Genomic DNA, 72,089 nt, shown 5'->3' with positions numbered 1-72,089 from the left:
TGCAATGCAGAAGTGTTCTTATTACCTTGTTGCCCTTTAACACAGGTTTCTCCACATCAGCCACTTGCTGACAAAGAAGGATGTATAGCTTTTCAGTGGACATTTAGTGTTTCAGCTTTCTTTGACTGGCTGTCTCGTGATAATTGGCGGCTATTAAACCATAGCTCTCAATCTTTCATGGCCCATGGGTGGGTGAAAACACCCGATTTTGTATTTGGCACGTGAAAGCCCATTCATTGTTATGGGCTTGTAGGGAGCTTAGCGGATGAAAGAGCTGCCTACATGGCAGGTGACAACCGCTAAAAGCGGGTGCGTTGAGAGGTATGATTAAACCCTGGCTGTATTTCTTTGTCTCCATTATAATGTATGCACCCCACGGGTGCCTCAGACTGTTTTCCACTCTAAGCAAAGGGTCCCCCAACTATCATGGTGAAATAGGCCCCCATACCTCTTCAACCAGGCCTGAAGATAAGTTACCACGTGTCAAGACTGGCCTACATTTTGTAGCAGGTTTGGACATATTTTCTCACTGTGACATAGCATTTTTAAAGGCAAAGCTAACATGGCTCGTTTCTTAGGTGAGGATACTGCCATATATTGGCTGAACCAGCGTGGACATTTTTTCTTACAGTATCATTACTAGCGTTATGCGCAAAGCAAACTTGAGTATGTTTTATAGTTCTTACATAGGAATACTGGCATATATTGGTGCTGCCATAATGGAAATATATTTGTGAAATCAGGATGAAATTGCTTTTATACTGGCACACATTGTGTTATTCATTTTTACTGCACAATGCACCATTTTATCCCATTATTAAAAAAGCTTTCTGGTGGGGATCACCCCTCCCCTGAGACCCGCTTTAGTTGGTGTGTACACCGTTACTACACTCAGTCGCTTTGGCATATTTTTAGGGAATATTTACACCCCTCCAATTAAAGGAATCAGCAGGTGCCACTGTTAGGTACAGTGTGCTGGTCTCCAGGTCTAGCGTTTTAAGCAATAAAGGTGCTCATAGGTCTTGATATGAATACAATGTGGATAGGATGTGCTTGTGATGTGATTGTGATGAAGGTGTGGTTTTGGAGTAAGTGTAATATGGATGGGATGTGATTCTGATGTGGTTGTGATACTGATGTGAATTTGTGCAGGCTTGAACTATGCTGGTGCAGGAAGGAACAGGATATGCCTTTGGGCTGGGGTCCCCTTTTATTGCTCATGTTATAGAACCATTGAAAAAGTAGCAAGTTGGTACTGCTGCTGTGCCAACGGTTGGTAGAAGCAGGGACAGGAGTACCTGATGTTCTGAGGGGGTACAGCAGATCAGTGGGTATGGCGACCCTGCTCACAAAATATTAAGGTTAACAATTGATCTCAAACCAAAGTTAACCAAGTCCACTTACACTAATTTGCTGGAATACTAGGGGTCATTCACATTTTATACATATGAAAGCTGGTCTGGCCAATCTGATTGCGACTATGTCACAGGAAACGTATCTTACTTCCACATTCGCTCTAGATGGATATATGTGTCTTAATAGACTGCCCACTAAGTGACAGGTTGGCAGACATAGTGTGGGTTTGATTCTAGGTATTAAGAATATAATGCAGGGCCAGGAGTTGGGTGTTGGGAAAGCTTTTAATTTTGCATATAGATTTGCCGCATGAAGGGTTGTGCTGGGCACCGCTATTTGAGACATAGGAACATCGTGGCCTTCACCGAGGGACAAATGAATGGACGGATGGGTCAGAGGATTGACGGATGGACAGATGGATCAGTGGATGGACAGACAGTTGGACAAATGGAGGGATGGATTAATCGATGGAGGAATGGACAGATTTATGGATGCATCAGTGCATGGATGGATGGAAGGTTGAATGGATCAGTGGATGGTTGGATTAGTGGATGCATGGATGGATGAATATATATATGGATGGATAGATGGATGAATTGATGAATCACTGCATACATGAATGAAATGGTAGGTGGTTGGATGGACCAGTGGATGCATGGGTTGATGAAGCAGTGGATGCATCAATGGATGGGTCGATGGGTGAATGTATGGATGACTTGATGGCTGGATGAGTAGATGGATGAGTTGATGGATAGATGAGTAGATGGATGTAGGGATGTTTGGATGGAGCGAAGGAACAGTGGATAAATGGTTAGACAGGTGGATTACAATACATCAAATTCAGAATAGGGAAAGCAGACAAAGTGCAACCTTATGGGGTTTAAGGGACAGGGGTAAGTACAGTGGGCATTGAGTAGATACGTCAGGAGAGAGGCAGGATAGGTGAAGAGGTGTTAGAACTGTGACTCTTCTGACAGTAGAAGGGCTTTAAGGTTAGATTTAAATAGTGGTAGAGAAGCAATTGAGCAGAGCGGGAGAGGAAGACCATTCCTGAGAAGGGGAGCGAGAAGAGAGAGGGATCAGAAATGAGAAGGAGCACCCGGGGGCTCGGGAGGTGTCCAGAAGGTGGGGCGAGGATGATCTTAAAGTGCGAGGGGCAGAGTAGGAGGTGAGGTGGGCAGTTAGGTAAGGAGGGGCACAGACATATATCGTTTTGAAGATGATGAGAAGAATTTTGTATTTAGCTCTAAGTTTCACAAACCAATTTACTGGCGGGCCAAGGAGCTAGAGGTAAATAAAGGAAGGTTCAAAGTGTGCGGGCAGCAAAGTTTTAGAAATTGTCCAGTGGAGAGTAAGCATAGTTGGAAAGGCCGTAAAAAAAACTAGCACAGTAATCAGTTTTACAGAGGACTATGGCAGTTATTAGGTTTTCGGTAGTGTTGAAAGGAAGGAGATGGTATATTTTGCAAATATTCAAGGGGTTTAGTCTGGTCGGGCCATAGCAGATATCAAGATAAACAACGAAAAATTGTGAGGTGGGACAAATACAACACCAAGGTTGCAAGCAGAAGGAGAGTAAAGACAGTAGTCAGGGGTGAAAAATAAGGGAGGAGGAGAGTGGGGGGTCGTGTATTTGGTAGTGAAGTAAAGAACTTTGGTTTTCGTGGAGCTGAGCATGAGTAAGTGAGATGGCATCCAATATTGTATGGTGGTGAGACAGTGAGAGATGTTGTCTCTCAGTTTGTCAGGTAGGGAGGGAAAATCAAAGGACTGATATGAGAAGGCGTAGGATATGAGGAGATGAGGACACCAAGAGCAGAGGTATAAAAGGTGAAGAGAAGAGGACTGACCCGTGGGAAACCTCAACAGCAAAAGGATGTGGTGAGGAGGCAAGGTTGTTCCAGGACACTTGGAAGTGTCTGGGGGCAAGGTAGGAGGATATCCAATCAAGGGCGTTATCTTTTGTGCCAAGGATAAACCGTGTGGCTAGGTGGTCAGAATGTTCGACAGTAGCAAAGGCGGCAGAGAGGTCAAGAAGAATGATAGATGATAGGTTGTCATGGCGAGTGGAGGAAATTATGTTGTTTACATTGAGAAGGGCTGTTTCAATAGACCGGAGGTGTTTGAAGCGAGATTGCAGTGTGTGCCGAAGGTTGTGTGTATCCAGAAATTTGGAGAATCGGTTAATTACAATTCTTTCCAGGATTTTGGAGTAATGAGGTAGAACGGAGACAGGATGGAAATGGACAGGATTGTTAGGGTCAAGGCTGTGTTTTAGAATGGGGATGACACTGGCCGATTTGTTAGATGAAGAGAAAGTGGCCATGTCAATAGATGCACTGAAGAGGGATGTATGGTACAGGAAAACAGTGAGTGCTATAAGTTTCATTAGTTGAGGGGAGCGAGGGTCAGTGGGGGAACAACAAGGGTTTGTTGCATGGAGAAGTGCATACATTTCTTTGGTGTCAGTGGGGTTGAAGTTGAACATGGTGGCGAGAGTGGAGGATAGGGGTGGCTGAGTGTAGTGGGCAGGAGGGGGATAGGAGATCATTTCTGAGGGTATCTCGAATGGTAGATATTTTAGAAGCAAAGTAGACAGCAAGATCATTAACAGAGAGAGTAGAAGAGATGGAGAAGGATTTATGGGGAGAGAAAATAGAGTTTAGAGGTTTTTGGAGGTGTCTAGGTTGTTAGGATTGAGAGGAAATTAGAGAGCGGTAGAATTCACATTTGGCAGTGTCAAGTTCAGCAAATGAGGAAAGCACGTGTTGTAGGTCGGAGAGGTAGATGGAGAGTTCAGAGACAGGAAAATTGCACTTACTAACAATCATAGAGGCTGGCAGGAGGAAGGAGGAGGCAGATGAGGGTGTCAGGATAGAGGCAAAGTCTATTGAGTGGCCAGATGGAGAGGCGGCAGAAGAGATTTTGCTGGCTCAGACTAGAGATGAGATTAGAATACGAGTTCCCATTAGCATGGGTGGGCAAGGAGTGGATGGAAGAGAAAGAGTGATGATGGAGAAGGGAGATAAAGTTGGTGGATGTGGCCAAGGAGCGAGAGTAAAGGTTAAAGTCATCTAAGACAATGAAAGGCTGAATTGGAGTGAGTGAGTCAATTAGTGGGAGAGATGGTCAAAGAATTGGCCTACCAGAGGTAAAGTACAGCGATAGCAGAGGTAGTGTATGAGGGAGGATTGATAGGGGATTGGGGTGAAGCAGCGATATGAACTTTGGAATATGAAAATAGAGCCAACCACCACCCCTAACTATGAGGTGGGGAGCATTGCAGAAGTAATAGAGGGGGTCATTGAGGGCAGCAAGTGTAGCAAAATCAGAGAGAGACATACAGGTTTCAGTGAAGGCAATCATTTCAAGAGAGGGGGAATGGGAGTCCGAGTCTCTCCCTGCGAGTTCCCACTTACCGCCACTGCTAGAGGAATATTGTGTAGCGGGATCACCTCCTTAGCCGCACAGAGAAGGTCTCCCCTCTGGGGAGAAGTGATGAGATTGTGGGAATCGTTACATCTGGTAATACCTGAGAATGTTGCAGCCCCATAAACACATAACCTTTGTATTCAGTACTTATGTTCCCATATCAATAGAATTCCTTCTATGATTTTTTTAAGGTTTATGAGTACCATGAAGTACAGGAATGAGAGCTCTGCCACCAGACACTTCGGCATAAAAACTTAAAAAAGGACATTGTGTTCCAATAAATATTGCAGTTTGCCAATGTTTGTAAACCATTGACTAACCTCAGTTTTGCAACTGTTTACAAAGCTCCTTTAAACATTTCAAAAACTTAGTGTTAACTAAAGTTTGCACAATATTTAAATGAGTGTGCACCGTGTTTGACAATGTTTTACAAAAATGTAAACTTCATGCAATACCTTACATTTACAATGTTTACTCTGTTGTAAACCTAACCAAAATTATGGTTTGAAAGGTTTACACATTTTTGTGAACCATTAAAACAAAAGATATGCTAAATTGTTGTAAACTATGTAAATCTTGTGTTTATGGTTTACAGAACATTTGTAAATCTTTCAAACCATAGGTTTGGTATGGTTTACAAACAAGCAAACCAATGTAAACACAAGGTTTTGCATACAGTTTACATTGTTGTAAACTGTTTGCAAACATAGTGTACACTGATTCAAATGTTGTGTAAACTGCAAGTAGACATTATGTTTGCAAAATGTTTACAATAGCTGTGTAAACTGTTGCAAAGTTGAGGTTACACAATGGTTTACCAATCTGAGAACATTGGTAAACTATCATTTTCATGCAGTATCTGTATACCAATGAGGCCCCACGCATTTTTTAAATCTTTGAAGCTGATTACTGTCACTGACTCACAGCCTTTCCGTTAAATAAGGTCTGCTTCAATCGCAGCATATTTTGCCCTGTCTGCTGCAGCCACAATCCCTGCATTGACCTCCTTGAAACATGTGATCAGAGCTGGAAACATTCTCTAGGTACGTAGCTTAATAGAAATTAAAAGAATTGCTTGGAGATTTATTCGAAATAACCCTCATCTGTACTTCTGAATGAAAAGGATATTGATACTTTGGACAACATGACCAAATAGACACAGCACAAAAGTAAAAGCAACAGAGAAACTGCCATAAACAAAACGTTTATTTCATGTAGCAGAACACAATCACATTTGTTTGCAATGCATTGCAAAGTCAGATGGAGTTTTCAAACCTAAGTTGCAAAAGGTCCTGTGGTAAACATCATTTCTACCAACTACAGCTAGGTAAATGTGTGTGCAAGTGCCTGGGTTCCAAACTGGTCTCATATCTGGATTTTCCAGTTAGCCAAAGTGTGTGCTCCTGGGCAAATCATTTTCTCACCTTTACTTGCCTAACAAAATGAGGAGTCTCTATAAGTGATACAGCTCACACTGTCTGCTGTTCCAAAAAAGCCTTACTCCTGATATTGGCAGATATGTCATCACTCATAAACTGAATATCATACTTTATTTGTCTGGGGGCTTATTCCTGTATGAAACGTTACATGAACATGTGGAGTACTACAGACGCATTCTGTGATGTAATTGAAAATGCAAATAACGGGCCTCTACATAGTTTTTGCCACCGTCTCCCAACACATCCTAGGGCCCTGTTTGTTGGCTCAATCAGGTTCCAATTTTGGCAGCTTTTTCTTCTTCCACACATTTTTAATTCGTATTTACTAATATTATTTATTGATTGCATTTAATTTTATTTTATTCTGATATTAGTTCTTTATTGCGATACAAAATGATGGGAACCGACATAAGGCTGTGGTTCAAACTAGTAAGAATGCATTCCGGCTACAAAGAAGTCAAACCAAGCATTTTTAAGGTTTATATCTCTTTCAGGGGCCGCTCGACGCACTCATTATTTGAATGACTTGAAGCTTGGCTCCAGCGAGAACCAGTAGACTCCCCCAGCCTCCCCTCCGATCACTCAACCTGCAGGCAGGATCACAGCACCCTCATAGACCGAGATGATTGAGGGCACAGACGACCTTTGGAGCGCGGAAAGGGGAATTGGAGATCTTGTTTCTCCTTTACCAAAGAAGCCACTTGACTCCCTGTGACCTCCATGATAACCTTTAAAATGCAGTGCCAACTTCATAATTCTATTTGCGGTGCCACTCTCAGGCCTCCATGGCGAAAGTGTGCTTGTGAATTCCTGCCAGTGCCCTGTGTTCCTAGGAGGAAGGTTTTTCAGGGTCTGCTTTGCTTTCTTTGCTGCTGGGAGCAGACTCGGGGATATTTTGTGGGACGGCTGTAACCTTAATTGTAAAACTTCTTGGACTTTCAATGAAAAGGCGCTATCTGGGGATCAGGAGACACCACGTCATTCCTGATTAACACTGCATTGTAAAGTTCCCTTTTCTGGGGCCTGTGTCTGGTGTGCTCCATTGCTGGCTTTGCTTCTCTGTCATTTTCCCGCTTTCTGAAAGTCGCACAAATAAAGACTCATTTGTTTCCATTGATTTAGAGCGGTCCTCAGGAAGCTGGAAAACGGACATACCTGTGGTGTTTTTTTTTAAATTCATGGCGTTTCACCCCCCCCCCCCCCCCAAACTCCCCTTTGCTCATTCCTGCTGTCTCCCCCACACCCTTTTCGCGCACAGTCACACACACAGTCATATACTACCCTTCACTCCTGTGGTCCATCCTCTCCGTCTCGCCCTAACTGTGGGCCCTGCATGCACTCGTGTGTGGCAGGGGCGTGACCGTTTCATTTAGAAAGACCGATCCACGCAAGCAGTCTTTCTAAATCGATTACTTTTCCTTTTAGGAAAATAAAAAAAGATAATGTCCTAAGACCTTGGCTTTGCATCTAGTAATCACTTGAAGTGACGACAGTATACAAATGAGTTCCTATTTTTCTTTGAATGTGTGTTGAGTGAATGTTTCTGAACGATGCTAGACTGGAAACAGAACTTTGGCTCATGGTGTCCTATTTTAAGGTTAGATATCAATGGACTCTTCTGGGTTACAAACTATCCAGTGTGATACACAAACACTTACGCACACACCTGACAGGATCCACCTTGTGGAAATGCAGTTTGGTCTTTTCATATGTTCCGGTCGTTTGTCTATGCCTTCGGTGCAGCACAGCGAGGACTATGAGCAAATGAATGGGTGGATGAAGTGCAGTTTTAGATCAAGGCTTCACAGCACAACATAAAGGGGTTGTATTGTAACTGTTGCAGCTATCACCCTCCCATTCATCCATTCCATTGTATTAATAATATAAGACCAAAAAAGACTTGATTCATGGAACTGTGGAAAGTGTATTTTTGCCTTGCAAAGTCCGGCAAAGTCAGCGCATAGTCATTTTGCAGTACAAAATAAATGTGTCTGGACTTTGCACGGCAAAAATACACTTTGCACAGTTCCATGAATCAGGGTTTGTGTCGGCAGTGCAAAGTCACTTTTCAGCAGTGCAAAGTCACTTTGAACTGGGGAAATATTCCATGAATCAGGCCCTGAAAGTTGAGGAGGCCTGAATACTTAGACCTGCCTGCCATGAAACTGTGATGCAAGTGCAGGATGATTTAGAGAAGGACAGATTTTGAAGGAACTTTTGGGTTGATATCACTTAGAACCCTCGCGACCTGATTAAATGCAAAAATGTGCACTGTCGCATTGGTGTGACATAGAACGGAGACTTTGAGTTCCTCCACTCCGTTTGTTTAATTAGGAAAACAGGCTGCTGTGGTCACACCTTATTAGTGCACCAGAAAAAAATTATGCTGGAGACTGAGTCCAATTGCTGTTGTGTGATAAGGAAGTTTAATTGATCTGCCCTATGGATTACATGTGTTTCGGCAAGGTGCCTTTCTCAAATCATGGCTTATCTAATTATGACCCATCATAAGTGAATGGTGCATTTATTATTTTCACTTATGATGGGTCATAATTAGATAAGCCCTGATTTGAGAAAGGCACCTTGCCGAAACACGTGTAATCCATTGGGCAGATCAATTAAACTTCCTTATCACACAACAGCAATTGGACTCAGTCTCCAGCATAATTTTCTTCTGGTGCAGTAATAAGGTGTGACCACAGCAGCCTGGTTTCCTGATTTAGAAAAGGCATAGCTTTCATGGTGGTGCACGTATTAGCATGGAGCCATAACTCAAAGTTCCCTCCAGTATTTGTCTTGTGTTCTGAATAGTGACCCATTAGCGCTGGTCGCCCAGCTAATCACCAGGACTCCTGCTTTACTTATGTTCAGCCATATTCCCCTACCACCATGGTAGCCACGCCGTTGAATGGGGCCGGTTACAAAAAGAAAATATTCTGGGACCACCCACTATATTTTCAAACTAGTGCAGTGTCATTAAGGGGCAAATGTGTAATATATGTGTGACTCTCACCTGGCACCATCAAGTTAGGCTGTGGGTACATGTGGTAAAGCATGATTCGTCAGTATGACTACCAGAGAAGGGGCATGTGCCACCTTCTGCAAAGGCCACAAGCCCTGCCAATGTGTCCCCCGGCATTGCTCCCAGGCCTCTCTGACCCTCAGCCATGTATGTCTGCATTCCTCAGCGGCCCCACACACTAATATCCACGCAGCCCTGCACAAACCTCAGGTACACTCCTACATGATATTCCCACAATGCTGCATAGCCACTCGCCGTGCATACTCAATGTATCCTACAATCCACAACCCCACAGACACCCCCAGTCTAAGATGTTAGATGACACCTGAGCCATGCATACCACCGAGGCCTGAAACCCCGTCCCATGCATACCACCGAGGCCTGAAACCCTGTCGTCCTCAGATGATCCCAGACTCATATGTACCTTCTCGCATTACCACCAATGCTCCACGGCTCACAACACATCAGGTTCTAAGGCCACAGCAGAGGTACCCGCCTAAAAAAAGCCCCCTTAGCCTGTATGATCACAAGCCCTTCCTCACTCTGCACGCCCTGCACGAATACCCCAGAACTGCCTACCTCCCCCAGCCCTGCACAAACACCCCAGAACTGCCTGCATCCGCCAGCTCTGCACAAACACGACAGAACTGCATGCCTCCACCAGCATTGCACAAACACCACAGAACTGCCTGCATCCCCCATCCCTGAACGAATACCCCAGAACTGCCCACATCCCACAGCCCTGCACAAACACCCCAGAACTGCATGCCTCCACCAGCAATGCACAAACATCCCAGAACTGCCTGCCTCCCCCAGCCCTGCACAAACCCCCCAGAACTACCTGCCTCCCATTGCCCGGCAAAAACACCCCAGAACTGCCTGCATCCGCCAGCCCTGCACAGACAGCCCAGAACTGACTGCCTCCCTCTGCCCCACACAAACATCACAGACCTGACTGCACCTCCAGCGCTGCACAAACACCCCAGAACGGACAGCCTCCCTCTGCCCCACACACACATCACAGAACTGACTGCATTTCCCAGCCCTGCACAACCACCCCAGAACTGCCTGCATCCCCAAGCCCTGCACAAACACCGTAGAACTGCCTCCATCCACCAGCCCTGCACAAACACCCCAGAACTGCCTGCATCCGCCAACCCTCCACAAACACCCCAGAACTGCCAGCATCCGCCAGCCCTGCAAAAACACTGCAGAACTACCTGCCTCCCCAGCCCTGCAGAAACACCACAGAACTACCTGCCTCCCCTTGCCCCGCACAAACACCCCAGGACTGCCTGCATCCCTCAGCCCTGCACAGACACCCCAGAACTGACTGCCCCCTCTGTCCCACACAAACATCACAGAACTGAGTGCATCTCCCAGCCCTGCACAAACACCCCAGAACTGCCCGCATCCCCCAGACCTGCACAAACACCCCAGAACTGCCTGCATCCCACAGCTCTGCACAAACACCCCAGAACTGCCTGCCTCCACCAGCCCTGTAAAATATACCCCTGAACGGATTGCCTCCCTCTGCCCCCACACAAACATCACAGAACTGACTGCATGCCACAGCCCTGCACAAACACCCCAGAACTGCCTGCATCCCCCAGCCCTGCACAATCACTCAGAACTGCCTGCCTCCACCAGCCCTGCACAAACACCCCAGAAAAGCTTGCCTCCCCCAGCCCTGCTCAAACACCGCAGAAATACCTGCCTCGCCCTGCCCCACACAAACATCACAGAACTGACTGCATCTCCCAGCCCTGCACAAACACCCCAGAGCTGCTAGCACCCCCCAGCCCTGCACAAACACCCCAGAACTGCCTGCATCCGCAGGCCCTGCACAAACACCACAGAACTGCCTGCCTTCCCCAGCCATGCACAAACACCCCAGAATTGCCTGCATCCCCCAGCCCTGCACAAACATCCCATCCCTGCCTAACTCTGCTAGCCCTGCACAAACGCCACAGCCATGCCTGCCTCTATGAACCCTGCACAAAGAGCCCAGAGTTGCCTGACTCTCCCAGCCCTGCACTAACCCCCCAGCCTCTTCAGCCATGTATTTATTTATAAAAAAATCAAAGGGAAAGCAATACATTTGTGCTAAGTACAAACAACGCATCCCTGCACAAGCCTCAGGTACACTCCTACATGATATTCCCACAACGCTACATATCCACTCGCCGTGCATACTCAATTCATCCTACAATCCGCAAACCCACAGACACCCCCAGTCTAAGATGTTAGATGACACCTGAGCCATGCATGCCACCGAGGCCTGAAACCACGTCGTCCTCAGATGATCCCAGACTCATATGTATCTTCTCGCATTACCACCAATGCTCCACGACTCACAACACATCAGGTTCTAAGGCCACAGCAGAGGTAAACACCTAAAAAAAGCCCCCTTAGCCTGTATGATCACAAGCTTTTCCTCACTCTGCACACCCTGCACGAATACCCCAGAACTGCCCGCATCCCCCAGCCCTGCATGAATACCCCAGAACTGCTTGCATCCCACAGCCCTGCACAAACACCCCAGAACTGCATGCCTCCACCAGCAATGCACAAACACCCCATAGCTTCCTGCATCCCCCAGCCCTGCACAAACCCACCAGAACTACCTGCCTCCCCTTGCCCCGCACAAACACCCCAGAACTGCCTGCATCCGCCAGCCATGCACAGACACCCCAGAACTGACTGCCTCCCTCTTCCCCACACAAACATCACAAAAATGACGGCATTTCTCAGCCCTGCACAAACACTGCAGAACTACCTGCATCCGCCAGCCCTGTACAAACACACCAGAACTGCCTGCATACCCCAGCCCTGCACAAACACCACAGAACTACCTGCCTCCCCCAGCCCTACACAAACACTGCAGAACTACCTGCCTGCACAAACACCCCAGAACTGCCTGCATCCGCCAGCCCGGCACAGACACCCCAGAACTGCCTGCCTCCACCAGCACTGCACAAACACCCCAGAACAGCCTGCATCCCCCAGCCCTGCACGAACACAGCAGTACTGCCTGCCTCCACCAGCAGTGCACAAACACCCCAGACTGCCTGCCTCCCCCAGCCCTGCACAAACACTGCAGAACTACCTGCCTCCCCTTGCCCCGCACAAATATCCCAGGACTACCTGCATCCCCCAACGCTGCACAGACACCCCGGAACTGACAGCCTCCCTCTGCCTCACACAAACATCACAGAACTGACTGCATCTCCCAGCCCTGCACAAACACCCCAGAACTGCCTGCATCCCCCAGACTTGCACAAACACCCCAGAACTGCCTGCATCCTCCAGCCATGCACAAACACCCCAGAACTGCCTGCATCCCCAGGCATGCACAAACACGCCAGACTTGCCTGCATCCCCCAGCCCTGCACAAACATCCCATCCCTGCCTAACTCTGCTAGCCCTGCACAAACGTCACAGACCTGCCTGCCTCTGTGAACCCTCCACAAATAGCCCAGAGTTGCCTGACTCTCCCAGCCCTGCACAATCCCCCACGCCTCTTCAAGCCATTTATTTATTTATAAAAGTCAAAGGGAAAGCAATACATTTGTGCTATGTACAAACACCCCTGGCCTGCCTGACTCTCCAAGCCTTGCACAAATATCCCAGCCCTGCCTGACTCTGCTAGCCTTGAACATACACCCCAGACATGCCTGCCTCTGCCAGCCCTGCACACATACCACAGCCCTGTCTAACTCTCCGAGTCCTGTTCAAACAACCCAGCCTTACTGCCTCCCCCTGCACTGCCGAAACACCCCAGCACTGTCTGACTCTGCCAGACCTTCACCCCTTTCCCAGCCCTGCACAAACATCCCTACCCGCCAGCCTCCCCCAGCCCTTCAAAAGACCCCAGCCAGCTGGCTCTGCCAGTGCCAACCCTGCACAAACACTCGTGCCCTGCCCACCTCTCCCAGCTCTGCACGAACACCCCAGCCCTGCCTGCCTCTGCAAGATCAAGATGCTCCAAGTCGTCAGCCTCCCTCAGCCGTGCATGCATCAACCATCAATGATCCGGATTCTTAGATGCCCTCCAGTTTCCCGTTCCCTGTCAGGCCTGGTAGGGCTGAAGATGCATCCTTTCATGGGGCAGACACTGCCCCAGCTGCAAGCATTTCAGTATCCTTGGTAAGTCATAAAAGTGCGTCAGGGCCTTTCAACTTTTTCAAATGAAAGGGAATAAAGCTTCTGGGGGGACCCTAGCAATTGCCCCCATGTTTCCAGTAAGCAGTGTTGTAACACAGCAATATATTCCTTTCTCTATTTTTGTTGCAGGGGTTAAAATTGAACTTTGCAGCGCTCATATTAAAAGCTGCGTTTCCTGGAGCCTTTCCGACATCACTTCCCACAGACGACAGTGTTACCACCTCATTGCCATTTAACACTAGTTCCTCCATATCAGCCATTTGCTGACAAAGAAGGGTTTATAGCTCTTCAGTGGGCATTTAGTGGTTAAGAGAGCTGCTGGCTGGCCGTCTAGTTTCAACGAATACCTGGCACTTCTTGCCCACTGCATCGCCGCTCTCTGCTTCAACTTTCAGTGCTAAGCGGATGACACTCAGCTCGTTTTCAGGCTCCACTCTGCCACCTCTTCTCCTTTTCTGACTGTCTGTCTGCTATCCAGGAGTGGTGTGCCGCCAACGATCTCTGCCTTAATGTCAGTAAGACGGAGATTCTCCTCATCGGCACACCTGCACCCTCCTTTCATGTCACTCTCTGGCTGGCTTCCCTTGGCCCTCTTCCTGCTCCCATCTGTGAGAAGAACCTCTGGGTCATTTTTGACTCTACAATCTCCTTTTCTCCTCACATTTCTGACGTCTCTAAGAAATCGAACTACTAACTGCACCTCCTCAGAAGTATTCTTCCATTCCTCCCCTTTTACTTCCCCCAGAAGCTCACTGCACTGTCTCTAGAGCTCTGGTTCTCTCTAGGCTCGACAACTGCAACAGTCTCTTTCTAAATCTGCCTGCTGCTACTCTCAGCCCTCAGCAACTCATCCAGAACACAACAGCAAGACTTCTCCTTGGTCTCAAGCCAAGAGATACTATCTCTCCAGCACTGAAATCTCTGCATTGGCTCCCAGTGGCTGCAAGGATTAAGTTCAAGACCCTCTGTCATGTCCACAAGGCCTTCTGGGGCCTGGGTCCTCAATACCTCCAACCCTCTCTTCGTAAATACCTTCCTACTCAAGCTCTTCACTCCTCCACCGCCATCTCCCTCAGGGTGGGTCACTTCTCCAAGCAACGAGTTGGTGGTAGATCTCTTTCCTCGGCTGGGGCCTCCCTCTGGTACAGCCTCTCTGCCTCTGTGAAACTTGATCAGAACCATCTCCAGTTCTGGAAGCACCTCAAGACCTTCCTATTTGTTTCTACCTTCTCTCTTCCTCTCCCCTTCTGATTGCCTGTCTGATACTGCACTGATCACCTGGTTACCCTTTGATTTCGGGCCCAGGTCCCTGCCCGCCCAGTTGCACACCCGCACCGCCTCTCGGCAACCCTTGCCCTTGGGTCTGTAGCTGTAACCCTGCAGTCCCGCTACCTGCACTTTTGGACACATGCTGTATGCACTTACCCTTGCACTTGCCACCTGCTGGCTGCACTTCTTGTTATTGTTTTGATCCCATGTACAGCACTGCCCCCCCTGAACCTGTGCAATCTCAATGTCACTTGGCTTAGTAAGTGTTGTCTCAGTCCTCCCTCTGTTCCCCCTTCCTTGCCTCGTTGTGCCTTGAAACACTTGTGTATAGGCGCCTTACAAATGCCACATCATATCATAATCAGCGGCTATTAAGCTTATCTTTGTCGCCATTGCAATGTATGCACAGTGATATTCGGTGGTGCGGCTTTTGATGACAAGTAGACAGGAGGTTTGCGGGAGACTCTCCTGTGCTTTCCCTCCTGCGGCGCTTCAGCACAAGACATGAGTGCTCCTAAGAATCACAGTGTGTAGGTGCAGCACTGCATGTGCCATGGTGCACATATCAGCCTGTGGGCAGGCACAGGTCTCTGGCGGGGCAGTTTGAATAACATTTGGCATCAGACACGGGGATCAGGAAGCATCCTGGAAAATAACAGCTGCGTTATTACATAATTTCCCTAGCCTCGACCCTAAAGCAAATGCCCAACGTTGTCATAGGGCTTATTAGTCCACAATAGCCCCAGGTCAATGCGTGGCTACCCAAAACCTTAGCCTTCAGGCACGCCCCTCCCAGATGCATTGGTGCCAGGGACCCTTCACCTCCAGGAGTCCCGATTAAAGTGAAAGGTTCAGACAGTGGGGCCATCTGGACCCAGGTCAACAGCCACCCACACCTACCTGATAACCTTAGGATGTGTTCATCTCCCTGCTCTGCGCGCATGGCACCTCTGATCCAGTCTAAGTGGCCTGTGCAGTGATGCATACTCCCCAGTACTCACATGGGGTACGGTGTGTAACAAAGCGAGAGACAGAACCTGTACCCCACTGAAAGCCGTGGCTGTGCCCCCCCCCCCGCCCTGTCAAACTTAAGTGGCTGGCGTTTTCACCTGACGTTGGTGGCCTCACTTTTGCCTCGTTATATAAAGAGGCTTGCTCCTCTGCAGACATTTCTTCGATTTGGACGATACATTTGAGCCATGTACTTTAAAGAGCACTCCCCTTACTGTAGTACTGTAGCACTCCCTGTAACACCCGTCTGGACACAGGCTCATGACGAGTGTTGTTAGTGTTGTCATTCTAGTTTATTCCATCATCACAGTCATTATGTTCTGGCCTCCAGCTGCACCATGATATGACAAGTGGGAACCCTGCTAAGGGGGCAGTGACAACTGATATATTAGGTCAGATTGAGTTCCAATTAACGACGCCTTCCTGTACGACAAGGCGTACGACAAGGCAAGCTGACGCGGTGCGCGCTTATACACACATACATTCATACATTGGAATGCATTGTTGAATGGCAGTGCAGGCAAGCCCATTCCAGAAACAATGTTGAGTAGTTCTGTGAAACTCTGTGTCTGCATCTTGGAAAGTCAGTGTGCTTAAAATAGTCTCCGGATCTCAGCCAGTTATTAAAAAAACATAGAACTGGTGAGAATGGGACGGGGAGACGCTGATCAAGATACGTCTCATACCACATTTCCATGCCTTCTTCTTCTCTCCCAAATCTACCCTGTGGCTGGAGGATGAAGACACACACTGGCCCAAGGAAACATATAACTATGGTGATCAGACGACAGTTCTCAATCTGGAATTCCACTGCCGTCTCGATACATCCATAAACAATATTCACATTTATAGTATGAGGATTACCCTGATGAATATCCATCTATCCTCACTAAGGATAGAAACATGTTGGGCTTTTAGGGAAGGCAGTGGACTGAATAATGGCGAACAGGTGTATCAAAAAGGGACGAGCACCAGCAATCTACATTTCATTTAATCCCAGGCATGGTAACGACTATCTTCATAAATGTGAAAAGATGTTAATACATCAACTAGAGAATGGCCCATGATGTGCAAGTGGCAGTACATGTATACATTCACCACTTTGTTAAGAAGCACATGGCACACTCCCCTTTCACAAGCAGGCACACGCATTCTCAAGTAGCAAAAGGTTGCCCTGCCCTGCTGCTCAGTGTTGCATAGGGGCTTCACCTGGGAAATGCGCACTGTTTACAAAACACATTAAATAAATGAAATAAACTCCAAGGATAAGCGCATTCAAACTTAAATACACTTTCCACTAATACAGACTTCTGCAGCTGCTTGTTTACAAAATGCACACCCGTCCCGTTAAATTGCTATCAGAAGCTGCAATCTTTTTACCTTCGACCCATATAACATTGCTGCCCATCCCATTAGGCAAGACCCTTAAGAGTGAAAATCATACTTCCTAGGAAATTAATAAAATAACAGAAATAAGAACAAAGAATTGGCAAGTCCTCGATGTTTTAGTTGAATCCCCGGTCTGTTTCTTCTTGGCTTCTGGCTCTCACTGTGTTTCCTGGGCTTCCTTAGTTTTCCCTGATAAGTCTTCCCTGCTCCCGGATCACAGATGCACTGAAGAGAGGGAGGGCGAGCATCTCCCACGACGCTCCCCGCCAGACTGCTCCATGTGGTCGAATTTCAGAACAAGCGAACGCAAAGCATCCATTGGTGCCCAGCATCCATCTGCCAGCCAATTATATCCCACGATGACGAAGTGAAGAGAAATCAAAGCCTTGGGAATTTGATAGACGGATCCCTGGACACTATTTGACCAAATATAGAAGGCCGCCCTGCTGAGTTGGCAGGTCTCAGCTTATAAAAGAGCACCCTTTGGGATGGCCTTTAATCCGCCTGCAGCCCGGCTTCCAGAGGTAATTAAGGACCACTTGTGTGTGTGTGTGTGTGCTCCTTGTGTCTCACTAGTCTGGTGTGTAAGGAGTGGATTCTACAGGCAGTGCCTCCCTGGTACTTTTAAGCTAAATATAATTTGAAGCAAGCCTGCATGTAACCATTGAACTGAAATCATACGTGTATGGGACCGGTGTGCATCCGCGCCTTTCCCATGCCCGGCATGCCTGAAATAATGTCACTGAAACCCAACTCCCAAACACGATGTGCCCGGTCTGTGCCCAGGAGCCGGGAACTCAGAAATGCTAAGTGATGAATGTTAAATGTTAAAGGTATTTGTACCGTGCACCTTCACCAACGGACTTGGTCCAGAGGCGCTCTGGCGGATCTGCAAATGAGAAGGTGGGATGGGTTAGTAGGTGAATCGGGAGTAGGGTAGTGAGAGGAGTGGTGTTCTGTTGGCAGCTTCAACTCGTTATACACCGGGTGCTGAGCTTTGGTGCGAGTATTGGATCGGTGTCAGTCCACGTGTGCTGTTGGTGTTGCTTATGTATTGTTGCGGTGTTGTGAATTGCGTGCGGGTTGTTGTGCGAGAGATGGTTGTGTGAGATTTTGAGTGAGATAAGTCTGCAGAATGCTTCAGATGTTGCTGCTAAACCTCCCTTGGCATGACTCAGTTAAATAAGGATTCACAACAATGCTTGAGACTAATTAGAAAACACCCTGGCCTACACCTGTTCTCTCTCTGCTTCAGTTTTCAGTGTGCCTCGAGGTCCTACGATTTTTCCACCGGGGGAGTAAGTGAAGGTAAGTGCCTTTGCAGAACGCTGCTTATTTTACACAAGTACGCAAACTTTGGATGCGCTGACAATTTACCGAAGTGTGGGCCTCTTTCGAGTTGGGGGGTAATTCTAGATCAGTTACCCCCAAACTCAGTTACCAATGCTGCCACTCGTTCCTGCAGAATTCATGTCAGGTTACATGTGGAAGTATTGGGGAGTTACCCCTGCACCCCCATTCATAGAGTCCATAGGAATCCAGGGGGGGCATTGGTGGCAATTCCACCCACGGTAACACGGTAACTCCTCCAGTTTATGCTATTAAAGTGGGGGAGCTTACTCCAGAAAATTGCTGGAGGAAAATCCCCCACTTTAAGGGTACATTTGTAATTTGATTGCAATAAAAATGGCGGTAATTCCATTCCACCGAAAAAGCTGGTAAGGGAAGTAATGCAATTTTTTTGCCGTACAGTCAGACTCAGATTCTACCTCTACGGTGGGGGAGGGAAGAACATTCAATTGAGGGCCACATATTTCTTTGTTAACATGAAGCAAACTTAAAGCTAAATATAGAAATGATGCCAGCAGAAGTGGTCATGTGTCCTACTTCAACGGACACAGGATTCCTACTGAGTTGTGCTGACTTCTCCTTGAGCTAACATGCTATTTCTATCTCTGCGTCTGGGCAGAATCATTTTTTTTGCTGCAATTCCTTTCTTGACATTCCTTTATCGGTATACCACTATAACAGGCCCAGTGACTGTTGAAAGCCATCAACATGCTCGTGTTTTGAATGGCAGGATTGTAACTCTGTATTGTGACCATGGCCGAATTGGTTTTGCTGGTCAAACTTCTTTTAGATACAAAACTATCCGTGAGCGATGCGAGGCCTATGTCAAAATGATGTGTTGAGAGATGCATGGCCTCTAGCCTTTGCAACAACCTTCTTTCTGGGCTTTGACCGGCAAGAGGAACTCATGCCCACCTAGTCTTTCATGTCTGATTCCTGGTCAACCCCGAGTACCCGCCTTACACTCTCTGGCTCTATTTGCTCAACTTGCCTCCCAGCTGCTTTCCACATGGAGTACCATGGCTTAATAATACTCAGCGACTTGCAACCAAGTTTGGGAATGAAAGTATGCTACGTTACCTTATATTTGCATAGCGCCTCCTGCCATATTTAATGGTGTCGAAGTCCTGCATTGAATGGCATCTTTTCTGAAAGGGATGGCAAGCAGGTGGCAAACTTGCTGCTCGCCCTGTCTGACTCAGATCCCTACATATCGCGGAAACGTACCCCTGATTATCGCAAGTTTGTCCGTCTGGGTACCTCTTGGAACCTGAACCCACCTGATCTCCAATCTAAAACCCTGGTCAACCAAAGCTCATCACAAACATCAATCTACTTCTCTAAATTCAGAACTGAAAAAGATAAATCCGAAAGGTCCTAGTGGGTCCTCTAGGGATCACAATTCCCATTCTAGCTTTCAGGAAGGAGAAACAACAACTTAACTGGCACCGTAAGTGGTTCCTTTCCTGCAGCCCCTATCACGGGTGTAGGTGCCTACCTACCCCATAAACTGGAAACATACCCTTGGTCTTCCTTACTTGTGTCGAGTGCTGATGCCAGGTGCTACACCTAAAATGATCAAATATCATGACATCACTTACTGACAGAAAATACTGAATGCAAGGACCACCTTGTACTGCCACAACATTCGTGTCTCTGTAGTTTTTATTGTTGTTGTTTTAATTCCAACTCTGACCCAGGCTCCGGGCTCTGTCTATTTGGGTTTATTGTTGTGGCTACCTGATTGCCAGAGAGCACCATATGCATATACTTTCACCCACTCATCTCTCTCTCTCGCTCTCTCTCTCTCTCTCTCTCTTCTCTCTCTCTCTTCCCTCTCCTTCTTGTGTTGCTCTTACTTGACTCTCTCTTTCTTCCTCTTCCTGTTTCTTGCACTGACTATGTATGCCTTTCAATCTCCCTTCCTTTTCTCTTCCTCTTGGTTTCTTTGCCCTGCTTTCTCTTTCTTCACCTTGCATCTCTTCGCTTCTATCTCCATTTGCATCCCCAATATTTTCTCTCTCCCCATCTGTAGCTCTCTCTGGCTTATCATTTCCCTTTTATCTCTTTCATTCATTCGTTCATTCGGTTCTCTCACTCCTTCTCTCTTTCCCTTGACCCCTCCCTCTCTCTTTCTCTCCCTGATCCTCTGTCTCTCTGTTTCTCTCTCTCTCTCTCTCTCTCTCTCTCTCTCTCTCTTTCTCTCTCTCTCTTTCTTTCCCTTTCCCACTCCCTCTCTCCTACCCTCTCTCTATCTTTCTCTCCCCACCCTCTCTATCTCTGTCTGTTTATTTCTCTCATTCTCGGTTCCTTGCCCTCTCGCTATCTCTCTTCCTCTCCCCCACCTTCTCTAACTCTTTCCTGTTGCGCCCTCCATCTACTTTCCCCCTCTCTCTTTCTCTCCCCACCCTCACTCTCTCCCTAGCCCCTCCATCTCTCTCTCTCTCTCTCTCTCTCTCTCTCTCTCTCTCTCTATTTCCCTCTCTCTCATTCTCTCTCCCACCCTCTCTGCATCTCTCCATTTCTCTCTCTCTCTACCTTTCATTGCCCCCTCCCTCTCTCTTTCCCTCTCCCTCTTTCTCTCCCCCATCCTCCCTCTCTCTCACTTTCCCTTGCCGTCTCCCCCTCTCCCTCACTCTCTTTCTCACCCCATCTCTATCTTTCTCTGTTTCTCTCTTTCTCTTTCCCTCTCGCTCTCCGCGCCCTCTCTATTTCTCTCTCTCTCTCTCCCACACATTCCCCTTCCCTCTCCCTCCCTCTTTCTCTCCCCTACCCCTCTCTTTCTAACTCTTTTTCTCTATCTCTCTTTCCTTGTACCTCTCTCCCTCTCTCTTTCCCTCTCGCGTTCTCTCCCCCATACTCTCTATCCCTCTCGTTCTCTCTCTCTCTTTCCCTTGCCTCCTCTTTCTCTTCCCTTTCTCTCTTTCTCGCCCCCACCTTCATTCTCCCTTTCCTTTTTACCTCTCTCCCTCGCTCTTTCCCTCTCTCTTTCTCTCCCACCCCCTTTCTCTTTCTCACTTTCCCCTGCCCTCTACCTCCCCCACTCTTTTTCCCCCCAACCCTCTCTGTCTCCCCCTCTTTCCCTGTTCCCTTCCTCTCTCTCGTTCCCCCTCTCTTTCTCTTCCCCACCATCTCTACCTCTCTCTATTTCTCTCTCTCTCGCTTTCTCTCCCTTTTCCTTGCTCCTCCTTCTCTCTTCCCCTCTCCCTCTTTCTCTCCCCCTCCCTCCCTCTCTCTCACTTTCCCTTGCCCCTCCATCTCTCACACTCTATTTCTTTCTCGCCCCATCCCTATCCCTCTCTGTTTCTCTCCCTCTCTTTTTATCCCCCACCCTTCCTTTCTCTCTCTTTCCTTCGCCCTCTACTTCTCTCTTTCTCTCACCCACCCTCTTTATCTCCCCCTCTTCCTCTCTCTGTTTCCTTTGTCCCTCCCTCCTCTCTTTCTGTCCCCAACACTCTCTATCTCTCTCATTCGCTCTCTCGTTCCCTTGTCCCTCCTTCCTTTTTCCCCTCTCTCTCGTTCTCTCACCCCCCCACCCTCTCTCACATTCCTTTGTACCCTCCTCTATATCCCGCTCTATTTTTCTCCCCGACCCTCTCTATCTATCACTTTCTCTTTCTCACTTTCCCCTGCCCTCAACCTACCTTCTCTCTCTCTTTCTCTCCCCCACCCTCTCTATCTCTCTCTGTTTCTCTCTCTTTCCCTCCCTATCTCTCTTTTTCTCTCTCTCTTTCTCTTGTCCCTCCCTCTCTCTCTTTCCCTCTCTCTTTCTCCCTCCACTGTATCTCTTTCTCTCCCTCTCTTTCCGTGTCCCTCTCTATCTTCCCCCTCTCCCTTTCTCTCCCTCACCCTATCTCTCTCTTTCTGTCTCTCACTTTCTCTTGCCCCCTCCCCCTCTCTCTCTTTCTTCTCCCCACACCCCCTATCTCTATCTCTTTCTCTCTTCCACTTTCCCTTGCCCCCTCCCACCCTCTCTCTTTCTTTCCCCCACCCCCTCTATCGCTCTCTGTTTCTCTCTCTCTTTCCCTGGTCCCTCCCTCTCTTTCCCTCTCTCTTTCTCTCCCCCCTCTTTCTCTCTCTTTCTCTTTCCCTTGCCCCCTCCATCTCTTCCCTCTCTCTCATTCTCTCTCTCCCCCACTCTCTCTCTCTCTCTCTCTCTCTTTCCCTTGCCCCTTCCCTCCCGTCCCCCTCTCTCTCTTTCCGTCTCTTTTTCTCTCCCCCACCCTCTCTATATCTCTCTGTCTTTCTCTCACTTTCCCTTGGCCCTCCCTCCCTCTCGTTCTCTTCCTCTCCCCCACCCTCTCTATCACTCTGTGTCTCTCTCTCTTTTACCTGTCCCTCACTCTCTCTTTCCCTCTCTCTTTCTATCCCCGACCCTCTCTCTCTCTCTCTCTTTCTCTTTCCTTTGCCCCCTCAATCTCTTCCCTCCCTCTCTTACTATTCCCGACCCTCCCTATATCTCCCTCACTTTTCCTTGCCCCCTCTCTCTCTCTTTCCTCTCTTTTTTTCTCTCCCCACCCTCTCTATCCCTCTCTCTTTCTCTCTCTCACTTTTCCTTGCCCCCCCTCTCTCTCTCCTTCCTCTCTTTCTTTCTCCCCCCACCCTGGTATCAGCTGGGGCAGTTGTGGTTGCTTGGATTTGCCTAGGTCAGCTAAGGAAATCACAAAAAGAGTAGGTCTAACTATACCTTTGTTTCCCCCCTCACTGTTATGGGCAGTTCATTTTTTTACTTTTTTATACCTAGCTTTACTTTTTATAGGACTCCCTTTTGCCATGATGATGTTCCTCTGACATGGTTTGGTCAAAATTAAAACAGCCCATAATATCCCCAATGAATATGGTAGACTTCAAAAGGCAGACGATGGTTGTCGGCAATATTCTAATGTGAGAAATACAGCGGAGGTTCTCTGGGTGTTCAGAACAGATGTTATAAGAGTCCAGTACAGGACACGTAGGCGAGCAGTGCAAACAGAACAAGAGCTCTGGGTGTAGAATATACGGGTGCTGGGTGTATAGAGCACGCTCTCTGAGTGTACCCCACACGGGATGTACACAATAAGCACGGTACAATGGCTCTCAGTGTACAGAGGGAGCAGCCTGAGTGCACCGTACAATGGGTTTGAGTGTCCAGAAGAGCACTGTGAATGCGCCATGCAAGGGCTAGCTCGACTCTAACCGCTTCTGTGCAGGCAGATAGATGCAATGTGAACCCAGGCCAGGTGTTTGATGCAAGCACCTTGGAGGCCCCGGTGAGGACTCTTGGAATATGTCAGGCAAATGGAACCCATGTATTTAATGGCAGACGTGAGATCTAGACATTCCCACAACGTGAATATTTAGCAGAATATTACACTGGAATGCAACCTAGAGAGCAAGTGAGAAGTCATAGTCCACCAGCAATGGACGGCCCACTGAGTGAGGAGCTTCAGCCAAGCACGGGCCGATAGCCATCATCCCTCCATTCAGAGACTGGTGGATTGTTGACGAGGGTTCTTTTGACCCAACTGAAGCTCATTGAGTTTCATATCACTACCAGTTGAGTTGCAAGAGGGGGAAGTGTTCCCTTTCTGTGCACACCCTTGACGTGGTCTCCACGCTATCATAGATATATCAGAGGTCGCCTGAACATTTTACAGTGTCCCTTTGTAGAGGCGGGTAGAAATCACATAACAATGCTATGCAGTGAAGCTCTAGCTGACCAAGGCATCCAGAGTCTTCCATTATCGAAGATATCAGAATGATCAGTATTTGCGGGGCCAAGTAGGGTCACAGTTCTGACACTGTTACTGACGGTCCACAAATTAGGGGATTGTGACCGTTCCTATCCAGGATTTGGCCTGTTTCAATATTCCAGGAGGGCAGAGACCAAGTTATTTAGAAGCTGACTTTGGTCCATGGTCACTGACTGTGTTGTTTAAAAGTTAGGAAAGGGCAGTTTAGCAGTTGGGCACTGTTTGCTAGAGGGTGCTTTGATCCCAATTTTCTGGCAGCACATATTGTGTACTTGCTAATGTTATAACTTATGATATTCATGGTGGCATTTCCTACATCACTTAATATGATGGCACCGGTGTTATGATTATGTGGCACCTCTAAACCTTCAGCTTTTGTGCGATAATGATCTTTTCGCTGTTTATATACGAATGTAAAATAGTTGCTCAGAACCACATTCAAATTGTATCTCCTTGATGCTGCAGGAACTCTCCAGCCATGAGTTCAGACGCTGAAATGGCCGTCTTTGGCGTGGCGGCTCAGTTCCTCCGAAAGACTGAGAAGGAAAGAATTGAGGACCAGAATCGGCCCTTTGATGCTAAAACCTCCTGCTTTGTCTGTGAGCCAAAGGAGTTATTCGTAAAGGGTGTAATCCAGAGTAAAGAGGGTGGCAAAGTCACAGTAAAAACTGAGGGCGGTCAAGTAAGTAGAAATTGATTTAACTTACTAAGTCAATATCCTTTAACAAGGCTCAACTTCAATCCAATATTAATACATCCTATACCTCAATTCTTTCAAAGACTCTCACTGTCAAGGATGACCAAGTCTTCCCGATGAATCCCCCCAAGTATGATAAAATTGAGGACATGGCTATGATGACCCACCTGAATGAAGCGACGGTGCTGTATAACCTCAAAGAGCGCTATGCAGCCTGGATGATCTATGTGAGTACACTGAGAAGAATGCAACTCTCCGTGGCATTAGTGATAATGTTATAGTTTTCATTTTCTATACACATACTCTGGCCAGTGGCCAAATCAACTGGCTCTCTTCTTATATGTCCAGAGGAAACACATATAAACTGTCTTATTTTATTGCTTAAAAAAGGAAATTGAGATTAAATCCTGTCTGTATTGTTTGGGAGATTGCTCAATAGCATGCAGTGACTACATAGGTAACGTGAGTTAGTAAGTTACTATCTGGCAAGAGCAGCAGTTGTAGAACTTACTTTTGGGCCCTTAACATCACTCTATCCACAATTCAGAACCCACTGATAGTTCTACAAAAACCTTCTGTAACATGATCGTGAATTGGTTTACGAGACTGGTTCTGCCGCAAGATATTTTGTAGGACATTTTACACGAGAGTGTGCATAGTTGTGACACTAAGGGCACTTGGTTACACTTCTTCCACACTGCCAACTGGGTCCCAGAATCTTTTGTAGTTTGAAATGTGGGCCCTTGACTAATATGGCCCCGGGGTAGGACAATCCTAGCAATGTGGCTACTAGAATTGTCGACGTAGCCTAGGAGAACCTAATATGATCCCCGATACATGGACCACTGTGCTTGCGTTCTGCTTTGTAGCACTCTAACCAGTATTCTAAACACTCCCTGTTCTCAGATGCATTGTGGGGCAGCAAGGAATTAGCATTGCTTCTCAATCTTAAATGGTACATGCCATGTTGTCTCCCGTGTTTTCAGTTATGACACCAAAACTCTGCTTATAACCTATATTATGAAGTAGTAGCATTTTCTACAGGTTCGTTGCCCAGGTGGACGATGATAAGCATTTTCTTGTGTTTCCCAGACATATTCAGGTCTCTTCTGTGCAACTGTCAACCCCTACAAGTGGCTGCCAGTCTACAACCCCGAAGTGGTGACCGGCTACCGGGGCAAGAAGCGCCAGGAGGCCCCTCCACACATCTTCTCCATCTCGGACAACGCCTATCAGTTCATGCTGACTGGTGAGTGAGTCACGCGATGGACGTTGCCTTGGGCAAAACGACCTCAAACAACGTAGCAGAGTCACACAGATTTCTCAAATTATCCAATGGGGGGAGGGGCTATCAATATATTTATTTCTAACATTTAAGACTTATGAATTAAAACTGGCCAAAAGAAAATGCAACGCAGGAAACAACAGTTTATCTCGTATTGGAATTATTTTTCAAGCTATACAGCAGAGACATGCCCTCCTCTTGCCAGGGTGTGGGCTGTTTAGAGGGCACAGTGTGCAGACACCTAGAGAATGCTTAGCGCACACTGGGTAAAAGCACTTTCACGAGGAAAAAACACGTGTATGCTGCTCTCATGGTCTGATTCCTGTCATGGGCTTCTGATTAAGCAGCCGGGTGCCCTTGTTTCCCTGGAGACTGGTACAGTGGCCCCATAGGCTGGGCCTGGGAGTGTCATATCTAGTTCTGTGGCTTGCCATCTGCTGCCGGCTGCTCATACCCTCGGGAAGAGAGAGATGTCCCACCGGTAGGTCACACAAGCACCTATATACATCAAGTCCTGGGGGAAAGTTCAACATCAACCTAAAGTGAGTGTTAGAGTTCACATTAATGGGAAATACAAACACAGTCAACAAAGGACACATACACAAAAAGCCGGGCTAAACGCGTGCCTAAAAGACCCCTTCCAACCTGTGTGCAGTGCAAAAAATGCGGCTTCCTTGCATTCGATAAGACGGGTGCATGGTGCCTCCATATCCTGTTCTTGTCCAAGACACTTTACCCCCATATGATCTTTGCTTCTCCTGACCTTTACTCAGGGATGCCTCTTGCCTGCATTGGGTAGCAGGATGCTAGACTGGTGAATCAGTCCTGCTAATTCTGAGGTCTGGGGAGTCAAAGGTCGACATATAGGGCAACATATAGGGGCTGAGTTCAGGTGTGGGATGGCCAAGGCATTCCATATACTGTACCCAAGTCCGTATGATTAGCTGACGCGTGCGGGGCCCTGATTTTCAGTTTACTCGAACATTCAATGAAACCTGGTGCTTGCAGTATGTTTTTTGCAACAGGGGAGCATTTCTGTATCATTGAGATTAGACTGAGTATGATTCAGGATCTTGCGACCTGCAATGCCCAGAGAAAGCTTCAGAGCATTTTGTTGGAAAAAAAGGTTGATGGTGAAAAGCATTGATGGCAAACAAATGAGAGATGAAGGGGGTCTTGTGGCGGAATGTCTCAGCATTTGGGTCTCGGGTCTACTGCAGGCTTCCAAAAGGAATGAGAGAAGGCGAGGAGGTGGCTGCAGTGCTCAGAAAGAAACTACACGCCATTGTGGGGGGTGTGATGAGTACAGGGGTTCTGGCATCACAGCAGTTCACTAAAGTCATGCGTAGCCCTCAGGATCCTGCACATCTCATGCATTCACATGTATGTCCCACACCGTGGCAGATTTCTGGGTGTAGGCTACCAATAAAGGTGGAGCTACCCTCTTGGTATACCCATGGCCCATATAATGTTCTCTTCATATTGTTGTGATGGATGGCACACACAATGCGGCTTTTTTCCCACAGACTTATAATTTAATCAAGTGGCACAAATAGATTCTCTGTGCCTCCACTTTTTTATTGAGAAACATTTACTGTTGGGCTGCCATGCTTCCAGTTGACACCCAATATCATGCCATCATGTACCACCTGCATCACTGTACACATCACCCTGGCAAGGGGGCATTTGAAATGTTTTCGGCAATTACAGACGCAAGCTCCCAGGTGTACTCACAAGTGACTATGCTTTGCTAGAGTGAATGGGAGTTGAAGTCCCCAACATCTGGAGGGCCACACAATGAGTGACCCCTCTGAAACAAGTAGCAATGATTTGTGGTACCATCTATGAAGCTGTCAAATCCGTCTTTTAAGTATTCAAAATGTCATCTGATAAATCTGGTTCTCTTCTTCCCCAGACCGGGAAAACCAGTCCATCCTGATCACGTAAGTATGCGTCCAGGCCTTCCTTGGATTTGCAATGCTTCGCATTGTCCATCAGGATGCAACATGTGTGCGCTTCATTCCACAGCGGAGAATCCGGTGCTGGGAAGACTGTGAACACGAAGCGTGTCATCCAGTACTTTGCATCAATCGCTGCCTCCGGTGACAAGAAGAAGCAGGAGCCGACACCTGGGAAAATACAGGTATTGTAACAGCAACCCCTTTGCCAATTGTAGGTCTGTGATTCTTTAAAAATATGTAGTTCTTGAGAATTCTGCATAGGAACATATTGGAAAGCTATTCTGTGTTCTTGCTGATAAACCGTTGCGTTTGTTTGCAGCCCTCCAAATTCTTTAGTTAAGTAGTTGGAAATACAGCACCTAAAGGCAATTTAGTTGAATTATACCGCACACCGCTACCATTTGCATGGTCTCCAGGGGCAAGATTACAGAAAACTTGCACTGGGGCAGGTGCAAAGTTTGCACAGTATTAGCACTAGAGCAAAGTTTGTCCTATTTCTATAAACACTTGAAAATGTTAAAAAACCATTGCACCATGACAAGTGCAATTTGGCATGGTATAAGCACCAAGGCAAACATTTCCCGAGTACAAAAAAAATACATTTATGATGCCTATGTTATGTTATGTTATGTTACTAGTGCTATTCAGTATTAGCACTAAGGCAAACTTTGCCCTGGTGCAAAAATGCAGTGAAAAAGTATCTTTTTGTTCACATGGGTAATTGTTTCCCTAATGCTTATGACATGCCAAAATGCACTTGTCATGGTGCAATGGTTTCCTCATATTTCCAAGTGCAAACTCTGCCCTAGTGCAATCTGTGTAATCTTTGCACTTGCACCAGTGCAACACTTCTGTAATCTGGCCCCAGGTGTTCTAGATAAACAAATAAACACACACATAAACATTGTATATACACATATGCCCTCCCCCATACATGGATTTGTAAAAGGCAAGGTATGCAGTATACGTGCATAGTTAACTTAAAGGATAAAGACATGTACTTGCTTAGCTTAAAGTGGGGCCAGCGTGTTAAGAGTACTCTACGACTGGCATTTAAAGGGTGAAGTCACATTGGGCCTCAAAACCCAATCATACACTGCCAACCATCAAGAAAAATGATATTCTGGAAAATATGTTGATGATGATTGTGAATTGTGGAAGAATAACTTGGTTTTCACAATGGCACCTCTGCCACTCTAACTACTATGCTTCTTATAAAGTATAAATAGGCACAGAATCCTGGGACGCCCTGGATATATGTGCCCAATATACACCCCTTTACTAAAACAAACAAACCAGCATGCGGAGGGTGGTAGAGACACATGTGTTGGTGGTTGCGGTCCGCTCCGTGCTATTTACGTATCACACAAAGCGATCGATTCTATGTTTGTTGACTAAATAATCGATAAGAGAACTTGGGAAATGAATTTACTATGTTTATTTCGGCTCTAGGGCACCCTGGAAGATCAAATCATCTCAGCCAACCCGCTGCTGGAAGCCTTCGGCAACGCCAAGACCGTGAGGAACGACAACTCCTCGCGTTTTGTAAGTATTGATATTCCTCAGCTCTAAAGCAGACAGCAAGAATAAGTGATTTATAAATGCACCCCACACATAAAAGACTTCAAAGACAAAGGGCCGGATTTACAACCATGTTTAGACATGTGGAAATCCCATTGAAAACGTTTTGGTAAATCAGCCCCAAAGACTGGTTAACGTATTCGTGTAAGGAGCTAACATGCAGCATGGACCATGTCCAGCAGAGACTCTTGCACTCAGTAGCACTATTTGCATATCAAGAAGTTGTTCCATGTACAGGACACATTCTATTAAGGAGAGGACATGCAGCATGGACCATGCCCAACACAGACTCTGGCACTCAGTAGCACTATTTGCATACCAATAAGTTGTTCCATGTACAGGACATATTACAGGACATATTCTATGAAGAAGGGGACATGCACTCAGTAGCACTATTTGCATAGAAAGATGTTTTTCCATGTACAAGACATATTTATATAATGAGGGGGCATGCAGCATGGACCACATCTGATGCAAAATATTCCACTTAGGAGCACTATTTTCATAGCAAACAGTTACTCCAGGAGCAGCACATATTTTTAAAGGAGAGGACATCCTCTTAGTTGCACTGTTTTCCCACAGCAAAGTTGCTGCAGATAGGCGAGAAATTGATTCAGTGGAAACCCCACATCCATAGGTTGATCTCGTGATGCATGTTGATTGGGGGCCTGATTCAGATGTGATAAAAAGTGTGTGGAAAACCGACATTCTCCCCTCCAGTTTCCGGCACCATCACTCTGAGGTGGGTGCAAATATTGGAGGGGATATGTTGTGCTTTCCAGCAGCAAACGCTGATAAAAATCGCATGTTGTAGGGGAAACATCTGCTCCTGTGACATCGTGAGCATTTCTTAATAGACTGCCACTTTTCTAGTTTAAGAAACTTTTTTAAAACTTTCATTAAAATATAAAACTGATGCTGCAGTCTAAGAAATGCATTGTTTAAAGGGGAACAAGTGTGCAGTGGAGTTTAACGGCACCTCATAGTTACCGTATTTGTACTCCTTTTTTTTATGGTGCTAACCCATTGCTACTGGCAGGAAAATCCCCTCCATGTGGCTGCCCTGCATTCCTGACGGTTGCTAGGGCTCTTGTCAAGCCATAAATCAGGCACCTGCAAAGCCCGAAGCTTTAGTGTTCCTGCACCACATTCGTTCTTCATCAGAATATGGTGTTTGTAAGTAAAGTATTCCTCCATAATGGAAGAACACTTTCTTACATTTGCACGCACCTCAGAATCGGCCCCTTGGTGTGTTGCTTTAAGTGTCTAATTGTGATCATTTGATTTTGCAAACACTTTATTATTCTTTTATTTTACTCTACGAGATTTAGTGGAAAACTGTGATATTAGAAATGTGTATATTATTCAACATTCCAAAGTAAACCAATTCCTCCCAATTCAGGATCTCTGAGGGAACGTGACACAAATTGACATATGCCTATTTATAATTCCACAGGGTAAATTCATCAGGATTCATTTTGGGGCTACAGGAAAACTGGCCTCTGCTGATATTGAAACATGTAAGACCCAGCGAGTCACTTAATCACCAGATCCGCTGATCTGCCAGTACCATGTTGTGCATTAAATAATTGATGCTATTTTTTTGTGAATAGATCTTCTGGAAAAATCCAGAGTAACATTCCAGCTGTCAGCCGAAAGGAGTTACCACATCTTTTACCAGGTCATGTGCAACAAGAAGCCGGAGCTCATTGGTGCGTAGGCAAAATGACACAAAAAACAAAAATTGCTTGCATGATTATGACCATTCTGTATAATTTACAACACATGCACATTTCAAATTTAAACTTGACTATAACAATTTCCCCACAGATATGCTCCTCATTACAACCAATCCCTATGATTTTGGATTTGTGAGTCAAGGCGAGATCACCGTGGCCAGCATTGACGACGCAGAGGAGTTAATGGCTACAGATGTAAGTACATTTAGTCCGGCTCTGTCACTCGGCGGTGTGCATGGGGAGCTGTGGAAATAATGCAGGGATGATTGCATCCACACCGTTCAGCCCATGCTACTCAATACCCTCTCTCTGTAAGGGATGGGCTGAAAGGCCCATGAGCTTCTGTCTTGGGGCATTGCATTTCACCAGCCTCACTGCAATGCCTCATATACATTAAAGATCCTTAATATTCCTGCAGGACATTTGCTCAGATGCTCATGCCTGGAAAGGGAGTTCATTGTATGAGTGCATGCAGTCCTTTACCACCATGCATGTCTCCCCTGCTCAGCCTTTTACCATCATGCTTAAATCTCTTGTACATCCCTTTACCATCATGCGTATATCTCTTGTACAGCCCTTTACCATCACACATACCTCTCTTGTACAGCCCTTTACCATCATGCATACCTCTCTTTTACAGCCCTTTACCATCATGCATACCTCTCTTGTACAGCCCTTTACCATCATGTATACCTTTCTTGTACAGCCCTTTACCATCATGCATACCTCTCTTGTACATCCATTTACCATCATGCATACCTCTCTTTTACAGCCCTTTACCATCATGCATACCTCTCTTGTACACACCTTTACCATCATGTATACCTTTCTTGTACAGCCCTTTACCATCATGCATACCTCTCTTGTACATCCCTTTACCATCATGCGTATATCTCTTGTACAGCCTTTTACCATCATGCATACCTCTCTTGTACAGCCCTTTACCATCATGCATACATCTCTTGTACATCCCTTTACCATCATGCGTATATCTCTTGTACATCCCTTTACCATCATGCATACCTCTCTTGTACATCCCTTTACCATCATGCATACCTCTCTTTTACAGTCCTTTACCATCATGCATACCTCTCTTGTACAGCCCTTTACCATCATGTATACCTTTCTTGTACAGCCCTTTACCATCATGCATACCTCTCTTGTACATCCCTTTACCATCATGCGTATATCTCTTGTACAGCCTTTTACCATCATGCATACCTCTCTTGTACAGCCCTTTACCATCATGCATACATCTCTTGTACATCTCTTTACCATCATGCGTATATCTCTTGTACATCCCTTTACCATCATGCATACCTCTCTTGTACATCCCTTTACCATCATGCATACCTCTCTTTTACAGTCCTTTACCATCATGCATACCTCTCTTGTACAGCCCTTTACCATCATGCATACCTCTCTTGTACATCCCTTTACCATCATGCGTATATCTCTTGTACAGCCCTTTACCATCATGCATACCTCTCTTGTACATCCCTTTACCATCATGCGTATATCTCTTGTACAGCCTTTTACCATCATGCATACCTCTCTATTCCAGCCCTTTACCATCATGCATATATCTCTTGTACATCCCTTTACCATCATGCATACCTCTCTCGTACATTCCTTTACCATCATGCATACCTCTCTTGTACATCCCTTTACCATCATGCATGCATCTCTTGTACAGCCCTTTACCATCATGCATACATCTCTTGTACATCCCTTTACCATCATGCATATATCGCTTGTACAGCCCTTTACCATCATGCATACATCTCTTGTACATCCCTTTACCATCATGCGTATATCTCTTGTACAGCCTTTTACCATCATGCATACCTCTCTATTCCAGCCCTTTACCATCATGCACACCTCTCTTGTACACCCTTTTACCATCATGCATACCTCTCTCGTACATTCCTTTACCATCATGCATACCTCTCTTGTACATCCCTTTACCATCATGCATGCATCTCTTGTACATCCCTTTACCATCATGCATACATCTCTTGTACAGTCCTTTACCATCATGCATACCTCTCTTGTACAGCCCTTTACTATCATGCATACCTCTCTCGTACATCCCTTTACCATCACGCATACATCTCTTGTACATCCCTTTGTACAAGAGATGTTACCAGTATTCTATTTCTGGAATTATGAATTAATTTCCCAGGAAAAAGTTCAAGTGAATAGTCACCACTGAACTCAGACACTGAACTTGATATTTAGGCATACAATATGACAGCCATGCTGGAAAATGTGTCTATTTGGTATATTAGGTGAAAAGAATAGGTCTAGTTATGTATATTTTTATTGCGAAATCAAAACAAAATGTCTAAGGGTCTTTTTGTTACACCCAGAGTGCTATCGACATCCTGGGCTTTAATTCAGAGGAGAAAGTGGGTATCTACAAGCTGACCGGCGCAGTGATGCACCACGGCAACATGAAGTTCAAGCAGAAGCAGCGAGAGGAGCAGGCGGAACCCGACGGCACGGAAGGTATAAACTGTGGAAATAAGTTACAGTATTTGTCTCTACTACCACTGGAGACTAGTCACCTGCTTTTGATCCGTACATTCGGAGGGGGAAGGCATATGTGACAGGAATTGAAAATGGGCACTCTGCTTGCTCTATGAGGCATTTGCAGCCAAAGAATGTGATGGGTGCAAGGTTGTGACAGGCATTGCTCTGGGCCACCTCCCACATCATTGTTTTTAAGCCTGTCTGCGTCATCGCAGAGTCGAGCAGCCGTATGCAAGGCAGTCTTAGTCTTGCTACCAATGGGAGTGGTCTAGTCCGAACTGCTAGGCCACCACCCTCAGCACAGAAACACAAGCAAATCCAGGCGTGTTTCAGCCTGGTTGGGCCTCATCAACGAGGTGCAGCATGGTTCTTTTCAGCCATCATTCCTTTTGTTTTGCTATAAGGAATTTGCAACAGCAGAATTTAATGTGGACTGGAGTAGATGGAGAAACTGGGCAGTAATGATGTGCTGTGCCCGGTTTCAGGCACAGCTCACCATCATACTTTTATGGAGGATACTTTTTTATGGCCCAAATATATGTGATGTATACATCTGACATATACATGTATATTGACAACACCAAGAATGTTATTGTGGGTTTAAAAAGGTTTGAAAAAAAAGAAACCTTTCACCTGAAATTTGAAAATAGGAAAGTCCATTTGAGCCACGTCACACATTCCACAATGCCACATAGTAGCTGTCACTGGAAGTTTACCTCCAGTTCTGAGCCACAACAGTAAGACATTCTGGGTATGCAAATTAGCTCAAATGCAACCTTTTTCTCCATACAATTGTCTCTGTCTAAGAGGGCAATGCTACGTTATACATGGTATATATTATATATGTCACACATAACATATATTAAATACCAAACAAGGTCATGTACGTATGCAGCACGCATGTATCACAGATATTACACTAATTGAAATGTATGATATATGGGGGCCTGATTTACAGAAATGTTTTCAATGGGACTTTCATTTTGTAAATCAGGCCCGTATGTCTTTTAGGTTCTTATATGTGTACTACCAGTCCTTAACTGCCAGCCAAAACTCAGCACTTCTGCCACATGCAATAAGCACAGGGTTTGTGGTAGACAGAAAAATAAGCCACAGAAATTCATGGCTTCTTTAAAAGTCGGTCTTTTGCTCCTAGCCTTTGGACCCCGTTCCCACAGCATGGGCCTTGTAAGGTTCCTCTTGTAAGGAAGCTTCCAGCTGCCACATGCCTGATATTTACAATTTAAATGGAGAGGCAATGTGGTTGCATACTGTAATGCACACTGTGTGCTTCACTGAATGAAACCAGGATATTTTGTGTCTCTGAAGGAGGGTATTTATCTTTGATACCTTACCCAAGCCACTTTCAAGGATCTGCTTTCTCACACACAGCCTCACACGCACAGGCGAGTTAGACACATAATCTGTTTTTTCCTAATGTGTGTGTTTAGGGGTGCTGATGAATCGTCTTCTTGGTTCTGGATTATCAGCCTGTACACAGAGGAACACAGCACGCAAAGCCGAAAATATGTTGATGATTTTACTCCAAACTTTGTGTAGCGTCAGATTTGGAGTTTGAACTATTGGTAGTATGATGCAAAGCATATAAGTGTGCAAGGTTTGAAATCAGTTGATCTAATGCATAACAATGTTTCATTTGACTTCAGTATCAAAAATACAGTATTGACACAGATCGGAAACTCCAACAAAATAGTAACAGTTTTCCAGTGGCTTTTGGAAACGTGTCCAAACGTAATGTTAGTATTTACATAATGTATAGCAATAGATATGAAACAATGTAATGCTACATAAGGCTGTAACCTTTTTTATGCCACCTATTTGATGTACCTGCCTATTCCTGAATGTAACTGTGTCATAAAACGAATCTGTAACCAATCTCGTAAGCTAATGCGCCTATATGCCTTTGGGCTTTGTGCACTGTATAAATGACATGTAAATGAATAAATACATGCATGAAAAAACCTATATCCTTGATTGCAGTGGCTGACAAGATCGCCTACCTGATGGGTCTGAACTCTGCAGATCTGCTGAAGGCTCTCTGCTACCCACGAGTGAAGGTTGGCAATGAATACGTCACCAAAGGTCAAACTGTCGCCCAGGTACAGTAGCGTTGCCCCCATTTGCTATGTGAAACCCAAGGTGTTCTGAAAACCAAAGAAATACTCATTGACGCTACAATTCTCTCTGATCAGGTGTACAACAATGTCGGTGCTTTGGCCAAATCTGTCTATGAGAAAATGTTCTTGTGGATGGTCATTCGCATCAACCAGCAGCTGGACACGAAGCAAGCGCGACAGCACTTCATTGGCGTCCTGGACATTGCCGGCTTTGAGATCTTTGATGTAAGTAAATTATGCGATCACTGCAGCTGTAACATACAAATGCTAAAGTGTCACTCGATTACATGCATGAAATTTCAAATCAACTAAAATATCCTGTATCTTAAATGTTCAGTTCAACACCCTGGAGCAGCTGTGCATCAACTTCACCAATGAGAAGCTGCAACAGTTCTTCAACCACCACATGTTCGTCCTGGAGCAGGAGGAGTACAAGAAGGAAGGCATTGAGTGGGCGTTCATCGACTTTGGCATGGACCTGGCCGCCTGCATTGAGCTCATTGAGAAGGTATGGTTGGTGTGCTGCTCTTAATCAAGATTGTGAGGCCTGAATCAGTGACTGTTAGTTTCAAGATAATATATGACAAAATACCTTGCTGCTTCTCCCCATGGGTAAGAAACTACAGCAACTCTGAAACTAGGTAAACCTGTATTAGTTTGGAGCTTTTTTATGGTATACCAGAGTCCCAATGGAGGCTTCTGAATACATTCACACTTATTACACACAAGGCAAAAGAGAGAGTACACCAGAGGAATACAATTCATCTAATAGCAGGCATCACTTAGGATAACATGAACATTCATCCTCTAACGCTAGAGATCTCTGAGCTCTATTACACTTTGTCTACAGCAATTAAACAAAGAAGCAGAACGGGAGCACCTATTTCCATGCAATTAGAAAGAATTAAAGGGAAAGGGTGTGAATATCTAGTCACTAATCTGAAGATGGATCATGATCTACTGCGTGAGATCTCAGAGCTTATTTCTTTATTTGCCAATGAATTACTAGATACCAGCCTTCTTTCAAACCAATGTTTGGGGCCCTTGGAGGGAAGATGAGCCTGGATTAATTCATAATCAACTTGGTACATTTCAAGAATGATTAACAAAAGCCCCTTAGAGGTGCAATAAGCCAAGCCTCTGCCATTTACCCCACATTAACCCTTTTCACTTAATGTTCTAAGGTTTTACTGACAAACTGCAACAATTCTGTGTGTAAATGTTTAAAACTTCTTTATTCTAAGCTATGCCCATGTTTTCCCCCATCCTCTAGCCCATGGGCATCTTCTCCATCCTGGAAGAGGAGTGCATGTTCCCTAAGGCTACAGACACATCCTTCAAAAACAAGCTCTATGACCAGCATCTGGGCAAGTGCAACAACTTCCAGAAGCCCAAGCCTACCAAGGGCAAGGCTGAGGCACACTTCGCACTGGTGCACTATGCCGGCACCGTGGACTACAACATCAACGGCTGGCTGGAGAAGAACAAGGACCCACTGAACGACTCTGTGATCCAGCTCTACCAGAAGGCCTCTGTGAAGCTCTTGTGTTTTCTCTATGCCAGCCATGGAGCTGAAGGTACTTTAATTAGGACATTTGATAATGGAGGAAGACTGTTTTACTTTTAGATGAAACCCAAAGTATTGCTTGTGCTGTATGCCATTCCTAAAAGTTGATCTGCATAAATATTAATTACAATAATTCATAGAACAAACATAATAATGTCTACCTTTCTACTGCAATAGGTTTATTACATGCTGTGCAAGAACATTGCTTTTTACAGGCTGTCAATCAATTGAGGGAAATCCTTTACTCATTTTGTTCTGAATGTTCAAAGGTGATTGCTAAGAAGAGGGAACTATGGTTACATAGAATAGCAGTGTGTTCTGATAGTATACAAAGGTGTCCAGTCATACTTTCGAAAAAATAGTTTCGACATACAAAAGTTCTGAATACAAATTTTCGAATGAAAAAGTTTCGAATGCATTTTTTCATGTTTTAGGTATTATTTTAGTTTCGTATAGATATATATATATATATATTTTTTAAAGGAATTGGGGGTTGGAGGGGAACCACCCCATAAATTTTATTTTTTTCAAATGCATTCAAAAATTCTGAACCGTATACAAAGATACAGGCAATCATTGGGTACTTCCACAGATTACACTGTCAAATTAACATTGTTATAACATCACAAACCCAAGATGGCGACCATTAGTGAGGTAACATGTTACACAAAGATGTGCACTGAATTACATCAGGAGATTCCTGTGAGCATTTCAGTTTTGTGTCTTTTAGCCTTATTTCTGCTTCACAGAGCCCAACACTGAAGCAAACATCTGTGTGATGCCATTGAGCCAGACTATGTGGATCATATTTATATGTGATAATCTAAGGTTTTGGGCATCTCCAGTTTTGATGTGGTTTTAGGCTTTGTGAATCAGGTATAAGGTTAGCAGGTGCAAATCAGGCATACTGACTGGCATCACCTCTTTTCCTCCAGTGCAAGTCTTTGTAAATCAGTCCTGTTGTGCTTGAGTCCCCTTGTCAATATCACTAGCAATAGATAAACAGGGCAGACCCGTAAGAAGAAAATAGGCATTCTTCTTCAGATATCTACCAATAATGCACGTTTCGCAACAAAGTTTAAGTTTGTATGGGTACATGTGATACGGTTTTCCCAATCTCTACCAATGCATAACGAGTTCATCTATTACGGGTGACTGTCAATCAAAGCCCCGGATGCTATATAATAATAAGACACGGTTCATGGAATGGGTGACCACAAGAAACAAAAGGGAGACATTTTGATTGGAGGACCTCTGTCAGGTGTCAATACAACACACATATTATCAGAAATGGGCTGTGTAAAACAATTGTTTGGGAATGATTTTCAAATACACAAATCAAACGAATAAACAAGACTATCAGAAAGGATCAGTTTTGTTTCTTATGACACTCAGTTCCCACAAGCCCTTCCACCGGGACTAAGGTCTAAGAGTAGACTTAATCGATGCTCTGACTCCACCAGCTACCCTGTGGTCATAACCACTCCAGATCATCATCAGTATGTACGACATTCCCTCGGAATCTTGAACCAACGTCCAAAGCACAAACTAGACTAATCCCCGTACAGTTGGCACGGTGAGCAAATACCTCTTTGTAGTCAAACTAGCATTGGGTTGGTTGATCTACTGAATAGTCGAATCAAGTTATGTTTTTAGAACCTCCACAATGAATATAGGTGACAAACATGTACATGTAATGGATTTCAAGGCATACTATTTCCATATATTTTTGATCATTCTAAACACACGGTTCGATTTTACTCTACAGTGGTTACAGTCTAGCCGTATAAAATCAGCAATATTTAGAATTCCACATGAGCATATTCTACATGAAGACTGAGCTACAAATGAACAGATATGCAAATTCTGCCTAAAATATAAGTATGCTAGTTTCCATTTAAGGAAGTTGCAATATGTGTTAATAAACTCAGGCATTTTAAACATGTTTACAGATTTGACAAGGAATGTTCTTTAAGTTACAGTGACTTGTATGAATTGAAGTATAATTGGTGTTCATTGGGACAATAGGCTACCACTATAAAAACGCTAGATGGAAATTTAGAAATAGAAAGCCCATACACCATAGCTGCGATAGACAATGGTATGAAAGAGAGTTAATGATGTCCCCTCCCTTCTTGTTAAGCCTCTGCGTTCTGAAGTTGCACGCGTAACAGATGATCACTATGGTGTTCTTCAAATGCTAGCAAGAATCTATCCATGTACAAATCATCTAGTCTCCAAAAATGGGTACCCACAGCCTTCATGCATCCATTGGCAGCATCACCTCGGCAATAGGATAGGAGACCTGGGAGTAGCTCCCCATCTTTTGCAAATCCCTTCACGCCAATGAATTGAAATCACTCCAATATTGGTGTCTGGTAAAATGTTTCAGTGTATGGTGAGAGCTGTCCTGATGGGGGTATAGGTGGAGTTCAGATTATGAGTTCAATCCGTGCTCTAGCCTAACAATGAAGGCATTGAAAGCACCTGTTTGCATTTACGAATTAAATGAAAAACGTTTTTTGAAGAATTATTATGGATTGGTAGGTTAGCATCAAAAGAGAAACAGTAACTAAACTAATATGGAATACATTGTAAGATAACATACAAAACACTGCATTAACGCCCCCATCCCCCGCTCGTCCAAAATACGATTGGCCTTATTTACAAATGTGTTTTTCAATGGGAACATCCTATTGAAAAACACTGTAAATCAGGCCCTATGTATCGATTATGTCCATGTGAAAAAACCTAATCCATAAACACACGCAAAGGACACATTTACCTCATCCTAAATGGGGTTTAACATATTTTGCAGTGCCCCTGAGGCAATCAATCATGTGTGATTAAACTCAACAAATATTTGACCGTGCAAATGCTTGTTTTTCATTCAAGAGGGCGCTGGCAAGAAGGCCGGCAAGAAGAAGGGTGGCTCTTTCCAGACTGTGTCTGCACTCTTCAGGGTGAGTCATTTCTTCTCAAGAATGAACTCTTTTTTTCCAGTTCCAATGCGCCAAATGTACCCCTAAATGCTGACATGCGCTCTTCCTTCAAACTACAGGAAAACTTGAACAAACTGATGTCCAACCTGAGAAGCACCCACCCTCACTTTGTGCGCTGCCTCATCCCCAATGAGACCAAGACACCCGGTGAGTGACAGCATTGACAGTATTGACAACACTCAGACATGTTCATTTGTAAAGCAGATACGCTGACGGATTACCTCAACTGGTATTCCAGGTACATGTTTAGTTGACAATCATATCACAGTTTATTGATTTATTAAGATATGACTAGGTTTCATATATTCATGTTGAGGAATTATATCAGATTGCAATATTTAGATTCAAATGTTCTATTGACACCGACTTAGTCTGTTATCTGCATTGTTTTAAGGTGTCATGGATCACCACCTGGTTATTCATCAGCTGAGGTGTAACGGGGTGCTGGAGGGCATCAGAATCTGCAGAAAGGGATTCCCCAGCAGAATCATTTACGGGGACTTCAAACAACGGTAAATGGGGCATGCAAAATGCCTGTGAACTGATAAATATCTACATCATGTGGAATATTGTTTCTTATTACGTCTGAAAAATGTATGTGTGTACATTTCTTTTGATGATATCTCTGAAATTATATGAGTGGTCTTTCTCCAAGTTGAGCATAGCAAATGCTCATGAAATAGTTTGCTATTGATATATAGAGAACACTATTTAGGCGTTTGCTTATTGTAATTTGTATTGTGTACATGCATAGAGGCAAGAACTGGGATGAGGTGGGTGGATGGAGAACAGGCCAGGGAGCCTTTACGGCATGACCAAGGTTGCTTTCTAGAGTCTCATAACACGATCAACTAAGACACAGTTTCAGCTAATGAAAAATGGTTTCAGCTCCATCTTCAAACGAAACGTAGTTACGGAAACACATTGCACTCCTACACAATTCACTTTACTCACAGCAACTACACCATATATATATATATATATATATATATATATATATATATATATATTCCTTGTTTATATTCATCTACAAAGTAGAGGACGTTTAATACACTCTTTTCTGTATGTACATGAGACAAAGAAATTGAAATATGCTTTGATGTTAACGTTATTTGTCCAAACATCTATGGAAATTGAAGTTAATATTGTAAAAATGTTGAAGATTTTGGAGCACAAGCTGCGTTTTTCTTCAGACCACATGCCCTGGTTTTGCATAGCTGATGATCAGTCGTATGCTTTGCCAATATATGCATAATTATTGTAGACTGGTCCTTCAGTTGTCATCACAAGGTGCATGTTTTTCACAATAATGTATAAATACATGTTTCTTATCATCTACAGTTACAAAGTCTTAAATGCCAGTGCTATCCCAGACGGGCAATTTATTGACAGCAAGAAGGCTTCTGAGAAACTACTTGGCTCCATTGATATTGATCATACTCAGTACAAATTTGGACACACCAAGGTAAATATTTCAACTTTTCTTTTCAGTGCTTCCCAACTAATTCGTGTTGCATGTTTGGGCTCCATTGAGGTCTTAAAATATGGACACGTGTCTGCTTGCTTTATATTTGCTTTATATTTTCTATATTTCACATCATTATTTTTGAGTATTTGAGAGTATGTGGCCTGTCAGAATTAGATATTCTCTTCTTAGCATTTTCAAATATGTTGATGTTTGCTTAGTCTGCTGCACTGCAGAAAATCCAATGAAATATCCTTATAAATATAATATAGTAGAAAGCTAAACAAACATTGAGAATCACATATAGAACAACAGCCTGTAAAAGAACAAAGTACAGCTGCCTAAATGCATAGTAGCTGTATGAATGCAGAAGGACACACGATGGACTTCAGACTGTTACATATATGTTACATAATTCAGCAGTCGATGAATGCTGAGACGTCCCCCGAAAAGGTTAATAACAACCTTTGCTATCAAATGTTTACCTGTTCATATTTATGTATCAAGAATTTGCTTTGATATTATGAAAATACATAGGTGGATAGTATTACCAGGACTTATGAAAATATCATGTCTAACCAACTAATTTTGTTCTAAAGGTATTCTTCAAAGCTGGTATTCTGGGTGTTCTTGAAGAGATGAGAGATGAAAAATTAGCTGAACTGATCACAAAAACTCAGGCCATGTGCAGAGGATTTCTGATGAGAGTAGAATTCCAGAAGATGATGCAAAGGAGGTAAACCTCATTCACATGAGAACATTAATTTACAGTATGTATGGAAAGCTCATCAAAAGTTAGTTTTGCATTTGTTGGAATGACCAGTGTAGAGGCTTACTTTATTTATCTGTTTTTTAAGTTGTACTCCGTTAGTACAGTCTGTGGCATTATCCTTCTGCAGAGCGTGTATAGCATACCACTTGGAGCACTGTAATATTTTGCAAAGAGGCATTTTGACCTGTCCATTTCTCACTATTTCTCACTTGGTATTTCCTGGCCTCCATTGGAACGACCTGTTTTAAATATGAAAAACATGTGTTTTTAATGAGGCTGCTTCAAATGAACCCATAAGTACATACTAATCCTCACAACATGTACAATGTAGACAAATACATCCATTCTTTTGAAACTACTTCAACAAAGACATGTTTTGATGTTTAATTGAACATCAAATCTCCATTGGGGTGAGCATACTCCATCAATACATTTGTTGATTCATTTTTAGGGAGTCCATCTTCACCATTCAGTACAATGTCCGCTCCTTCATGAATGTCAAACATTGGTCATGGATGAAGCTCTACTTCAAGATTAAGCCCCTCCTGAAGAGCGCCGAGTCTGAGAAGGAGATGGCCAACATGAAGGAAGAGTTTGAGAAAACCAAAGAAAGTTTGGCTAAATCCGAGGCAAGAAGGAAGGAACTGGAAGAGAAAATGGTTGCTGTCATGCAGGAAAAGAATGACCTGCTGCTTCAAGTCCAGTCCGTAAGTTCTAACTCTAATACAAGAACAATATTCTAATCTCATAACCTACAAAGGCAATACAAAAAGTAAAGATTGTTCTATGAAAAGTGAAATAACTGAATTGAACCCATTTGTTCAAATTTACATTGAAATAGGGGAGAAGATCATCGTTTCACGGTTGCGACACCATGGCCCACTTAAACATAACATATATAGTTTAATTGTTAGCAGGCACCGTCAAACAAGCAGCTGTTAGGGGCGTGGTAGAACAATGGGCAACACAAAGAAGTGATGAAAACAGCTGGCATCACAGGATGAAACAGCATTTTGGGTCATGGTGTATTAGGGAGAGCCAGGGGGATGGGGATGATGAGGGAGCTGGGCTGGGGGATTAGGGTGCAAGGTGTGGGAGTAGGAAGAGGCCAACCCTGTGCAACAAAAAGAAGGCCTGCAATGGAGAGACACATGATAGGAAGGTCCACATCTCTAATTTAATTTAACTGTGACCTGAATGCAATGCTTATTTCTCAATAACATGGCACATTACCTGCTGCAGATTCCCTTAAATGAGGAGGAAACGATCACTTACAAATATTGAAGTATAATGTATAGGACTCCAATTACACTGTCTTATCTTTATGTTATTAAATGACATATAACTAACGTTATTTAGTCACATTCGAAAACCATGAATGGTCTATATTACATTTGTGCTTGTGTAATTTTATTTAAAATCTCATAGGAAACAGAAAATCTGTCGGATGCTGAGGAAAGATGTGAGCAGCTCATCAAAAGCAAGATTGGCCTGGAGGCTAAAATTAAGGAAATTACCGAAAGGCTGGAGGATGAAGAAGAATCCAACGCTGAGCTGACCGCCAAGAAGAGGAAACTCGAGGACGAGTGCTCCGAGCTCAAGAAGGACATCGACGACCTCGAGCTGACACTGGCCAAAGTGGAAAAGGAGAAGCATGCCACTGAGAACAAGGTAACATATATGTTTTTATTTGACTTAGGAAACACCCAAAAAAGATTTTGATCAAATTATTAGGCCATTCTTTGCCGATTGACGAAAAGCACACAATGAGAGGTGCCTTCTTGCTTATTGTGGGCTTACTTAGAATGTGCATACTTAGGCGCAGGTGCCACAAGTGTTACCAAGATAAGCAAACTCAATGTTTACAAAGAAGTTGAAAACTTTAGTTTCGACCCATTCAGCATTTTGAAAAATAGTGTGTAAATGCGAACTATTAAAACTAAGAAAACATGGAGGAAGTTGCCTGTGAATAAGGAGCGAAATGCACAAAATGTTGAGCTTTGTTGATTAGAACAATCAGACCTGAAATGCAAATCAAGGCTATGGTACCTGTTGGCTCAACACTGTGGTCTTTCTGTAAGTCAAATTAACTAAGTTCACATGTTTTTGTTCAGGTTAAAGTCTCATCTTTAAGAGTGAACATAATTGCTAGAACATTTTTGGGAGTTCTTATTTTCTGCTTAAATATGACCCCAACCAACATTGAAAACTCCACACCAAATATTTGCTGGTTCAAAACAAACAGCACTTTTCTGGAACATTTTTATGAGATGTCCTTGTGACAGGCCAGTGCTGAAATGCCGCTGGGATTCTGAATGATGTATGCACTTAAGATAAGATGAATTATTCATTTGCAATCACAGGTTAAGAATCTTACTGAAGAAATGGCCATCTTGGATGAAAATATAGCTAAGCTCTCCAAGGAGAAGAAGGCTCTCCAAGAAGCTCATCAGCAGACCTTGGATGACCTTCAAGCGGAAGAAGACAAAGTCAACACTCTAACCAAAGCAAAAACTAAACTGGAGCAGCAAGTGGATGATGTAAGTCAACTCCCATAGAGAAAACTACATCTGTTCAATGACAGATAACAATATCTCTCACTGTTGCCTGGCATAATAACAATGATGAGTTCCTCCGTTCTCCCTTACTGTAGCTTGAAGGTTCCCTGGAACAAGAGAAGAAGCTTCGCATGGACTTGGAAAGAGCTAAGAGGAAGCTTGAAGGTGACCTCAAATTGGCCCAGGAATCTCTTATGGACATGGAAAATGACAAGCAACAGCTCGATGAAAAGAATAAAAAGTAAGTGTATTAAAGGTTGCAAACAGGAATGAGAATTTCATCAAGAAACAGATTGGAATGACAAGTGATGTGTGACCTTTAGTAATTGAGGGCCATTGCCAAACATGCAGTCAGTAGCCAGTGGTAGCCAGTAGTGAACGTGCAGTAAACACGCAGTAACTGAAATTGCAGGTTGGCTTCACTCGGCCTGCACTACCAGTGATCTTGATTAGAGAACCCTGCATGGAGAGATAACTAGTACATGTATAGGGATAGTATGGGTGGGGCAACATATTTTCGTCAAACTCCTTCAGGATTGTGTACTTTGCAAAACTACATAATCATTGCATAGTGCAATAGTGTTCAATTAATCTCCACAAAGCAAGGAATGTATCAATTGTACGTACCATAGCTCCATTATATTTCAGGTAGATACAGACTTTCACGTATCCATTGCTATTCTCCTCTTTAGTGGTAATTCAGTGGCATAGCTTTCCGGGATAGAGAGTAGCTCATTTAGTGGTAACTAAACATTGCTGGCGTCATCGCCAAGAGCATTCGTTCATGTGGTAGATTTCAACTCAATCACTTCATCCCAACAAAGCCCAGCTATGGTATAGTGAATTGGTCACATGGTTTGCAACTTCTTATTAAAAACGGATTATCGACACAAGCTAAAACAGTATTTTGGACAACCACTAAGTTAATAATTCTACTTGCTTCAAAAAAGAGGGACAACTGCAACATTTCAACTCACATATCACTTTTAGGGTGATCTGTGAAAACTGTTTCTTGGCCACAAAACATATACATGTTGAGGAAAGATGAAATGACATCATTGTGCTCATCAGAGTTTTAAGGTGCATAGTACAGGAAACGTGTGTAAGTGTGCACGAGAAACCCGACGCGTGATGCAGTAAAACAGAACTTGTCAGAAAACGTTTAGAGTCTGATGGGACTCAGCCACCAAATACGTTATTTGTAGCGGACAGAACAGTAGATGGTAAATAGATATTGCCCTGATCTGAGGAAGGCACTAGGAGTGTGCCGAAACACGTGTTATCAAAAAAAAGGGCTATTAATAAACCTACTCTCACTATGACCAAGAGTCCAAGTTTTTGAAATACAATTGTGGCGCAGTAAAGAGATGTGTGCAGCCCTCGATATTTCTTTCACAATCGGAGTGGGGGAACTCTTTGTCTCCGTTTCTGCTGCACACACCATTGCGACACCACCAGATTTGGTGTACATAATTGAAGTCGCGGAGGTCAAAGAGTGATTTGCCCCAAAAAGTTCCCTATAAAAATTATAAGTTAATAATTCTACTTGCTTCAAAAAAGAGGGACAACTGCAACATTTCAACTCACATATCACTTTTAGGGTGATCTGTGAAAACTGTTTCTTGGCCACAAAACATATACATGTTGAGGAAAGATGAAATGACATCATTGTGCTCATCAGAGTTTTAAGGTGCATAGTACAGGAAACGTGTGTAAGTGTGCACAACACTGCAGTTAATTAACCAGTTTTTGTTCCACCAGGATTATGAATGGTGATAGACAAATCTTGCTCATGTGAATGTGCTTAACTTGTTTCATTTGATCAGGAAGGAGTTTGAAATCAGTCAATTCCAAAGTAGGATTGAGGATGAGCAGATCCTTGGTGTGCAACTGCAGAAGAAGATCAAGGAGCTGCAGGTATGTTTTAATATTTCTGATTTCTGATTCTGATTTCTGAGAACAGGAAGAGCATAGTGTCTCCCACAGATTCAGATTGAAAAGCTTGGAATTAGGATGCAGTGAGTAACTGCACAGAATAGACTGCACTGTTATGCCATCCTGCCAACTTTGCGGGACTCTGGCTGTGTCCCATCACTCGACTGCACTAGTACGGGGTGACCATTTCCATAAGCACCTCTTTGAGTTGACGATTGCATTCTAAGCGAAGCCAGGATGTATACTGGAAGTGGTCACAAAGAGGAGAAGCCTGTTGGCATACAACATCTCCTAAACTTGTTTGGCATTTGCCAAGGACTTTAAGAAGTTCACCTCCTCCCATCACAAACTGCTAATATAATAAACACCAGTCACTGGTGGGTGAAGGGCGGCACACATATTCAGCCATATTGAATTTGAAGCATAAAAGGCACATTCCTTGTGTTGCCCCCGCTGTAATAGTAACAGAATGAAAGTTGACAGACATCTTGGCACCACGAAATATGCCTTATTAGTCAAAGGTCTGAACACAAGCCACAACTGTCCTCATTATTGTGGTGCCCACCCTCACGGCATTGTGCTTGGTTTAGCAACCATGGGTGGCCTGCTGATAACAACACTCCTGAGCAACAGTCTGACTTTAAAGCTCTCACGTATGAGACTGGTTACAATGCAGCTGGAATGACCAACTGTACCTACCTGGTTCATGTGCCCTGACACTCACGGGTTTCAGAAACACACAAATGTAATTCATAAAATAAATAAATAATAATATCTTATTTTCAAGTGAAAGAAGGACATCCTTGGTGTTTTATTCGGTGGTCTATTGATTGTGAAGAAAGAATCATTGGTCATATCGTGTTAGCATGTTTCCTTTTTTCTGTCTTTGTACTAGTTAGAGAAATTGAAGTGGTAGTAATCTAGAGCCATTACCTTATTGGAAAGTATTCTATAGCAGGTGTCTGGCATATACAGAAGATATTGTCTCAATGCATTAATTAAAAACATTTTACATGCATGTCGTAGGTGATAGACACACGGACCAAACAGTGGTTTGCAAACATTCTTTAGACTAAAAGACCGTCCACATTACCCAAAATATTCCATACTTTTTGGCCGTCATATCATTGAGGCATTTGTACTTCTCCTATTTTCAGGCTCGCATTGAAGAACTTGAAGAGGAAATAGAGGCGGAACGGGCGGGCCGTGCCAAAACTGAGAAGCAGAGGTCAGATCTCTCCAGGGAGCTTGAAGAGATCAGCGAGAGGCTGGAGGAGGCCGGCGGGGCCACCTCAGCTCAGATTGAGATGAACAAGAAGCGAGATGCGGAATACCAGAAAATGCGCCGTGACCTGGAAGAGTCCACACTGCAGCATGAAGCTACAGCCGCTGCTCTACGCAAGAAGCACGCGGACAGTGCCGCAGAACTTGCGGAGCAAATCGACAACCTGCAGCGAGTCAAACAGAAGCTGGAGAAGGAGAAGAGTGAGCTGAAGATGGAGATCGATGACCTCGCCAGTAACATGGAGTCTGTCTCCAAAACCAAGGCAGGTTTATTTGACTTTTGTTGTGTATTTATTGCCGTTGCCTAAGTTATTTTGCAAAACTGACAAATCAATAATGTATATATAATTTCCTTTTTCAAAAAGGCTAACCTGGAAAAAACATGCAGAGCCCTAGAGGACCAATTTAGTGAAGTGAAGTCAAAAGATGAAGAACACCAACGACAAATCATTGACCTGAATACACATAGGGCTCGCCTGGCAACAGAGAATGGTAAAACATGCATACTATTCAGGACTTTTCTATAAGAATGATAATGCAAAGACAACTTTGTTCATTTTCTAAACATCTCTACCTTTAGGTGAATTTTCTAGGCAGTTAGATGAAAAGGAGTCTTTGATTTCACAGCTAAGCAGGGCCAAGCAAGCCTTCACCCAGCAGCTGGAGGAGCTGAAGAGACATCTGGAGGAAGAGACAAAGGTAGATGATGTCACCCTCAAGCAACATTCCTACATAGATTTCAATGTTATTTCAAGATATCCCACTATTTAAGCAAATTATAAAACACAGCTTACTTGTCTCAGTGACATTCTCCAAGTTATTATTACAAGAGGTAGTTACTAATGGAACCCTTAACTCCCTGTTTAAGAAAAGGTTCTATCACAAGTAAAGTGTAGGTCTGCAGGCAAAGAGCTTTATGCAAGAATGGACATTTGGGGTGAATTATAACACTAATTGAACATATTTCATGGATGATACGTTATTGGGTCTGATGATAAATAGAGCTCATTGTGTTACATTAACACAAGTGTATTAATATGCATTTGGATGAATTATGTCAAACATTAAGTTCAATAGATTTGCTGAGGCTCTGCTCTATTTGGTGTGAGAAACCCTAACGCCACTCTATTTTGTTCCAACTTGTGCTGTTGTCCCTCCCTGCAGGCTAAGAATGCTCTCGCGCATGGTCTGCAATCTTCCCGCCATGACCGCGACTTGCTCCGGGAACAATATGAAGAGGAGCAGGAGGCCAAGGCGGAGCTGCAGCGGGCATTGTCCAAAGCCAATGGTGAAGTTGCCCAATGGAGGACCAAGTATGAGACCGATGCCATCCAGCGCACAGAGGAGCTGGAAGAGGCCAAGTATGTTTTTAAAGACTCTTTACAATGTTCATAGGTTGCTTTTGAGTGATTGTGTTTGAGAGTAGTGTATGGGTTCTTTGCAACATACCCATAATACATTCAATAAAAACATTGTTTGTGGTGGTCTTTCAAGCATCACTGCCTCTGCAATAAAGATAGGGCTTTTACCTAGTGTTCATATTTATAATTATAATTGGTTATTTATAACGCGCGTTATACCCAGAGGTTTCTAAGCGCGGACCCGGGGTTTGAACTTGTGCTGCTCCGTGTTGTCTTGCTTCCAAGGTGAGCACGTTGCCCCATACTATCCTTTCTATCTTAACTGACAGATGTGTTATGGCGATATATCCTAATTACTCTCACATGCATAATAGAATCATCAACAGTGTTGGAATGTATATATAGACTTAATATGTTTTGTGAATTTATGTACTGCAAACCAGACACCCAGGGGTGTTGGAGTGCTGAACAAGAATGGTTTGGTCAACCCTGAGCAGGGGTGAAGTGTGAGGACAGTTCTAAACATTAGTGTAACGGTCATTGCCAAATGGCAGTTACCGATGCAGATGTTTTAAAGGACCGACATTCCACAGAGAATCTGGCAGCTCACCTGCCTGCTACTAAAAAATTAAAGATGGGTCGCCAGCACATTAGACGAGCTGCAAGTGACCTAAACTATAGTCTTTTTCAGTTAATAATAATACTGCGCGGCTCGCAGTCAGCGAGCAGCACTCCCGAACAAGCATATATGCCCAAAACCAGAATCACCTAAAATGTGCTGAATCGAAGAACATTAACCAGTGACTAATTCTATTCCTAGCATGGGCTGCAGGGTAGTATACATTTGGAAAGTACAATTCTTAGGGAGGGCCCCTGTGATTTCTAATTTCAGCATGGGGAACTCTTCCCTGGATTTGCTTATATGCTCTCTGATTTCAGTGTAGGTTGGCCTGCATTAGAAATAGAAAAAATACTGTTTCTAGCACAGGTGCTGCACAGGCTCCCAAATCCTACGGCTAGTGGGTGGTGTTACTCCGAAGCCCGCATTGACCTGCACCCATCTCTCTGTTGGGGATAGCTTGCATGGAGACACTGATAATATTCATGGGCCACTTTTTAAGGCGTTTCCCCAGACCTTGTGTGGAGCAGTAAGGAGAAACCTAGCAGTCTAGTGCAACGATTGAGGGAAGAAGACATTCTGACTTGGTGGCTTTGAAAAAGGAGGAGTTTTAGCCACTCTTCCAAATTACTAGACAGACTACTGATGGGGACAACAACATATTTCATACAAAACAGAAAAGAAGTTTTATTGACAACCACAATTCTCCATTATTTTCTTTCTTATTTGACCCACAGCTTGCTGCACCGTTTTTAAATGTCCTGTGCTAAAAAAGCAAATGTTTATTCTCCTTCAGGAAAAAGCTTGCCCAACGACTACAGGAGGCCGAGGAACAGATCGAGGCTGTTAATTCCAAGTGTGCTTCTTTGGAAAAGACAAAACAGAGACTCAATGGTGAAGTTGAAGACCTCATGATTGACGTGGAGAGGTCGAACTCAGCCTGTGCAGCCCTGGACAAGAAGCAGAAGAACTTTGACAAGGTATCGCCAAGGGCAACATAGTTAGCTCTTGGGGTAATATCTACAGAAAATGACTTGAAAAGAGCCTTCCTTCAGATCCCTTGCATTGCATGCTGGTGGCTTCTGAGCTAGTCATCCATTTCAATAAAAGCTTTCCCTATATACAGAAGTCTTAGGAAACACATATGCCACACTTGGAACTAGGAAACACGCCCAATCCAATGTTCAGTAATATGTATTAGACCATGATTTCTTGTAATGTTTAATGGAATACCTTATTGAAAATTGGAACAGACACAAAACAGGGAGATGAACTCGAGCAATGCTTAGAGTCTAGTGAACACCCTACATGTATCCAAAATTGAGCTTTACATATCTTTTCAGACAATGGACTGATTCTGTGGTTGAAGTGATTATAAAGCACTTACAATAGTTAACAACGAGGTAGACATTCTCATGTAAAGATAAAATGCCTTAGAATGTACTTTGTGAAGGATTCCAGAGTATCACGGTATCAATAGAATTGAAAGAGTAATTTCACAAATATTGTATAAGTTCATTAAACGCTATCAATAGGAGTGTATTGTCCAAAAGCCCGAATTTCCATAATGTTTGCTTTCCCTGACTCCATAGATCCTGGCAGAATGGAAGCAAAAGCACGATGAAGCTCAGGCAGAACTTGAATCAGCCCTGAAAGAGTCACGATCACTGAGTACCGAGGTCTTCAAAATAAAGAACGCATATGAGGAGTCATTGGAACATCTTGAGACCCTCAAGAGAGAAAACAAAAACCTTCAACGTGAGTTGCAGTTTCAGCGGTGTGGGGACTTGTTGGCTTTGACGGTTCAGGGGAGCCACGGGTAGATCCAAAACCATCTTAGAAGAAAATAAGCAGAGGCTAATAACTTTCTCAGATCCTTCTCCGGCTATGAATCACTGAGAAAAAATACTACTCATTAAATTGGGCTGTATTTTTCCCTTTACTTTCATAATGTTTTGTGCAGTACTAAATCCAATCTATATAAATAATTTGATGTATTTTCCTGATTTGGGCTTCATTCGATTTTTATTTTGGGTAGGTGCGTGCAAGCACTTGACAACTCACAAAATTGAAATAGCATGTTTCTAACTTTTGTTGTGCTGAAGCTTCCATTTTAGATGTGCTTGGCACTATAGAGCTGCCTATATGTACATATTGTCCTCATTTATGAAACACAAACCCAATTAGGTTCTACAGTAATTTAACAAAATGTATTCCAATTGCAGAGGAGATTTCTGACCTCACCGAACAAATTTCTGAAAGTGGAAAGAGCATTCATGAATTGGAAAAAGCCAAGAAACAACTTGAGCAAGAAAAGAATGATCTTCACTCTGCATTGGAAGAGGCTGAGGCAAGTATAAGACGAACTCACTCCTTGTGCAAATCATTAGAAATGATCACATAACAAATGTGTTATTGTAAATGATAGCGCTTCAATTCCAACTTGCAAACAAACAAAGCAATGTTGCCATATAAACCAATCATATTAAAATCTACAGGCCTCACTGGAACATGAAGAGGCAAAGATCCTCCGCATTCAACTGGAGCTGACCCAAGTGAAAGGTGAGATTGATAGAAAGATTGCTGAGAAGGACGAGGAGATCGACCAAATAAAGAGGACCAGCCAGAGGGCTCTAGAATCCATGCAGAGCACGCTGGATTCTGAGATCCGGAGCAGGAATGATGCCCTCAGGTTGAAGAAGAAGATGGAGGGAGACCTGAATGAGATGGAAATCCAGCTGGGACACGCCAACCGCCAAGCAGCCGAGGCACAGAAACAGCTCAGGAATGTGCAAGGACAGCTCAAGGTAATGCATCATTACAGACATATTTGCTATTGATGTTTGCTCTAGAGAGTGTGATATTACACATTATAGTCTTTCTTTGCTTTCTCATAAAGGATGCCCAGCTGCACCTGGATGATGCTCTCAGAAGCAATGAAGATCTGAAGGAACAGGTGGCCATGGTTGAGCGCAGAAGTAACCTGATGGCAGCAGAAATTGAGGAGATGAGAGCGGCCCTGGAACAGACTGAGCGCGGCCGCAAAGTGGCTGAACAGGAACTTCTCGATGTTTCTGAGCGTGTGCAACTGCTACACTCTCAGGTACACCTCGTCTGCCCAGGGCTTTCCATTCTCCTTTCTCGTTTGCCCTTCATTTTTCATCCGCTGGACATTATCTGGATATAGTCTCTGGCGCATCTTACTCAGCTTCCTTTCAAACATAATCTGTTTGCCAGATCTTCTGGCACCACCATCTTTATTTCTTGATGTGCTCCCGCCTCGTGGCACTGGCTTAAAGAGCATCTTCATTTGTTTTCTCTGTACAGAGGTTCCTCATGATAGTCATTATTGAACTGTAGAATGAATGCATTGTTTTCCAGACCCATTTGTGAATAAAGGCTGTTGCATGACAAACCTTCCCGAATGACAGAATGTCTACATTCTGAATGACAGAGAGCTGAGAACTAGGGTTTGGGTATGTTTGACCTTTTGCAAATTGTCCTCAGCAATTTGACCTAAAAACATTTTACCTTTTTACCAATTTGACCTCCATTGTAAAGATGTGGGGGACACCCCTCCAACCCATTTTTGACGTACGAGCGGGGAACACCCCCGCAACCCATGCACCTCATGTTCAGGTAAGTAGGAATTCACCTAGTTGACCTAAAACAAAAAGGTCTGTTTGGATCGGATGCAAAAAAGGTCAATTTGAACCACTCAGAAAAGGTCAATTTGGTCAAAATGTCAAATGTTTTAAGTCAAATAGGCTAATACCGAGAACTCGTGCACAAAGATTTCATTACAATACGTCTTCTAAATTTACAATTACAGTACCATCCGCAGTACACTATTATCCCGGGTTTTTAACTTTGTTATCCAGCAATCTATCTTCTGGAATGCTACTATTAATATCCATATCACCTGCCATTTAAAAGAACATTTAAATAAGCAGTGTGCCGGATAAATAAGCTTCACTGGTACTATTCTACTATGTCGTGATTCAGCACCGTACTGAAAGGCAACCGAATGCAATGCATGAAACCAAAGAGATGCTTAGGAAAAATCTTGAAAAAAATATACATGCACAAAATGAATGATTAAATATGATGACATTATTATTCACAGAACACCAGCCTCATCAACACAAAGAAGAAGATGGAGGCGGACATCTCTCAGCTTCAGAGTGAAGTGGAAGAAGCCGTCCAGGAGGCGAGAAATGCAGAAGAAAAAGCCAAAAAATCAATCACTGATGTAAGTTGTGTTTATTTGCCAAAAAACACTTTCATTTTGATGATGTAAGGCCCTTTTACGATTTTAAAGCCAAGACTTGCTCTTGAACTTTTCTTGGAGTATGCAGTCAGAGGCCATCCTAGGGATGTGCATCTGCAGTGTCTATTGTGACATCAGCTGTGTCCACATGTGTTAATATCGGGGGACGCATGATATGATATGATATGGCATTCATAACGCGCCTGTATACAAGTGTTTCTATCAATTAAAACAGTGTTTGATTGGCAGATACGTTGGATATGGAACCTATTGCTTTTTTATCAGTCAATTTGAATTAAATGGTGTGTAGATTTATTCGAGCTAAAGCATTGGAAAGTGTGCATTGTTAGGGTGTGTCCATGGTGCTTCCTGGAATGAAACACTGGCACACCGAGATGTTCACCAACTCCAATGCTGGGTCATAAAGACAGAGAACATCGTCTCAGAATGGTCAGAAAAGGCGCCTGCCAAGTGAGTGTGTGTTTACCTAAATGGATGGGTTAACCAACAGCAGGCAATGCTAAGAAGCCACTGCATATAGGGGGAGAAGGAAGAGCGGAGCTGACATATAACACACCCAGAAAGAGACCATTCCCAACTAGAATCAGAGCCAGAAGTGCATGATCAAATGCAGCAAGGAAGTAGAGAAACAGTGTAACGCGCATGGACAGGGTTATGGACATTGCTACCTAAGAGAAAGAGTAGGAACAGCGAGCGTAGGATTCTAAACAACACGGAAGCTCCTATTGTGCATAGACCTTCACACGATTGGAGCTGTGAAAGGGATCTCTCTCACTCCTTGCCCCCAACCACCCACTCTTTCCCATTCTCGCTCTCCGGGGACACCACAGCAAACATGCCCCCTCCCACCAAACGCCCTCCCTCTGCCCCCAGTGCTAATCGCTTATCATCAAGGGGATACCACTGCCACTTCACTCCTCCCACCCTCCCAAGCCTCTCCGTCACCCTTTTCACTCCCCAGTCTCTTCGTCGCCTCATTGGCCCGCCTCACACCAATTACCGCTTCTCGGCCACTTCCTTTCACTTTCTGGATTGCGAAATCGAAATTTCACACCAGTTATGTGCACCAAAATCAATTTCACAAACCAGGAAGTACACCCTTGTCTGATAAACAGGCAGGGTACATATGCCCACTATTAGCAGATGTTATTGCCCTCCTCTGAGCCAATCCGAATCTTCAGATGCTCAATAAATAAGAGTGCAGTCAATAACTACTAGTGTTGACTCCATTCGTAACTGTTTTCTTTAAAAGGAAACAGAAACAACAATGCGATTTCCAGGCAAAGAAGTTTATCAACAAGCATATTCCTCTCTCGGAGGACCATTTGCTCCACTGAAACACACCAACGATAATGCTGAACCATGGGATAATGCTTTCCCTTATCGAGAAACTGTTTGTTTTACTTGACACCTAATGCATGCTCATGGTAAACCCACTCCAGTTTAGCCAAGTTTGCATTTAAACCTTGTTAGTTAAATACAAAAAAATAAAAATAATAAAAGCATATTTAATGTACTGACTCTCTATTTACTTTAATCACTATTAAAGTAAAATGTTTATTCACCATCAAAACCCTGAAACTTGTATTGCTATTGCCACTAATCGCTAATTGCCCTTTGTACCTCGGGACAGGTCGTCAAGACTTAGGATAATGACTCTCCCCAACTTATGACTAGGACATCAATAAACCTCATCAGCAAATGAACGCTTTTGTTGCTCATCTAAGCGGAAGTGAGCACGCAAATTGTCTTATTTGTTTAATTAATAATGCCTCTGCCAAAATGAGTTGCGATATATATGAACATGTATTCCACTAGGAGTGCCTGCTGCTATGTCACAAGCTATACACTAATGATGCTCGCTTTGTCTTACATTTGTATTTTACTGCTTTCTTTCCACTGTTTCAAAAATTCTCTAAATAAAGAATTAAAAAACCTGCCATTATTCAATGGTGCAATAATATCAGAGATGCTTTTACCTTTGTCAATGCAGTTTGGGAAAGTGTTTCAGTGGAAGTTACAAATTATGTATTTCGTTCACTAGGCGGCCATGATGGCGGAGGAGCTGAAGAAGGAGCAGGACACAAGTTCCCATCTTGAGAGGATGAAGAAGAACCTGGATCAGACGGTGAAGGACCTACAGCACCGCCTGGACGAGGCTGAACAGCTGGCGCTGAAGGGCGGCAAGAAACAGCTCCAGAAACTAGAGTCCAGGGTATGAATCACATTAGAAGCGCTTTTGGATTAATGATCACTATCTTAAATGCTCTCAGTTGAAACCTATAGTCCTAAAGTTACTGTGAGGAATGATGGAGCAGCAATTTGTTCTGGCTTTTTGCTTTGACACAACTGAACTGCAACTGAGCTCCATAACCCGGTGGGGCCAAACACTCATGCATATGTGGGCACGTACATGGACTGTGCCGACTTCTGCCCACAGCTTTCTGTGGTGACCAGCAGTAGGAAGTGCCAGGGCAGGTAATGTCACAGTCAAAGTTGGTTGCACTATTGATACATCTCAAGAAGGCGGTGTTTCCTTGGTTTTGGCAGTCGTTCCTGTACCGCCAATGCTGAAGTACCTCTCGCTTTAGGTTAACCAGTTTTTAAACAGTCACTTATTGTAAAGGCAAACACACTTGCAGTGATGCCATTGTGGCGTCCGCTTGCCAACTGAGCTACACTGAACACCTGTTAAGTGGAACTCATTAGATGTGTTAGTACCAGAGCTGGACTTGGATCTCCAACATTCTAGCCATGACATTACTAGGTTGCTATACAATTCTAATTCTCTGAGAATAGCCAATCAACATAGAAACAGTGCATGCAAAGGACTACACAATAAAACATAAAAACGCATCTAGGAAAGGTAAAGTGTGTGTTCTTGTATACTTTGAAAAAGCTGTTTACTGTTGTCTCTGTTTCCCTTGAACAAAGCTTAATCACCTTATTCCACACAAAGGAGCGCCCATTGGAGCACACGTCCAATTCACAGTTTACTGCATGGGTCTGCAACCTGTGGCTTTCCTAATGTGTTGGACTATGATTTCCATGAATCCTCTCTATTGGCTATGCTGGCTACGGGTGATGTGAGTTCTAGCCCAAGAAATATGCAGAACCAACTTTACAGACCCCTGTTCTACTGCATCCCTATCCCAACAGTCTCAATTGTTCCTATGTGGAAGAAAACTATTCAAGTAGATGCAGACACTGCACCTTGATGAGCCATAACAGCTACTTCACCATCCAAAAATATGTTCTACCCTGAAGAAGTGACAAGGCTTTCTGAAGAACATGCCCTGTTTCCTGTAGTGTGGCCGGCCTTGCTCCTTGTTAAATCTTATATCACCGGCTGCTCCTCTTCTCCTACTGGAACCAGTGCCTCATTCCTAAAAGGGCCTCTGAGTGTGGTGAAACACAGTTCATGGTGTTCTTCTGCAGGAACTAGACTGTTTCTTATGAAAGTACGCTCTCTTGCAGGTGCATGAACTAGAGAACGAGCTTGAGGCAGAGCAGCGGCGTGGAGCAGAAGCTATTAAGGGGATGCGGAAGTACGAGCGACGACTCAAGGAGGTCACCTACCAGGTAATCAGAGAGCCCTGTAGACAGATCACTATGGTCTTCACAAGGCTATTAGAACGTCTTGCTGCTCGGCCAAACACGTGTTCATCAACTTCTCTATCATTGGCAGTCTGAGGAGGACAAGAAGAACGTGATGCGGCTCCAGGACTTGGTGGACAAGTTGCAGCTGAAGGTGAAGGCCTACAAGAGACAATCGGAAGAGGCCGTAAGTGAAGAATTCAAGCATTATGTTTTTTTTTACAAGGAGTAGTACTGCCATGAACCGTCCCTTCACCAATGTGGTTGTTCACAGGCCACATTTAGAAGCAGGGTGGAACTACACTAATTCTACAAAACAGTCATGTAAGATCTATGCGTGGCAGGTTCACTTGGGTAATAGAGTGGCCTGCTTATTCTCTGTAGCATGTCTTGAGAATAAAATTAGGGACATAGCTTCTTTCACCTATTGATGATTAGAGTGTGCTCTTCAGTAAGGATGCAAGGGGAGAAAGGGTTGATATAATGGAGGGCCACAAGATTTTGTATCATTTAGTTAAATGCACTGCCAGGTACGGAACAGTGATCAGTGATCAGTCCAGTGTCACAAGACACATTTATATTCAATGATATTAATGAGCAAGAGAGTTAACACGTGTTTCATCACGGTCAACATACTCGTTGCTTGCAGCCCTTCTAGACGTCACATATGTACTCACAATAATGCATTGCCCGTTCCCATGCTTCTTCACATTATCTTCTACATTTAGCATAATAGGTTGATGCCTACGTTGATGTTGTGCTCATGAATTGCTAATGTTGTGATGCAATGTTCTCTCTGTTTCAGGAGGAACAGGCCAACACCCACCTGTCTCGATTCCGAAAGACTCAGCATGAGCTGGAGGAGGCTTCTGAGCGCGCGGACATCGCCGAGTCGCAGGTCAACAAACTGCGAGTGAAGAGCCGAGACATTGGCAAGGTGAGAGAGACCGTGATATCCCTATCATAGGATGAGAGAGGAGGGCAGCCACCCACCCTGTCCTAGTGGAAGACGCAGCTATTGTGTGCCTTTCTCTCATTCATTCTCTTAATAATTTCATTGAGTGGTGAGTTTACCCCCCACACCCTCCGTAACGGGCCTGCGCTATCCTAATTTTAGACACACACATTTGTTGAATTGCACATAATTGGGAGGAACATAAATGATTGTGGCGGCTGATTCATGTTCTCTCTCATAATGCCAAGATGGGGTGGCGGGGCAGTGGCAGGTGTCTGCCCATTCACCCTTCAAAAGATGGCTGCCCGGGTAGACTCGGAGAGAGGGCCAGCTGCTCTTTTCCCAGGTGGCGGCTCCAGCACGTGCCCAGCTTGGAATCCTATGCCATGCTTGCAATTCAGCAAACAGTTCTGAGTGATTTCTTACATATGTGCTATTAAATGTAAGTTAACGTGAAAGAAGTGCACCCAAGGTAATCAATGTCACGTTTGATTTTCTTGCAGAAGGTGGAAGAATGAGGAGTGGAGGCGGAATGCTGAAGAGGTTCATAGAATATGATCGGCTTTGGGATTCAATGTATATTGTACATAATGTACCATACAGAGCGGTCTAGTTGACAATAAATGTTATGCAGACACCTGTTTCTGATCAATACTTGATGTGTATGCATTGTCTTGTGGACCCAGAAGCGGGTGTAATCCTAAATCTATGCTTAGGATTCAAGATTCAAGATTCCCCACTGAGGATTTGGACGTGCTGACGCATAGCTCCCTGATCGACTTTTAGTTGCTATTTCCCCATCACCATAACACACATTCTCCACTCAAATTCACCAACAAGCTACTCAGGCCCAGATCCTTTCTACGCATTGCTACCTATTCAAATCCCTTATTCCCCATCCTCACAATGATCTGGATTTGTCAATGGTCACGCTCTTTCCTTAACCATATAGTATGCCACACTCTGCATATAGATAAAGTAAAGGCAAGGGATGCAGCAAGCTTTCTCTGCATCGCCTTAATGCAGTGGTCTTCAAACTGTGTTATGCCAACACCCCCTTGAACATTTGTTTTGTGGCCCCTGACCATTGAGGTTGCTGTATGAGAGATGGACATCACCTTGCAATAGATCACCTTTACCCATGGCCACAGGGGGGTAGCTATGAGCAGCGAGTGTGCCAGGTGGCCAAGTGCCTGCACTCTCATAGATGCCTCTCAACATGGAGTCTGTACTGAGAGTGAAACGGAGATGGTCCCATGAGTTCAATATCAAGCAATTGTTCTGTTGCACTACCAAAACGAGGAAGAGTTGAGACGTTTGCTTTTGTGGGAGGAGGGCTGCGGCAGAAGCCTGCTTTGACACACTTATATCCAGAAGTGTTGAGAGTGAGCACACATGTCCTTACCATTCAACTTCAGAGTGTTAGCGACCAAGGATGGGATTTACCCTGTGAAGCAGAGCCGCTGGCTCCCTTGAGCACTTATGTCTCTCTTACTGTAAATTCCTTGTTGCTGCCTCACTGTGTAATACTCCCTTCTTTCTTGCCCATCTTCCTTAACCAGTTTCCCTCATTTTAATTCTATCTCTGCTGTTCCCTCTTTTCCTTCTTCACTGCACCCTTTCGGCCTCCCTTCTTCCTCATCGGTCCTGGCTGCCACCTTCAGCCATTCTCCCATTCTTTTATCTTCCCACTTGCACTCTCTCTCTTTCCTCCCATTGCCTCAAATTATATCCTTTATCTCTCTTTGTTAGACTCTTTCATCACTCCTTTCTTGTTTCTTTTGCCCTCCACCAGTCCTTTCTTTTTATTCTCTACCATGTGTATCCTCTATCTCTCCTCTTGTTAAGTGACTCCAATCAAGCGCTCCCACTAAGTCAGTGCCTAGTCTGGGATTGCTCAAGGTAAGCCCATATTTATATATTTTAATAGCAAGTTATACCCTGGATGATAAACCCTTGTATAACACCCCTCTCTATGAATCCCCCTGATCTCACTGAGCCAAAAAGTAGGTTTGTTTGTCAATTTAAAAGGTTTATTGAGAAAGTAAACAAGATATATATATATATATATATCACACTTTTATGAATAAATTAATAATTGATAGCACCCTTATGGATATAATGCTGATCAACAATAGATAATCTGACACTAGCACACTTCTTTACAATCAATGAGGAGTTAGTATAGGAAGGATAAGGTAGCAGAAAATACTTTTATGGTTTCAAAGAAAAGCAATGAGGGAAAAAAATGCAGCACAGAATAAACTTGATATGATTTCAACAAAAGATAATATGATCGCTTTTTCTTTGACAATTCCCTCCCCCCCTATGCAAGATAAGGAGATGGAAGGGGAGCACACAATTCTCAGGAATACAAAATGCAATACAAATTTCCAGTTCCCCCAGCGAGCTTAGAGGAAAACAGGTATGATTTTAAAGCAGGCAAGATCCTTTTAAATGTGGTGGCAATGAAGTGAAAAATATGCTGAAAATGCTTTTAATTCCCTCTAGAGGTTCAGGGTGAGTGAGAGATACTTTAAATCAGTTCAGGTCAGCCCTACCAATGATTCAGGGATGGTTATCAGGTTGAAAACGGGATTCAGTAATGGAAGCAAAATACAGATATTTTTACACGTGGTTGAAATGAAGCAAACTGTCAATTCGCTGCACTTTTTACCGAGTGCGTCAATAGCGATTACAGAGGAACTATAAGGAGTAGCAAGTCGGTTTTAGGCTTGTTGGAAAGCTTAGAATCTTAGCCTTAAGATGAAAGTTAAACCACGTTCCTAGCACCTACGAAAGATACAGACAATTTTATGAAGGTAGTTTTTCAGAAATGAAATAATGATTCAAAATGGAAAAATGACACTTTTACAGGTTTAAAATCGGAGAATGAACACACGATTCCTATGATGCAGTTCTGGACAGGTTCAAATGTTTTGAATCAGATTATTTTAAGTTAAGAGATTGGTTTTGCACAGTTCTGGCTGAGTACTCACACTATGAATTTGAAATAGGCCGTCAGGGTCTGGTCAGCAGGTTTGGACTGGACTCCTGGCGGGTGGTTCTGAAGTCACAGCTCTCTGGGTCAGCTCTGCACTTCACAGCGGTCTGGTCTGGGTCTCTCTGGTTCTGGTCTCTCTGGATACAGCACTGCTTTCTGGGTCTGCTACCATTCTGGCAAAAGTTCTTGGCAAAGTATCCAACAGCTCGCCCGGCTGTAGAATAGTTTGGTTGGATTGCTGGATTCTGAAGGCCTGCTGAGAAGAGTTCTCAGCTTGTGGGTTAGGCCTCTGATTTAAGTTCTGTAGTCTATCTGGAGTCTAAGTTCTGGATGTTCCTTCTAGATGTTGTGTGGTCCGGCAAAATGCTCCGCAAGAAAATGTAAAATGAATGTCTTGCCTGTCCAAGCAGTCTCTTTTTATGTGTTTTGAAATGGGTGTGTGCGTGGGCATAACTAAGCCTGCCCCTCACAACTTATCATTGGCCAAGCTCTCCTCTCTCCCTTGATTGGGGGAAGGAATGGAGTGCCATCAGGCATTCATTTTATGGCATACAGAAAGAACACTCCCCATGTCAATTTGCACCCAAATCTATTTTTGATCCAAATACATATTTATCTATGTACCATTTGTCTAATATTATATGCCCAGTTCACATATTTTCTGTAGCACCAAACCATCCGATCCCTGTCTTTGTAAGATGTTTTCATCAAGAACACAACCTCTAAACTTTTCCAGAATTTACACAAACATGCACAAGGAATATGGGCATCAGATGATAAAGTGTCCGATTTTTAACATACAGACATTCGGAGTAATACCTTATTTTCCGTTACTACCCCCCAGAACATACCACAGAGTCCTAACACCTCTTAAAATGTGCACAGAAAAATCACAAGAATAATGATATTAATTATATAATTTTGACAAGTCTGTACTATGAATTATCCATCTTTTTAAAATGATGCTCTGGCCCAGAGGGGTGTGGTTTCCCAAAGCACATGGTGGAATTTCTGGTTTGTCCACTTCCTCCAACTCAAGTTGCTCACAGAGGCACTGCCTCTCCCAGTTTCTCTCAAGAGGAAGCCATTTACGACCCCCCCCCCTAATTTAACATTTGCCTGAGCCAAGGAAGGCTCATTGTTCTGTTTCCCTGCTCCCAGGTGCTCCTCCCCTGATTCAATCAGGAAGGTGTCATCTCCTTTTGGTGGGAACAGCAGAAGGCAGCCAGGCCTGGAATGCAGTTGCGGGGCAAGTTTCAACTCCTGTCGGGGGTAGTTGCCAGGCAGAATTCAATCTCTTCACGCCCGGCTTCAGCAAAATGTCACTTTTGTTCCAGTTTTCTTCATTCAAATCAAACTTACAATTTTTACACATGCAGCTAGAACGCTGATTCTAAGTTCAAAACTATGACATTTAAACAGTTGCAACCTATGTGACACTCAAAGTAGGTCACTCATTTATTTTAAACATTTCGATTTTAGTGGCTTTAAATCCAATTTCACTTCAGCTGCTGACATCCACAGCTCCGCCAGTTTTGTTATGAACATTATTTTAGGCTCTTTCTTTTCCCAGATTTTGTATGCACACAAGACTTAATTCTGCCAAATATCTGCTGGTGTCAGTGAGATTTTTGAATATCTTGCAATGTTTGAAATAGGCATTTTTAGCTTGCATTCAGAGAAACGAAGGTGATTTCAAAGTGTTTTTGAGCTAACAGGCACTGCTGTTTTTCCTTTGGCACACATTCCACTCATGGCACTCCTGGCCCATCACGCTCGCACTGGTGGGTGGCAGGTTAGGCGACCATTTTGGTGTGCACAAAAACTGGGCGGTTTTCCTGGATTCTGGTGCAATGTGGGCTTTTCGGCCATCTTGGATTTTCTAAGCCCACAGCACCAAATGTTGCACCATAATAGCTCGAACGTTGGTCAATACACCCGACACTCTGCATCCATTATTTCTCTTCCCCCTTCAATCCTGACTCTTCTTTTAGTTGCGTTCTCATTCTGCTGCTCTCTTTTCCTGTTCTCTCTCTTCTATTACTGCTCCCAGCATTTTCTGTCTCATCCCCACTCTCTCTCTTAGCTTTCTCAGTCTTTTTCTCTTTCACCCCTCCTTTCAGTTCACTCTCCTGTACTGTCACCCTCTCATTCTGAATGCCCCAGTTCCCATTCTGGCTATCTCCCTCCCTACTGCCATGTGCTCTCTCTCTCCCTCCTTTTCAGTTTCCCGATGATTCTCTCTCTCCCACCTATTCCACCTTATTCTATCTCTCCCTCCTCCTCTGTCTAATTTGTCTCTCCTTCCTGTTCTCTTTCACCCTCCTGTTCTGTGCCTCCCTCTTATTCTTTCCTACTCCAACTCTTATTTTCTGCCTCAGTCTCCTATTCTGTCTCTCCGTACTAGTATCTCTCTTCTATTCTGTGTTGCCCTCTTATTCTTTCTTAGTTGGCCCCTCTCATTCTGTTCCTCCCTCCTATTCTGTCTCTCTTTTATTCTCTCCCTCCCTCCGATTCAGTTCGATTTTGTCTTTTCCTTCATATCTGTGTCTCCCTTTTATTCGGCTCTAGTGCGTCCCTTGCATTCTGTCTCTCCCGCCTCTTCTGTCTCTCCCCGTCTCTGTCATATTCTGACTCTCCCATCTAGTCTGTCTTTTACCCCTAGTCTGTGTCTCCCCTTAAGTCAGTCCTCTTCTGTCTCTCCCTCTTAGTTGGCCTCTCCCTTCTGGTCTGTCTTATTCTGTCTCTCCCTTCTGGTGTGTCTTATTCCAACTCTTCCTAATAGTCTGTCTCCCCCTTACTTGTCTGTTCTAGTCTCTCTCCCTCCTATTCTGTCTGACTCCTAGTATTCTGTCTCTCCCTCCCATTATGTCCCTTTCTCACATTTTATCCCTACATCCGGCACCACCCTCTTTTCCTGTTTCTATCCTTTACACATTATAATTAAGTGTGCTCTTCTAAAGAATGAGGCTGAATCGTCTGTCCTGCGCAGTCTCACTGTTGAGCCCTCGTTCATTATCCTGTAGTCTCCTTGTTCAATCCATTTCTTTCTTCTCCCATCTAGACCCAATTCTGTGTCCCTGCATCCTGTTCCAAGCACCCTTGTTTTCTGTACTGTTCTGCCTTTTCTTCCTATATGGCCCTTGTCTGGCATTCTCATGTCTTCCTCATTCTGTCTACCCCCACACACTCCTATTCTCAGCCATTCTCCCTTCCTATAGCCTCTTTCCTCTGGCTATACTTCCTCCTGACCCCTCTTCTTCCCTCTTGGCTGGGAGCCTGCCTTCCTTCACATCATCCATGCTGACAAAGAAAAGAAACACAGCATGGACGCTCTTGCATGCTCTGTTCATTACTTGGAAGGCACACCTGACGCTGAGGCGGTGAGGGGCTCTTTTATTTTAAACTGGTGTTTTATTGATGTTTTTGCAATTTTAACAAATCCATGCACAATAATGCACAACAATAAAGTCTCCCAGAGAACCCTTGTCTGTCCCCCAAAACTTACATAAAGGAAACAAAACAAATTGAAAAGGTAACTAGCATGACATCAGGATTTACAGTGGTATGCCATTATTAGGAGCACTTGTCTGTCCAGTCCCAGCAAACTTGGTCCTCTCCTCCCCGACTCTGTGCTACTATTAGGGGAACACCCTCCTATCCTAACTCTGCATCAGATGATATGATAAAATATGATTGATTATTTATAACGCGCTTAACACCCAGAGGTTTCAGAGGGCGAACCCGGCGTTGCCCTTGAGCTATCCTCCCAAGCGCAGTGTTAACACATCTCATCATTTCTGTAATGTATACGTCCTTTCCGCCCTGTTCCCCTGTCCATCCTAGCCAGCTGCCAGCGGTAGTGTCATCCTCATGATCGTCCAGGGAAACCTCTCCTTTAGCGTCAAGGTCCCACTTTCTAATCAGTGGGCCCCATTCTTCATCAAGGGATCTCTCTTCTGCCTTTGACACTGTCAACCATGCCATCCTGCTTAACCGTCTCCGTGATAACCTGGGTATCACTGGTCAGGCTCTGGCGTGGCTGACCTCTTTCCTTTCCAATCGACCCTCCCAGGTCCAACTTGGGTCCTTCCTCTCTGACATCTTTTTCTCCACCTGTGGCGTTCCCCAGGGATCTAATCTCTCTCCCTGGCTGTTCAACCAGTATCTGGCACTCCTTGCCCACCGCATCGCCGCCCTCTGCCCCAACTTTCAGTGCTATGCGGACGATACCCAGCTCATTTTCGGGCTACCCTCGGCCTCCTCCTCTCCCTCCCTCATCTATGACTGTCTGTCTGCTATACAGGAATGGTGTGCTGCCAATGACCTCTGCCTTAATGCTAGTAAGACTGAGATCCTACTCATCGGCACACCCACTCCCTCCTTCCCTGCAGCTCTCTGGCCGGCCTCTCTTGGCCCTCTTCCTGCTCCTACCTGCAAGGCAAAAAACCTCGGGGTCATCTTCGACTCCACACTCTCCTTCTCTCCTCATATATCTGACGTCTCTAAGAAGTCACATTACCAGCTGCACCTCCTCAGAGGTATTCTTCCCTTCCTCTCCTTCCCCCAGAAGCTCACTGTCTCCCGAGCCCTGGTTTTCTCAAAGCTGGACTACTGTAACAGCCTCTATCTTAATGTGCCTGCCTCCACTCTCCGCCCTCTGCAACTCATCCAGAACAGAACTGCGAAACTTGTCCTTGGCCTCAAGCCCAGGGACCGTATCTCTCCAGGACTGAAATCTCTACACTGGCTCCCAGTGCTGCGAGGATTAAGTTCAAAACCCTCTGCATTGTCCACAAGGCCTTCTGGGGCCTGGGGCCTAAATGCCTTCAACTCTCTCTTCCTAAATATCTTCCTTCCCGAGCCATATGCTCATCCGTCTCCAACTCCCTCAGGGTCAGCCGCTTCTCGAAGCAACGAGCTGGGGGTAGATCTCTCTCCGCGGCAGGCGCCTCCCTCTGGAACAGCCTTCCTGCCTCCCTGAAACTTGAGGAGAACCATCTCCGGTTCCGGAAGCACCTCAAATCCTTCCTCTTCACTTCTGCTTTCTCTCTCCCTCTCCCCTGCTAAATTCTTCACCTAAACTGCACTGATTCTGCAACTGGGCCACTCTCACCGACCTCGGTCCTGGGCCCAGTCACTCTTCACTTGCACTGCCTCCCTGGCAACCCCTGCACTGCGGGACTGTCTCTGTATCCCTACAGCCCCCCCAGCACTTGTCTGCACTTACCTTGCACTTGCCACCAGCTGGCCCTATTTATTTATTATTTTATTTCTATTCTACTTATTTGTACTGCACTCCCCCTTCCCCTTGCACTTTTTCCCTTCCCCCCACCCCTGCACTTGCGCGGTCTGAATGACACCTGGCCTAGTAGGATCGTTGTCTGTCTTCCACTTGTTTCCCCCTCCCTGCCTCGTCGCGCCTTGAAACACTTGTGTATAGGCGCGTTACAAATGCCATATCATATCATATCATAACCCCATATGGTCGTTAACTATGGCTGTGAGTTTTTCCATTATAAACATGTCTTGCAGTTTGTGTTTCCACTCATCCCCCATGAAGTTTCAAGTGATTTCCATTTCTGGGCTACTGCTGCTCTCACTGCCCTTATCATTGCTTTACACATCCTAGGGAGTCTGAAGTCATCAATGCTCGCTGGGGGTGTCCCTAATAACATTTACATAGGATCCATTGCTAGTTCATTCCCCGTTAGATCTTTAATACATTTTAGGAGTTCTCCCCAGTATGTCTGTATTTTTGAATAGTGCCTCCAAATATGAAAACAGGAAGCTATTTGACCACAGGCCCTTGGATACAGTGGGGATGTGCCTTAAACATTTTGAAGACTCTGAGAGGGTCTCTCTGCCAACCAATTAGTATTTTAAAATCGGGTTCTATAGTTGACATAAATAGATTGACAAGGAAGGTAACAATAAACATTCTCCTCGAAGTCTCCTCGGATATGTCTTTGGCCGCCAAGTTATCCCAGAGCTTTTTAAAGTTCTGTCTATTCCCCATATGTGAAGTAGTTAGGTCCATATAGAGTTCCAACAGGATCCCGTTCCTATTTTCGGATGTCGCTATCACTTTCTCAAAATCAGTCAAATCTCTGGTCAGGTTATCTCCCCATTTGTTATCTATTAATGCCCCCTTTAGTCTCAAATATTCAAAGACAGAAATTGTCTCCCAACCCAGGACACCCTGGAGAGCGTCATATTCAATCAAGTACTCCTTTACAAATAGCTGCCCTACTCTTTCCAATACATCACTGTGTGTGATGAAAGGTATGCAATGAAAGATCTAGCGGGGGGACCCATACCAATTTAAATGGCGAAGACCATGAACACAAGTCCTGGTTTCTGCTGTTCTTCTTCCAGAGGGACCACAATACTCTCAGTGGTGGGTGGTTTATCAGTCTCCTAGGGTTCAACCTCGATGGAGAACACAATACATCTCTAACCTTTTTGGGGTGAATTTCCAGGTCTTCTAAGTAAGTCCACTAATTCCCCAGGTCATCCCTCATGTGTTCCACTATGATTCGCAGTTGGGAGGCCTTATATTATAAGTAAATGTCAGGAAATCAAACCCCACTCCCAAATCCCTTGATAATTTTAGCATAGATTGTTTTATTCTAGGAACCTTCTTTTGCCAAATGAATCTATTTAATGTTCCTCACAGCTCTCGAAAATAGCTATCGAGGAGGATAGTAGGTATAGCTGTAAAGAGACATAAAAATCGGGGAGGGATATTCATTTTTACAGTTATCATTCAGCCGTACCAGGATAGCACCATTGTGCCCCAACATTTAAGAGCTCCTTTAATATTATCCAGCATAGGATTGAAATTAATAGTTCCCAATGTTGAAAGGTTCCTATGAAGGTGGATCCCCAAGAACGTGATGGTGTGTTTCTCTACCTTCATCCCCCAAGTCCTATATTGACTGTGGCCAAATTAGAGCTCATTGTGTGGATCAGCATCACACTCGATTTTCCTACATTGATCTTTAGGCAAGAAAAGTATCCATTGGTGGATATTTGTGTCAAGAGAGCATGGCGTGAGCCATGCGTATCATCTATAGAAGCTAATATATCATCTGCAAATAGTAACAGTTTAAATTCCGTCCCTCCACATTGGACCGCCGTCATAGTGCGCTTTTCTTGTATTGCTATCGCCAAGGGTTCCATTGATAAGGCGTTTAATAGCAGGGAAAGGGGACAGACCTGTCTCGTCCCCCTTGATAAGGCTAGTGGGTCTGTTAAAGAGCCATTATCATTGATTCTTGCTTTAGGGGAGCTATAGAGGGCTGCTACCCAATTCCCCCCGAATCACATTTGTATTAATACCCTTGTCAAGTAAAGCCATTCCACCCTATTGAAGTCCTTCTCAGAGGATCATGAGACTAACGCTGCATCCAGGCCCTTACTTTGTGATATGTGCATGAGGCCAATGATTTTTCTTATGTTGTCTGACCCTTGCCTTCCCATTATAAAGCCTACTTGGTTTCCATGAATTGGAGACAGTAGGGCACTCTCAATTCTGTTCCCCAGCAGCTAAACCAGGAGCTTCACATCACTGTTTCATAGAGATATGGGTCTGTATGAGGAGCAGGCTGCAGGGTCCTTACCCATCTTGTGTATAACCACTATTATGCCTCTGACCATTGTTTCTGGAAGCAAACCCCCTTCCAGGATGCTGTTGAATACTCAAACTAAGTGAGCTAATAAAGAGTGGTGCATTTTATAGAATCGAACAGTGAACCCATCGTCCCCTGGTGTTGTACCCCCCTTCATATTTGTGTTTGTTCAGACTACCTGCTCCTCCGTGATGGTCTCCACTATGATATGATATGATAGTTTATTTATATAGCGCCTATACACAATGTGTTTCAAAGCGCTTCAAGGCAAGGGAGGGAACAAGGGAAAATACAATGACATTCTTACAGGCCATGAACAGTAAGGATGTGAAATTAACTATCGTACTCGGCCTGACGACATTTCAGATAGTGCAAGAGCTAAGACATAGATAAGGAAGGGAGGGGGAAAGTGGGAGGGAAATGGAAACAGACAGGCGACTAACATACTAGGCCTGACGACATTTCTGGTAGAGCAGGAGAAAACAAAAGGTGAGGGAGAGGATTGCAGAAAGGGAGGGGAGGAACAAAACAAGTGACTATCGTACTAGGCCCGACAACATTTCAGATAGTGCTGGACGGGGAGTGGGGTGGGGAGGAAAAAAACAGTAATGGGAGGTTGGAGGAAACAGACGAGATTGCTATCATATTAGGTCCAGGGATAATTCTGATAGAGTAAGTGCATAGAAGAAAGTAAGGGGAGGAGATAGGAAAAGGGTGGGCGGGGCTTGCTAAGTGATGATAAAGAGCCGCAGGCAGGAAGGCACCAGGTGGGGGGGGCTTAGGTCAGGTGACCTAGATCCACGTGCACCTGCTCCCCATCTGCAAAGGAAAATAGACTGGACTGCTCCTTAAGTAGGAAAAAGAGCAGCAAGCAGGAAGGCACCAGGTGGGTGGGGCTTGCTAAGTGGTGAAAAAGAACGGCAAGCAGGAAGGCACCAGGTGGACGGGGTTTGCTAAGTGGTGAAAAAGAGCGGAAGGCAGGAAGGCATCAGGTGGGTGGGGCTTAGGCCAGGTGACCTAGATCCACTTGCACCTGCTCCCCATCTGCAAAGGAAAAGAGGCTGGAGGGCTTCTTAAGTAGGAAAAAGAGCAGCAAGCAAGAAGGCACCAGGGGGGTGGGGCTTGCTAAGTGGTGAAAAAGAGCGGCAGGCAGGAAGGCACCAGGTGGGTGGGGCTTTGGCCAGGTGACCTAGATACACTTGCACCTGCTCCCCATCTGCAAAGGAAAAGAGGCTGGAGGGCTCCTTAAGTAGGAAAAAGAGCGGCAAACAGGAAGGCACCAGGTGGGCGTGGCTTGCTAAGTGCTGAAAAAGAGCGGCAAGCAGGAAGGCACCAGTTGGACGGGGCTTGCTAAGTGATGAAAAAGAGCGGCAGGCAGGAAGGCACCATGTGGGCGGAACTTAGGCCAGGTGACCTAGATCCACGTGCACCTGCTCCCCATCTGCAAACGAAAAGAGGCTGGAGGGCTCCTTAAGTAGGAAAAAGAGTGGCAAGCAGGAAGGCACCAGGTGGGCGGGGCTTGCTAAGTGGTGAAAAAGAGCAGCAAGCAGGAAGGCACCAGGTGGGCGGGGCTTGCTAAGTGGTGAAAAAGAGCGGCAGGCAGGAAGGCACCAGGTGGGCGGGGCTTAGGCCAGGTGACCTAGATCCACTTGCACCTGCTCCCCATCTGCCCTAAAGCCTCAGCCTATTCTTGGGATAGGCCAGGAATCGGGATTGAGTTAAGACAGTTGTTCATTATAGGCCCTGAACTCTTTGCCTATGGTTTCTGAGTCGCAAACCATGTTGTCCTCCCGGCTCTTGATGCCAAGCACCATTTTGGATTTGCAGTCTTACTTTAACCTCCAAGAAAGGATTCTATCTGCCTTGTCACCCTTTTCATAGTACTTTTGTTTTGAGAACAGGAGTTTCTTTTCCATCTCCTGTTCCAAGAGGGACTTCAACT

The 72,089-nt window shown here is 44.5% G+C and overlaps 1 protein-coding gene across 1 annotated transcript; it reads left to right on the top strand.

Annotated features, from left to right (window-relative positions):
* Positions 1-18,340: 18,340 nt before the first annotated feature.
* On the top strand, positions 18,341-60,146 carry LOC138582817 (myosin-4-like). Its single transcript, XM_069654482.1, has 40 exons — positions 18,341-18,393; positions 24,633-24,849; positions 24,948-25,091; positions 25,957-26,113; positions 28,065-28,092; positions 28,178-28,292; positions 29,563-29,655; positions 31,148-31,211; positions 31,305-31,403; positions 31,522-31,625; positions 33,803-33,941; positions 35,967-36,085; positions 36,179-36,328; positions 36,441-36,611; positions 37,377-37,680; positions 40,566-40,633; positions 40,732-40,819; positions 41,067-41,184; positions 42,014-42,137; positions 42,737-42,873; positions 43,361-43,616; positions 44,338-44,580; positions 45,273-45,449; positions 45,563-45,708; positions 47,294-47,384; positions 48,560-48,949; positions 49,052-49,178; positions 49,267-49,385; positions 49,851-50,047; positions 51,463-51,646; positions 52,259-52,424; positions 52,892-53,016; positions 53,165-53,473; positions 53,566-53,769; positions 54,793-54,918; positions 57,002-57,172; positions 58,435-58,539; positions 58,646-58,741; positions 59,360-59,491; positions 60,013-60,146. Exons 2-40 carry the CDS (start codon positions 24,646-24,648, stop codon positions 60,025-60,027), a joined length of 5,805 nt encoding a protein of 1,934 aa, XP_069510583.1. The 5' UTR covers positions 18,341-18,393; positions 24,633-24,645; the 3' UTR covers positions 60,028-60,146.
* The last annotated feature ends 11,943 nt before the right edge of the window (positions 60,147-72,089 follow it).

The sequence above is a fragment of the Ambystoma mexicanum genome, chromosome 3q, assembly GCF_040938575.1.
Source record: "Ambystoma mexicanum isolate Mex_15411 chromosome 3q, UKY_AmexF1_1, whole genome shotgun sequence".
Classification (NCBI taxonomy): Eukaryota; Metazoa; Chordata; class Amphibia; order Caudata; family Ambystomatidae; genus Ambystoma; species Ambystoma mexicanum.
This window is presented reverse-complemented; position numbering and strand designations above follow the sequence as displayed.

Bases quoted from the DNA above. Each gene is read 5' to 3' on its own strand.
- LOC138582817 (XM_069654482.1), top strand. From the start codon at position 24,646: ATGAGTTCAGACGCTGAAATGGCCGTCTTTGGCGTGGCGGCTCAGTTC. The intron at 31,626-33,802 runs GTAAGTACATTT...TGTTACACCCAG, and splicing joins AGGAGTTAATGGCTACAGAT to AGTGCTATCGACATCCTGGG. The intron at 58,742-59,359 runs GTAAGTGAAGAA...TCTCTGTTTCAG, and splicing joins AGAGACAATCGGAAGAGGCC to GAGGAACAGGCCAACACCCA.